The 72,089-nt window shown below is 35.2% G+C and overlaps 1 protein-coding gene across 1 annotated transcript; it reads left to right on the plus strand.

Annotated features, from left to right (window-relative positions):
- The first annotated feature begins 10,764 nt into the window (after positions 1-10,764).
- On the plus strand, positions 10,765-47,583 carry LOC123566701 (protein unc-13 homolog A-like). The gene is made up of 9 exons (XM_053540270.1): positions 10,765-10,953; positions 27,335-27,410; positions 32,347-32,473; positions 35,666-35,762; positions 37,163-37,306; positions 37,785-37,862; positions 39,687-39,764; positions 47,052-47,164; positions 47,472-47,583. The coding sequence occupies exons 1-8, from the start codon at positions 10,765-10,767 to the stop codon at positions 47,097-47,099; spliced, it is 837 nt and encodes a 278-aa protein (XP_053396245.1). The 3' UTR covers positions 47,100-47,164; positions 47,472-47,583.
- The last annotated feature ends 24,506 nt before the right edge of the window (positions 47,584-72,089 follow it).

The raw sequence follows: 72,089 nt of genomic DNA on the forward strand, positions 1-72,089 counted from the left end.
AAAGCTACAACTTTAGTCTGTAACCATAAAACAAAGTTAAATTTAGCATGGTTTATGAAAGATATTCAAGTAATCAGGATCATTTCCAGAATTTTTATTAGCGCAGGGCCGACATCCCGCGCAAGATACAGATGTAACAAAATATTCATTTGGCAAAAGCTACAATTACAGCCTGTAATCACAAAACAATAATAAAGTTAGCATGGTTGATGATAAATATCCAAGTTATCAGGATTATTTCCAGATTTTTTATTAGCGCAGGGCAAACACATCTTGCGCAGATAACAAATGTAATATTTCGTTCTCGTTATGACGGAAATCACGCTTCTTTCTATTTCTTTTCTACTCCGAAAACATTTTTTATGAAGTTATATAAATAGTATCTTTTAGAATTGAAATATGTTTGAAATATCGGCGTCAGTTCAGAATTTACTATTAGCGCAGGAACAACATCCCGCGCAGGCTACGGATGAAACATTATATTCAGATTTTCAAAAGCTACATTTTTAGACTGTAATCGAAAAACGAAGTAAAAGTTGAAATGGTTTATAAAAGATATTCAGGTTATTGGAGTTATTTTCACAGTTCTATTAAAGCAGGACAAACATCTTGCGCATCTACAAAATGTAAAATTTCGTTCACATTTTGACGAAACTTATTAGTTATTCTATCTGTCTCACTATAAAACATTAAAAAATGATATAAGTATAAAAGATCTGTAAGAATCGTCTTTTAAGTCTGCTTATTTTTGTTTTATTTTTAATCTTGGCCATGTCAAGAGATATGCTCACGTTGGTAAAAAAGAATTGCGCTTTTTTAATATGATGAAAAAAAGCGATATGGTGAATTGTGGTAAGTGTGTGGCAATTCAGTCTTTTATGTAAGTCTCCTTTATGTTCTATATCCGGTATAAAATGACTGCGTGTGATCGAATGAAGTAAAAATACTTTAGTTATAAAAAGAATAGAGAGGACGATATGGCTATCCGAAGGAAATCACACCTTCACGCATGTTTGAGTTTTATTGCATATTGTATCATACTGCAGATATTGAAACCTGGTGACCGACTCCCATGAATTTACTGATGTTGAAATAAATTTATGACACATTTTTAAAACCAAGATTTGCAATATTAGTCTATAATTGTTAAACAATGTAAAAGTTAGCATGGTTTATGACAGTTATTCATATTATCAGAGTAATTTCCAGATTTTCTATTAGCGCAGGACACATCTTGCGCAGCAACAAAAATTCGTTCACGTTCTAGCGGAAATTACTCTTTTGTACTACAAAACATAAAAAAATATCAATACGATCTGTAAGAAATGATCAATATATATTTGAAATATCGGTGTCATTTCAGGATTTGATATTAGCGCTGGATCAACATCCCGCACAGGCTACGGCGTTTAAAAGTTAAAAAAAAAAGAATAAAAAAAGAAATAAAAAAACTTGTGTTATTAAATATTCTTTGGATATTTTGTATCATTTTAAAGTTTTTTAACACCTATGACAAATGACTCTTAATACCGTCGTCAACAGAAATGTTTAGTCCATAAACTACCAGGGACGTGAGCATCTCATTGAAATTACCGCATAAATACACTCATTTACTTTAAAAAAATGTTCTTTACAAATTAAGCACAGTCAATTCACACCTTTCCGCGTGCCTGATCACCGTCAGTTTTAAAATTAAAACAGTTTTATGTAGGCCTACAAGTCTAACCCTCTAATGATATTCAATTTTATCGGGAGATATCATCCATATGTTAAAAGCGCAGACTCATTTACCAAACGCGCAAGACAGTTACCGTGCGCATATAAGAAATATATAAGGTTGCCCGATTTACAAATCGTTGCGCAGATAACAAATTGGTTATTTGCGCTGCGCGATTTACCAAATGCGCAGATTGGCTATATGCGCGTAACATTATCATACAATAAAACTATAAACCCACTTGAAATTTCAGGCAAATTGTGCCATTTTTGTCTCAAAATTCGATGTCCTGAAACCAATATTTAACCCGTTTTATCAACATGTCTATATAAAGTTATTGTTTTCTGTTGCGTGGCATGCAATTTCGTTGAATAAGTCATATAATAGTCCACCCCCATATTTTTGGCTATTTCCGGTTGCACATGACGAGAGTAGTCTCGCAAGAAATGGTGATAAAAAGATGTTATGATGTTATACATATACTGTTTTATATAGAGGGTTATAATTATTACAGCAAAAAGTGTAAGCCTATCAAAAAGTAACATTGTAGCTCTTTATTTTTATATTATATATAGTAATTTACTGCATCGTCTATTTTTTTTATCTATTTTTATTTTTTATCTTTTGGGAAAGTGATAGGCCCAGTATTACGAAGGTTAGGTTTTTCTTACCTCGGATTTACTTTGGATTTACATATAAAACCTTTGGGACAGGCCTGATTTGTCAAGTTTATTATCGCAGGATTTTGTAAATAATTTCCTTCTTTAAATCATGGAAATTGTTTTCTTTTCCCGCTCATTTCTTTTCCCCGCCAAAATTAGCTTATATAGGCCTATATAGTGAACTGCTGTGGACAAAAAAAATGAGGACATAAAAACGACCTGTATCGGCATATATTTTTAGAGGGATATTTTGTAAGCTTGCAATGTATCTGAAATATTGCTACATTGCAAATTTGTAACAATATATTTTTTGTTTCTGTTGTATGGCGTATGATGTGATGCAAGATTGCATTATTTTTTTATTTATTTGTCATAAATGTATTTTTGTGCTATAAAAATACATTTATATGCAATAAAAATGCATTTATATACTATAATTAACGTACTTTCTATAAATATCCAATGATTTGTTATTGAATTGCAAACATTTTTATTTACATGCAACAAAAATGTATTTATATTCGGTTTCTTTGTATTCTAGTTTTTGCACTCATATTCACTAAAATTTTAGTAAATTTCAATACAATTTCGTTTAGGTTCAATAAAGCTAATTGCATTGTGGGTTAAATGCATTCATATGGCTCCGGTGTCAAATTTGGAAAAATGAGTTGATTTGATAATTGTTTTTGCAAATGGCAGCGCCTGTGACACTGCTCTTGGTGTACAGACGCCATTGCTAGCTTAAAAAAATGCTAGAAAGCGGTTCGGTACGTTCTTTTTATCAGGTAAGATATGGACATGTACACAGCATATGCACAAAACCGTTGTGCAAAAATATGACAGAAAAGCAAAGAGCTACCAACGCAATAACAGTGCATCGCCTACCAGCAGTTAGTCTAAAAACCAAAAGACGCGAAACGAAACAAAAAGAGCCCGAGTTAACTCAGTTCTGCACTGCGTATTGCATTGGTTCATGATCACTCATTAGTAATTTTACTTATGTCATGCTTATCTAGCAAAGCAAATCACTTGTGTCCTAAATTAGAAAGGTTTTAATTGCATGTTTGACTCAATCGTGTTCAAGTGCAGTATGCACTAGCCGTGGCTCCTGATCAGTACCTTCAGTGCTTTGATCTTATGGCGTCTCTTTTCGTTCCAAATACATATTTGGGTTACTATAGGCAGATCACTACCAAAAGAAATGTAAGCCTCCGTTGGTCACAAATAGTCCAAATATAAATAGTGATAATTTTTCTCCCTTTCCTCGTGCGTGGTGTTTTCTTTTACTGTACATAGCGATATGGTTCTTTATGGGAATATAAGTCTAAAATCTTATATGCTAGAAAATATCGAAAAACCGTTATAAAGTAAGTGGATTTTATATGAAATAAAGAAAAGCCGGATTTAGTAATGTTCAGCATATACTTATGGCCACCAAACATGGGAGTAAATTTATGCTTTGTAAGCCCGATTTCTATTGGTTACTTTGCAAAATATCTGGTCTCCGATGTTTTTGTTATTTATACGATAAAGCTGGAATCCAGGTTGGTCCTAATTTTCGGAACGTTCGGAGTTCCAGGTGTGTTCATGTTATTTTCTCAGTAAATTCCTAACGTAATACCGGTGTAACGTTGTAAACTGACCCCCATAGAATAATGACCCCTTTTCTATAAAATACTGACTCCCCTTATAAAATAATGACCCCCCGATTTTATCTATAAAATATTGACCCCCCACCTAACCTATTCAGGCATACAGACACTAAATAGCCTGAGCACCTATGAAAAAATGGCATAATGGCGGACTCAAATAGTTCTCACTTCTTTTTGCTGTAAGAAGGATTTTTCCTTGAAATCATTGCTATATATTGGTTGAATTCATATTGCATGCCTATACTTGACATACTGGTAGCATTTGCATGTTGAAAAAAGACTCCAAACTGATTTAACATGTGAAATTTATTCATACACCCCTACCCTAAATTGTGATTGTCATTTCAGTGTAAAAATTACGGTGTGTCCGTTTGACCAGAAATATTTTTCTTGCATCAAACATGACCCCTACTTTTCTTTGGATATTTTTACAGTATAAATGTTGCTCTACAAGAAAATGTAAGTTAAAGAAATTTAAAATGGGTCTAGGTGTGTATTGCAGCATTGTGAAAACTTGTCATTTTATATAGAATATATAGTGCTGGCTATTTAGTGTGTTATAACCTTCACTAACATACTCTTTATCAGTTCAAGTCACTGTCGTATTTCTATTGCTTATATTTGTTGTTGTTGTTGTTGTTTCTGCTGCTGCTGCTGCGTCTACAGCTGACACAACAGCAGTATATCTTAGAGCCCCCACTAAGAAATAAACGTACATCTATTGAAAAATGAAATTTAAAAGGGTTTTCATTTGAATTATCATTGCTGTACAGAAAGAGAAGTATAACAATAATAGAAGATAAACCAAAGTCATTTTAAGGTTACTATAGAAATAGAGAGAACCGATATTTAGGCTGGAGGATAATTTGGTTTTGTTTACAAACAGAGTATTATCATCTTTTATTAGTCATCTGAAATGATTCTGGTCATGTTTTCTTGATAGCAATTGAGATCATCCTTTAGAAATAAAGCAAAAGCCTCACCATACAAACTTTGGTGAGAGATATGGCCTACGGAAAATGATTCAAACCACTGTCACTTACAGTGATTTTGCTTAAGTATTTGGTTGGAGTTGCCGATTGGTTAAGGTCGTTGACTCCTAATCCAGCGTCCCGGGTTCGATTCCCCGGCGGGGAAGCTGGAAATTATGAAACACGTGTTTCCCACTCAACTAGAGGAGTTCTAGTAAGCAAACCAGCGTAAGTGGATTGAAACCCAGAAATCCTCGCCGCCTGAAAACTAGCCAATTCTGGCTATCTAAAAGAGGGCGTTAAACTGAATATGAATAATATGGATATGAACAAATTTATGAAATAGAAAATAAGGGTCTTACCGTTATTTTTTACAAACAGCAATAACATTAAGACTTTGTAACGTTGAAACTTGTGTTACCTCGGATGACGTTTAGGCTACTTCAGTGATGCACGCGATGCAAATATATGCTTCTACCGCTTTTTGTGAAATATTTCACGGAAAAAGCCTCTTTTCATTTCATAAACTAGTTTGGAATTTTCATAGCAAAAAGACTGCGTAAGTCGTTAGTAAATTGAACCTTATTCCGTCGACAACATCGTCCACCGAAGCTCGTATACTCTAAGATCAAAAGAATCGCGCATTTTTTAGAACATTTAACGCCCATCATAGTGACATTTTATGAAATTTCCGATTGACAACACTGACTTATATCATTCTGTTTCCCTTGTCAAAAGCATCCAAATGTTGTTTTTGAAATTAATCCAGCGAAATAAATAAGCCACTTTTACTCCAGATACATCAATTTTTCATTAATTGTACGAAACAGCCCTTTGCTAAACAAAAAAAGGAATATAAAAGATCTGAATCGTACAAAATGAAGGAGAGGTGTCCTTGTATATGAATACCAAATATCAGGGCAATACGGTATCTTTACTTTTCGACCATTATTACGTCAACCGACGTCAAAGAAGACTGGCAAGCCACCTTAATTCACTCTATTCTTCGAATTGTGGTGGCATAACAACTCATATTAAAAACCAGCTATCCCGGTTGAGGCCGAATTACGCATCCTCTTTTAAATACATACCATTTTTATGACCCTCGGCGGCGCAATGGTAGCGCGCTTGCTTATTAAAGTGGAAAGGTCTCCCCAAAGGGATAATTTTTCGCGGTATCAAACCTTTGCCAAAAGAAACAGATGACCTAATGGAAGGGGGATACATAAAGGAATCCTTTTGCAACTTGGAACCCCTGCAACTTTCACGGTACACGGTAGAACATACTTAGAACATAGATCACGAAACTTCTGCTTTAAAAGGCGCATGACTTTTTGTTCAGAACATGTTTTAGATCTAAATATTTTTGTTACCTATACAAGTTTCATGCTTCAAGTATTTCAATAGGCTTAAGTTTTTTTTCCAAGATTTTTCCAAGATTCTTTAACAGTACCTTTAATTTAGTACATTTTAACCTCGTAACTTTGTGACATCGCATTATATGCAAAGTATAACGTATAATTATGTTACGCATACATGTAAATAGTTATTAATTTACCTTCTGTACAATGTAGTGTAAGCATGCTGGAACTTATAATAATGGTGATTTTGTCCGATATTTTAGAGGAAACATCATTTTGTTGTTGCATCCTACACGTTGCACTTATTTCGCAATAGCATGGGCTCGCGGGCTCATTACGAAAAAATGTTGTTGGCGGTAAAATAGTTCATTTTCTGGAGTGCAAGATTGTAAAAAAGGCAACTTATACGTGGAAAAGCATAATGCTTTATGCTACCCCTGAAAGTGATGTCAAATACCCTTAACCTTCATTATGTCACCTATATATCACTCATATATACCTCCAAAAATAGGCGAAACTGGTATGAGGTAGCCCAGTGGTTTTATTACCTATGACGTTCCTCGTCGTTAGAAATTATTCAAATTTCAGTATATTGTTGAAGAGACATCCTTCTTTGGATTTTGGGTATTTTTGTTATTTTTCAGGCGTTTTTAAGTAGAAAAGTCAACAATTATATCAATTGTCAAAGGCATAAGGTATGCAAATCGGTTGTTGGGAAGTCCCACGTTTTATGACCTGTGACGCCCATGACAATAAGATGTTGTTCAAATTTCAGTATAACATTGAAATATAGTCATTCCCCTGGAGGTTAGGGTGATTTTTGTCACTTTTCAAGAGCATTTAAGTAACACGCATTGGCAATTATTATACCCCTTTATAACAGTCAAAGCCATTGCAAAATATGTTAACTAAGTTTCTGTTACGATACCCGTCACGATTTATATATAAAGTTGTAATGTGTTTTTAAAGAAACCAGGGAAGCCAGGACCATTTCTTAGGAAAACAAACAAGGGCTGCAGTCAAATGACAGTCATATCTCCCGCCGATGCCATTTGAAAAAAGGACCATAACTCCAGAACGGGTTGAGCAAATCCAAGATTTGTTTCTTCCTCCACAACTAAGCATTAATAGTAGTAATCCCTGAAAGTTTGAATCGATTCAATCCTATAATGAATGAATAATGAATTAGGAGTTGCAATCACAAAAAATTGCACTATTTTATATATATATAAAAGAAAAAAGTAACAAAGGGCCATAACTCCCGAACAGGTGGAGTAAATCAATTTGTTTTCTTCCTGCACAACTAAATATCAGTAGTAGTAATCCCTGAAAGTTTGAATCAATTCCGTCCAATAATGAATGAGGAGTTGCGGTCACAAAAAATTTGCACGGACGAATGAACGGACGCATGCACGGACGGGTGCCATTACCATATTCTCCTCCGATGCCTATCGGTGGGGGATAATTATGTTGTAAGTGCACCTTAGGTGGGTTAGGGTTAGGGTTTGGGTTAGGGGGTCGTTATTCTGTGGGGGTCACAATTCTATGTGAGAGTCATTTTTCTACGTCTGGAGGAGTCATAATATTATGACCCCCCGGTAATAATATTATGACCGGGGAGTCATTATTCTATATAAAATAATGACCCGCCTGTCATTATTCTTTGGGGATCAGTTTACTGCGTTACAGGTCCGGCTCGCCTTAGCGAGCCGGCATAAATAAGAAAATGGTGCGAAGAAAAATAATAGTCGCATAATGGCGGATTCAAATATTCGTCAGTTTTTCTTTTTTACACTGTAGAGATTTCGTCTAATTTTTCTTTTCATTGTCTTTTTGCTGAATTCACATGGCAGATCTATGAAATAATTGCATGACCAAACTTGTCGTGGAAAAGTTATATCATACACAACAATTACAATTTGGGGTCTCGTTTTAGCAGATTTTGCAGTCTGTGTGTTTAACTGAAATATATATTTTTTCTTTCATCAAACATGGCCCCCACTTTTCTTTTGTTTTTTTTTCGGCACTGACAAAATTCTTCTAGAAAATGTAAGTTACAGACATTCCGGTATAAAATATTTGTAAAATCGTCTCGTAATTATGGCATGCCGTTGTTGTTGAAGGCTCCCTTCCTGCTTTATTCCTTTGTTGTTAGAACAGTGAATGTTTATCTGCTGGAGAATCGTACTGTACTGATTTCATTTTACTCGAGTATAAGCAGGAGACATGGTAAATATCTAAGGTAATGAAAGAACTTTCAGTGAAGTAATACTGACGTAGTATCCGTGACGTATCAAATATAGCACGTTTCTTTTAACTGTTAAGCACGTGCCATTTGTAGAACTTACAAAATGTACAGTGTAATAAAAGGTTATGTTGTTTGCATTTATTTTGACGCATATCATTTTTGGGAGCCTACATAGAGTATGGTATATCCCAGGTGATATTACATGCTCTGATGTTTTATGTGTCATGGTATGGACCATGTGTTATCTATTCTAGCGTTTTACCCGAACGTTTATACCGGGAGGAGTATACTTTTTAAACCCAAACGTTATCAATTAAGTGGATTCTATAGGCCAGTAGGCCTAATCCGAAGTGAACTCCGTGTTATATGTAAAGTAATCCAAAATATAGTTACACTTTGATAATGAAATGTGGTATAATGAGTCTTATAAGGATGTAGCAGTTATATATTTTGCTTAGTTTCATTGCTTAGTGTACTGAGAAAATATTGAGACCACTTTCATTGTAAATTTCTGGCTCTAGTTGTACATACGCATAATTGCTCAACAGAAACTTTCATGGGGGCTTTTTTTCAGAGAAACAGAAATTTCAATATTTGTTTCATTTTGATTGGGAGAAATATTATGCTAATTGGCTACACATAGTTTTCATATCATTGAATTGCCCACAAAAAGTGAAAAGTAGGTCTCAAGTTTACATGTGTATTTGAAATTAATATTTAGAAGTATATAGGCTGTTACCTTTTGTTACTAGTGTTACTAACGGGTCTGTAGATGAAAGTATATTTTACTTTTATAACTTTAGTGGATGTTACCCCTTGTGCCCTTTTTGTTACTAGAAGTATATAGGCTGTTACCTTTTGTTACTAGTGTTACTAACGGGTCTGTAGATGAAAGTATATTTTACTTTTATAACTTTAGTGGATGTTACCCCTTGTGCCCTTTTTGTTACTAGAAGTATATAGGCTGTTACCTTTTGTTACTAGTGTTACTAAGGGGTCTGTAGATGAAAGTATATTTTACTTTTATAACTTTTATTAAAAATGTTACTAGAAGTATATAGGCTGTTACCTTTTGTTACTAGTGTTACTAAGGAGCCCGTAGATGAAAGTATATTTTACTTTTATAACTATATGTCTGCATGGGTCTGATGTTACATTTTGTTACTAAGACACAGAACATTTGTTACTGGTAACAAAAGTACTAGGGTATGTAGCAACCACCAGATTTAGGCCATATATGTGAGAACATTTGTTACTGGTAACAAAAGTACTAGGGTATGTAGCAACCACCAGATTTAGGCCATATATGGAAATTAAGAAGGAACTGGTTAGTATGTTGAATCCGAGAAGTTGACCAGTGTGAAAAATTGTGTTCACAAGACCTTGGGTAAAGGTAAAGGTAAATTTTACTTACCGTCGCTTTGTGAAACAACTAACATAAGCTCTGTAGAGCTTTTGAGCGACCCTTTTTAAGAACAATTAAAACCAATTTATACCTTACCCCCAGCAATTTGCTGGTACCCATTTACAGTTGGGTCGACTGAGGCAATTTTGATAAAGTGCCTTGCTCAAGGACACACCGAAATGGGAGTGGCCAGGATTCGAACCAGGGGCCTTCACCTCCGTAGGAAAGCGTCTTAGCCCTTTCGACCAATGCGTCCACATTTGTGCGTCAGCTTTTAGAAGATTGCAAATTTACTATAGAACAGTCAAGTCAATTCAAGTCAAGTCAAGTCAAGTAATATTTATTTACAAAGTCGGAGAACAACTATAAGTATGCATAACACTAGTCCCAATCCGTGACTCTAGTTACCTCCCCTGACGGACCGTCCACAGAGTCACAAGCAGCCGCTATTAAAAATTGGCGTAATTCAGGTACTTTCTTATAACCTGGTAAATTGTAGGATCTATAGTCATCGGATCCAAAAAAGAAAAAAAATCCAAATAGGGAATTTTATTCTCTTTACAGAAATGTAAATTTCTCGATGAATGTTGGCGACAAGCTGCTACATTCAAGCCTGAAAGACAACCACTGTATGTCAAAATTGCTTTTTCGTATCGGTTTTCTCCCTTGCGGTTGATATCATGTGACCTTTGCGAGACGGTGCGCTGTATGAAATCTCATCTAGGTCGTCTACCATCAAATGTGCGCCATGTTGCTAGCAGACGTACAACGACTGTTTCAGTCCATAAAAGATCGTTACAAGTATAATTTCAATCTAAAAGTTAAACAGATGGAAGTGTTACTTTCTATTTTGGAGAGGAAAGACACTTTGGCTGTTCTGCCGACTGGCTACGGCAAAACTGAGTGTTTTGTCCTGCCAGCATTGATGTTGGAGGAGGTTAGTCAGTTTCAGTGTATCATACGATAATTTTAATGTAAGTGCAGAGTGCAGTAGATCTACTGTATAATCGTAACACTTAATACTGGTTGATTTTTATAGATGTATTTTTAACATATTTTAAATGTTCTTGTTGGAAAACATTTTTAAGCATGTGCCATTGGTCAGGAGAAAAGCATCTGTCCCAACAGCAAGTTTACCCAGTCAGTATAAATTTTCATTCATATTGTTACATATTTGTGATGACGCAATCTAAACCTCAAAACTTTGTAAGACCAAAGTGATAGACTAGAGGATAAATCGACGTTGAGATTGCATTGTGATTCTGACTCAGACAGGCAATAAATTAAAATTATTATCCTCGAGAGACCACTTTTCACATCTATTAAAACATTAAAACTTTGATGGACAATAATAGTGGCCGATGGAGGATAAATCACAGTAGAGCTACACAGTCATGTAAAGTTATTGCTCATATTGGTGTGTAGACACATGGTATTAAACGTTAATTGCGAGTAATAAAATTATATAGTGAGGATATTGAATGTGTCACTTTATGTACCAGACACTTTATGTACCAGCACTTTATGTACCACTTTGGACACCTTATGTACCACATATATATGTGATATATAGTGGATGATCATTTTTGTTTTGATTTGATGAAAATGTTATATTTTATGTTACTTGAAATGTTTTTTTTTTACTAAATTTAAATGTTAATTGTCATAATTAATAAGGTAAAATTATATGCACATAGAAATGTTAACAACATTCTATCATATTCTATGGACTTAAGCTGATTAAATCAAGGTCGTTTTCACAGGTAATTATCAGATATTGACAGTGCTACACAATGAGATACAATTACTATATATTATATAGGTGGTACACTAAGTGTCAAAGTGGTACATAAAATGTCTGGTACATAAAGTGACTGGTACATAAGGTGTCGCACCCGAGGATATTGCCCCAAAGAAAAATTTATCAGTATTTAACAACGTCGTGGTTCAATTACTAGGCATCTAAACTCTGAACCGTGGTAAATCAGACGATAAACCACTCAAAGGCCTTGATTATTTGTTAAATCGATGAGGAATTGAATCATGTTTTAATACATAAAGTGTTATTTGAATTTATGGCCGATGCATTTAAACCTAGTTGACTATATCATGTGTTGGCAGCAATGAAAATTTCATTGTAAATAGCTTCCATTATTATGTTGAATACAATTGGAGTTATTGCCCATAAGAAAACAATATTTCAAATTTCTTCGGATCACATCAAAAGGGGGTCGGCCGTATATAATGTAATGTAGAACTCACCTTACGCATGTGGCTATCGAAAGAGTGTATCAGCAGTTTGATCAAATGGCACATAAGCATGTACATGTACTTACATGTTTTTTGAAGCAATGTCGTACCTGCTTTAATTCAGTGTGTGAAAAAGAGCTATATCGAATCGATACTAATTAATGATTTTAAGTATAAAATTTACAGACGGTGTACATGAAATCTGTTGAAATTACAAACTTCAAACTGCAGGATAGAATTTATTATATATAATTTACATATTGCCTCAGGAATAAGGGATACACAATCATGCACACATTTATGTCCCTGATTATATGCACAAATGGAGTTAAATTTTCAAAGTCATCCATATAGGGTGCCCATAGTGTCAAGATTAGACTTGACCATCACTGGCAGGGAGACATGCTGTACCATTTTGAGACCCGAATAAATGTTGTCATGGAATGACTGTTTGTAATTGAATACTCATTATCTGTTACCAACACAAATACCAGAATTATTTGGAGAACTTGCAGTAATAAGGTTATAAATAAAATCTGCAAGAAGAGTAGGTTAGAAAGTACCTAGTCTTTACTACAGGGCCCAAAATCATCCTACAGGTAACCCACAGGTACATGTATTCATTTAGCTGTAAATCTCAAGATCACCTGCTTCATTACTGTCCACTGCATTATTGTGCAGGATGTTTATATTCGGCAACCTGATTTCTTATTTACTGACCACCTACCTAACACTGTTAACACTAGCTGTACCTATTTTGCTCGTTTTTGTGATTACCACTAGTTGCATAAGCCAGTTATTAACTCCGCACAACCAGGTCGAACAAAACGCACTAAATAAAACTTTTCATTCATAATGGACAGTATCGCTTTGAAACATTATGTACCCTTTCATACAGTACATCCTGCTTTTCTGGTTGAGTAATTACAAATATATTTATTTTGTTTGGTAAGAGGCCGCACCAAAACAATTATTGGCCATATGGCGACTTTCCGGTTTTAATGATGGATGAAGACCCCAGGTGCCCCTCCGCGCATTATTGCATCACGAGCGGGCACCTGGGTAGAACAACCGACCCTCCGTAAGCCAGCTGGATGACTACCTCACATGAAGAATTCAATGACCCGGGTGAGCAACATCGATTAGGGGCAATTGATTTAAAGCCAGCGACACGCGCAATAATTATTGATACTTTATATACTTGTTAATACGCTGCAGCGATAACTACATACGAGATTTAAACAATCTATAGCCTTTTTTTGTATTTAATGATAAAGGAACTATATTCCATTTCTATATTTGGTTTCGCCAGTATTTTATAACCAAATGACTCACTGGTTCAATACATTTCAAATGCCGTTACAAAAAAAAAAAAAAGATTAAAAAAATGAACATGTCTAGCTAGAATTTAAAAATGTTTAACAGGTTTAACTTTTTGCAGTGTTTTCTCCGTTATGACAATTAAGAACTTTACTGTTACAAAGACAAGTGAAAGGTTTTCAAAGCAATAAACTGCGCCTTGGAGATTGTATAAGAAGGAAATTGTTGAATCCTTGAGTAGGTAGAATATTAAATATCACTTATGTAGGCCTACTTACCATGAATTATACTTACGTAATCTTTACCGGCACAAATGGCTGCTTAAAACTTCTCTTACACCAGTTCGACCATCGATGGAAGACAATGAATGACAGTGTCGGTGGGCAAAGTGGGCAATATTTGATCGGGCATCTTTTCTTTTCTAAGTAGACGTGTATGAGAGACAGAGAGACACAGACGTAGACAAAAAAATAGAGAGAGAGAGAGTTCTCCTTTTTGTAGGCCTATAACAAAACTTTTACGAGCAGTAAATTAGTAAAAAGAGTGCAGAAAGAAGATATGTTTTTCACCTTCCTCTCAGTCTCGTATCTGGCCACCTTAGCTGAAGTGGACACACCGTTGCCACTGATACTGCCCCTCCTTTTCCTGCAGTCGAATGCTGACTTGGCTGATTGTAGAGCCTCTGCTTTTTTTAGTAAGTCAAGGCAACCAAAACATACAACCGCGCCTTCAAATTTAACATTTGCAAATATTATGGATGCCTGTTTTACAGATATGCATTTGGGCCGCCCGTCAACAGCCTGCGGACAATGGCAAAGCCCGCAAGCGTTCATTTTATTAGCGTTCTGATCCTCGGAATTGTCACGGCGTGCTAATTTTACTGTTGTTCTCGCCCTTTGAGAACGGGACTTGGTGAGACTTCAAATGTAAACAAAATTCAAAACGTAAACATGACTTAAATAATGGGCTCAACAACCTTTATTGATTAAATAAACATATGGATGTGTATATGTGTGCGAAGGTAAAACAATTTCCTATTTAGGTTATCCGCCGACTGGCCGATGACTTTCACTTTAGTGGTTTTAGCGAGCTTGAATCTTGCCACACCGTTGTTTACGCTACATTTCGGACGTCGCTGAGTTGGACGTAATATCAAACTGAAATGAAATGAAAGTGATAATTACGCAACGGGTTGGACTAGCATAACACATGCTCTTGTGAGCTTTTTGCACCGACTTATAAATCACATACATGAAATTATACAGCAGTTATATTAAAAGAATAAATATTCATTAAGTATATGACTACAGAAACATACAGATAGCAAATTTACTTACTACTGAGCTGCTTCAAGCTATGGAAAACATTTAATAGCAGTGTCTGACCTAACTGAAAAGTAAAATTCGCGGGAGACAACAACAACAAAATAAATACACACAGCAACAACGACGACAACGGTTAGGAAAAATGAATTACGTTTGCATTACATGTGGAAACAAGTCAGAAAAATTATATCATGAATTTAAAGGAGGAATCATCAAAATAACTTTATGCGTAAATATGAATTTATTAGGATTTTTATTCGTTAATGGTGTATTTCGGATATTACTTTTTCGGATCTGGGGGAAGAGTAGCAGCTGCCCCATTTAATAAACAGGAAGTGTATACAGACATCCCATTTTTGCATTTCAAAGTGGGTGATTGAGGTGTTCAAGTGGGAGATTTAATACTGCAGTATTTACGTTCATGGTATTACTTAACAGAATCTTTTTAGGCAGTGGCTACAATTACGGTACCGTAATCCTAGCCTCCGGTTCTAGGATTATGGAAGTTCCGTATTCCTAGACAACCCTATGGGGATAGGCTAGGATTACGGAAGTATTTAAGAGACATCAAAAATATGTAGGGACATGCATAAATGATGTTGTAAAGTTTACTTCTTATTTCACTTTATTAAAATAGCAATGTTTGATGCCTGCCTTATTATTCCGTGTTATCTATCCGCCATTTTGGGTTAGTATAATCTTAAAGGATACATTCTACCAATTCAATTCCTTATTTATTTCATATTAATAACAAAACATTCAGACCTCATTTTCAGCACTTTAGAGCATTTCAATGATATGAAAACCATATATGGTCATTTAGTATAACATGTCTTCTTATCAAAAATAGAAAAATATTGACATGTTATGTTGAATATAAGAAAAATAATCTGTTCTGAGAAACATCACCCTCTAAAAATGCCCCCATGAAAACAGCCGTTTAGCAGTTATGCGTAGGTAGACATTTTTCGCAAAGAATAAAACTTATTCCAAGAAATTTACAATGAAAATGGTCTAGATATATTCTCAATACTATAAGCAATAAACATAAGCCAAAAATTTAACTGTCACCTCCTCATGTCACTCATTATACCAGATTTCATCCATAGCATGGAACTAGATTTTGGACTACTTCACATGTACAGGGGTCCTGAAATAAGCTGTCCGAGTTGTCCGATTCGTGGATTCCTCAGTCCGGACAAGCAGTTTTTAGAAGCTGGCTTGTCCGGGGACAAGTAAAATTTCCGTGGTAAACATTTTATGAAAACGAAACTAATCGGCGTCATCTGTGATTTCCGCATGCCTAAAGGCAATATCTAATCTGTTTGTGATCATTTATGACCCTTAAATTATCAAAACAAAAATGTATGCAGCCATTTATAGACACGTGGACTGGTTTACTACATTTAACGATCATTATTGGAAAATTATACCGTGAAGTTGAAAATGAGTGCCAGTCTGGGGTTTCCCGTTATCTACTTTCATTTTTGATTTTCAGAAAATCGATGAGCTAGGTTGGCGCTATGTAAAAAGTTTAGTAGCCAAAATTTGTGGCCTAATTGTTCGAGTCGATTGTTTTGACATTTAACAACTCTGACGGCTTATTTCAGGACCCCTGAAAGACCAGTGCAGTATTCAGTGAATGTTACGGGACCAGGGTAGAAATTCTAGGCATACCGAGATTATTTTTGTCAATGGCATGTGTTCAAGTGTTCTTAATTATTCTCTACTCACTAAACTTGCTAGTCATAACATATTTATCAAGTGGATGTTCTAGTCACTTAGCTTGCTAGTCATAACATATTTTCAAGTGGTTGTTCTAGTCACTTAGCTTGCTAGTTATGACATATTATCAAATGGATGGTTCTAGTCATAACATAAAAACTTTATATCAGTCAAAATAGAAGTCAACAGAAGTGTATGTTTGTATTATTTGTTTATTTAGTAATGATAATGCTGATCCTTTCCTTTTTTAACTAAAAAGTACGGACAAGTTCTTCTTTGGTACGGACAAGTGGATTTGTGGGCCCAACTTGTCCGTGGACAAGTAGACTCTGAAAATATTTCAGGACCCCTGATGTAACACTGAGTAGTCACTTCCGGTTTGGTGTAATCCGTCCTAAACGCTATATTAATGGCGGCCCGCAGAAATATTATAGAAATTAAGGGTAAAAGTTAGGTTTAAAAAAATATTCTATACTTTGATTTTTTTATTTATAACCATATTGTATGTTATTAAAGACCATTTGTGTTGATTTGATGACAAAAATTGCAGGTATATATGAAACATTGATAATTCTATAATATTTCCGCGTGCCACCATTAAGATTATACTAACCCAAAACAGCTGATCGATAGCACGAAATAATAGTGAAGTAAGTAATTCTACAACATCATTTATGCATGTCCTAACATATATTTGATGCCTCTTAAATACTTGCGTAATCCTAGCCTATCCTCATAGGGTTGTCTAGGAATACGGAACTTCCGTAATCCTAGAACCAGAGGCTAGGATTACGGTACCGTAATCGTAGCCACTGCCATCTTTTAAGGCAGTGGCTATAGGTAGCCGGAACCGGTTAAGACTATGATTAAACCCCTCTAGGTCAGATATTAGGACAGTTGTACTGGGTAAGCTATTCCAAAGAATGAATGTGTAGGGAAGGAAGTAGTTCAAATAATTAGACGTGAAAAAGTTGTCATTTGACGTTCAACAGTCAATATTCTGACATTTTACATTATCAAGCCTTTTCCTTATAAAGTGATATGAGTTATGTCGGGTCTTATATTTAGGACTAGGAAAGAAGGAATACTTTAAATAGCTAGCAGAGGTGTGAATTTGCTTGAAGGAAAGGGGATGCATGTGGCACATCATTCTCACAGGCACAAGGAGATATGATGGAACTGGCAGTGCCACCAAACCGTACACAATTTTGTAGAACATTGTCAGCCGTGCCATGTCATGTTGGTCTTGTAATGTCTGCCAACCAAGTTCATGTTGCATGCTGGTGACACTGTCATAATTAGAGAAGTTGTTTTTTACCCAATGGACTGCCCTGTGCTGAACCTTTGGTCGCAAAGTTTCGAACCCGGACCCCCTTCCCCCCCCCCCCCCCCCCCCCCCCCCCACACACACACCCCGAAACATGCCCGCTCAGTCTGTTTAAAACAAAACAATAAAAAACGGTAAATATCTAATACGGATAAATGGAGGGTATGAAAGCAATGAACTTGCATGTTTTAACAATTTGATGTAACGTTATTTTTGTTTTTAGATTATTTAATTTTTGATTTCTCTTTCTTTTATATTTGAAATAATTCTAGCATATCTTTTTAACACAGAATTAAAAAAAACCCGGCCCGGTCGGACTACGAACTATGCTTTTGCTATATGCTTATACAACTATTCACACAATGTTAACTTTTTTTGTTTTTGGAAATGAACATTTTAAAGCATGGATTACAAATGTGTGCAATTCAGATGTTAAATTATTATACCCCACACAATGTCCAATGCACTTTTCCCATTAGTTTAACTTGAATAATATATCATAAGCGTTTTTATATCTCGTGCGCAAAATCGTTATTTCAATTTCTGCGCATGTGATATTATACAATAATTGCCTTTGGTGAGGTCGATATGAGCCGCGCCATGAGAAACCAACATCCACCCAGTCTGGTCAGGATCCATGCTGTTTGCTAACGTTTCTCTAATCGCAATGGGGAGCGGTGGTCTAGTGGATAAGGTGTTGGCCGCTCAATCCAGAGGTCGTGGGTTCGAGCCCTACGGGGTCCGATCACGACCATGACTTCTCATATGACACCAGTACGGGTTTTTCCAGGAAGCGGACTCGAGAGTGGTTACAATAAGTTTGAAGCTTCATCACAATCGAGCTAAAACAAATTTGTATAAACTAAAAACTAATCGCAATAGAAAATGTTGGTTTTCTCATGGCTTGGCTCATATGTGGATTATCGCCTGATAAAAGCAATATCAACCTCGGGCGAATTTATCGGCTTGATATCGCTTTAACAGGTCGATAAATCCACATATCGACCACACATAAAAACGACAATTGTTTTATTATCAAATCCAGCCTACCCATAAGTATAAACATGAGATACAAATGTCTGCAGTCTTAGGTCATCTTTCGTGGTTAATTGTATACGACGTCGCATTGCTTTAACGTAATAAAGTGTGGACGTCACAGCTGGAGGTCAATATGTGTGTTTGGCTCCGCCTTCGAGAAAATGCGATTTTTTATCGTTGAACATGTGACTACATCTAGAACAATGGAAAGGACTATAAATATAGATTTAATGATAAAAACAATAATTTCATATCACATGCGCAACAACGCTATTTTGTTTTTCTGCGCATATGATATTACATTTTCATGTCTCCCTATGAGAGATCGATATTTTCGTACTGATTAAAAGACGATGCGCTTATTTATACATAAGATTAAATTACTTTATCTTGTGTTCATACATGTGTGAACCCGCCCTATTTTTCTTTTCTGCTTTTGAATGATTTGTTCTACATGCAACATTTTGAAAACAATTTTTTATCAAATATCAAACTGAAACTATCACCATCAGATTGGAAATTAACTAACTACTAACTACTAAAAAATGAGTGCTCTCATTATATGTTCCGTAGTTATCGCCGCTTTTCGAATGTTACTGCTGCTGATTTTGTTGAAGTATGCCCATAAATACAGCGTTATGTACCCTCAAGACTATAGATACCTATCAAAAAGTAATGATTTTTATACAGCAAAGTCGCGACAATTTCTAAGTGCTTACTAGTAAAGTCTCCTTAATTCTGTCTTCATTATTTCGTAAGTAATAACTTTTTAATGTTAAATAAATCATTTCATTATTTTTTCGGTATAATAAAATAAATAATGTATTTCTGAGAGAGTGATCCCTCAAATAACTCTATCCGTGACTAATATTTTTCAATGCGACAATTGTAAGTTACTTTAGAGAAAGAATTTAGTATTTAAAATATAAATGTATAATAAAATGTTAACGAAAATGGGCTTCAAATCCTAAAAGGCCACAACAGGAAATAATTCTTCCCGGCTAATTCTGACTTTTAAGTTGGTCGGGACTTTGATATGCACAATCAAAATTTTCCTAGCACCACAGCGTAAAAATGGACCTGATAGTCATTTTATAATTTTATTTCATTCAAAAACATTTCAGGAACATTTTCAGAAAATAAAAGGTACATACTAAGTGCCGAACGACCAGTAAAATGTTTGATAATAAGTACTATATTATGTTTTTCATTACGCCGCTTTTGTATGTAACATGTATTCAGGGATACACGCGTAACAATAAAGATCGGAAAGAAATCGAAAATGGCTAACAAAATAAGAATATAATTAAATGAAATTTATGCTGTTGTAAACTTTTTTGTGGTGATTAACTTATTTTTCCCTTAGATACAGCATTTGTATGTAAAAATTGAGTGTGCAATAGCTGCGCGTGAAAATAGGGTAGAGAAAAATTAAGACAATACCGCGAAAACGAAGAAGGAGATCCCTGTTTATTTTCGCTCATATTACAATTCAATTTTTTTTATCATAATTGTATTTGTGAAAAAAGAACACCACTACTTAGTCATTCCATTTGAAAACATATAGATTTCAATGGGGCCCGTTATACCAAATGAAACATAATTACTTTTTGGATATAATGGAAACCCAAAAAATAAATTAATCTCCGTAAAACAGAAACGTCACAACTATATATATTTAGGGTTGAGCTAAAATGTGATTTCTCGACGCGATTTGCGTAAGGAGTTTCAATACAATGTAATATCGGGTGAAGATCAACTTTTACTATTATTTAAACAAGTTATGAAGAATGCAATTTGTTTTTGGAAAATCCCGCTCATTACACTTTCTTTACCGTAAAGTTGAAAAAAAATTGTAAGGGTTAAAACTTTTCTGAGATGCTTTATGGATTTGGCCACACATGGGCAGTTTAACAAACCAATTTATAGCGAAGAATTACACCAATCTTTCGTAAAAAACTGCAAACTATCGTACAATTACTCGGGATATACAAAAGCAGAGCAACAGTTTTATTTGCATAATTACAATAGGTTTAGTTCTACCAATGAAAAACTCACAAAACGTAAGGTCTCAGAATGCGACAGAATTAAAGTTGCTCAATACAGATCCAAGTACAGTTCACTTCCGGTGTGGTCACGTAACCATAGTAAAGTAAGCAGTGTTAGAGTAAATCGTCTGCAGTACATTGTGATATTGATAAATTTACAACAACAAAAAATCTTAATGAAGAAATTTGTGAGATTTGAAGAAACAACATCCGTTCAAAGTTTTATTTTGCTTTTCCGAGACTTATTTGTAAATTATGATTAGCGGGCTCAAACGATTCTTCAGTTGTTATGTATCAAAAATGCCGAGCACTAGCAAACTGACTGAAAAGGCATTCTGTATACAATAATATATCAAATCAACCTAAATAAATTGCAAAGTTTTGCAAGATATGTCTAACCATTGAAGTTTAATTTTGAAGTATCTAAATTCATAATCTGAAAGTGTAGAACATTGGTAAATATTCCAAACGAACCTTAACAAGTTTTTTACTTGGTCTTTTTTCACGAAACAGTGTGAATCGTTCTGTATATTTTAGTGCAGTTAAATGGTAATTTTGTTCCCATTTAAAAGATTTCTTTTTCGCGTCGAGTTTTGGTTCACCAGCTAATGTGAAATACACTCGATGACTGCTTCCTGGAAAGTAACCAGTACTCGCACCGAAAGAAGGGACTGTTGTAGTCACGGTCAAAATCCGCTGACAGGATTCGACCCCTCGACCTCCGGTTTACGAGACATCTGTACAAAAATGAAAAAAGGTAAAATTTGTATCTCGATTCTACTCTATATAGTTTTGAACTAATTTGAATATAACTTAAGTTAGTCAGTTTATTCAGAGATTACTTGCAAACTTAAAAAAAAATATGTTAAAACATTATAGCAACCTGCCGAATATGAAATCGATTACCGAAAGTGCAAAGGCTATGCCACAAACTGCAATGTACCACAATATATTCAATTTTGTGACTTTCATCGTACGTCAATTCAGTCGACTAAGTTCAAGAAAAACTCAGAATACTGCGTGAACAAACCTATCTCATATTTGTTTCTATATATTTATACAGGAATATTTTAAAAATACGGATACCGTGTGTAAAACTTTTCAATATTCAACGCTGTATTCTTCGTGCGTAATCGGTATCCCGACCTATCCTATTTCTTTTTACATGACCCTAAATGTTTTATGGTCTTTGAGATTTTTTAAAAACTTTTTAATAACAAGTTTTAAAAAACTGCTCATTCTATTCTTTAAAAATTGTCAGTGATATTAGAAATTATTCGTATTCATTTTTTGACATAAAAATAATTTCCGTAAAGTCTCACTGAACAAAAAAGTATAAAAAAATCCTGCCTTTTTACTACCTATTTTTTTAGGCATGTTACCGGACACAAAGAATTATTTAGGCTTTGGGAATGCACAGGTGAAAAAAAAAACTCTTTGAGGCCCGAGAGGAATTCCTTTCTTCGAAATATAACAACTTGTTGGACAAAACGTGATTATAAAATAGTATATAATGATAACGATACAAAATATCGTGAAACTAATTAAAGGCTCGTCAAAACAACGCTATGTATAAACGACTTCCTGTGTACAAGTTTACAAATTATATTAAGACGTTTTTGCAACCAGAAAGAACACGCAGTTTTAAACCATTCAACAAAGAAGTTCCTCGCGGGCATCATAAAGTTCAGTGTTTTTTTTTTACTAAATTCTAAATATGTAAGTTGATATCGACACGATATCATTCGTAATTATATTAGCCTTCCGTCCGTAAGTTTCCGGTGGTTTCCGTACAATCAGAATCGGCTATTTCCGTGGTTTGGGCCGGGCCGGGCCGGTCCGGGTTTTATTAATAACCTTGTAAATGTTTACATTGGAAACGCTATAGACCAATCGTGTATCTGGATATTGTTGAAGTCACCGAGTGCGTGTGTTTCTTGCATTTTCGCTCCAAGGAAATGTGTCTAGCTGCTGTTGTTCTAGTAATTGCCCTGACACTGACGAACTCCACGGATGTCTACATGTAATGAGCTCGCTGTCACAACGGAGCGTAATCAGTCCTGAGAGATGGTGGTTGGTGGAGAGGGGGCGAACCGGGGGGGGGGTGGGGGAGCGGGGAGACGAGATATTGGACGATTCAACGCATTATGCTGATAATATTTAGCAAAAAAGACTCTTGATCCTACGAATTCCTGTTGGCACCTATCGCACTCCCTGATTTCACACCTAGATAGGACTTGTAACGTGTTTATCATGTCAGGATCCACTCACATCGGCGAAGCAGCTCTAAGCGTGTTAACAAAATCCGCCGTATTTGAGTAATAATTATAGATTTGAGGAAGCCTTAGAGCTGTCTCAAATTAACAGACTCAACTCAAGCTTTGAGATTTGAGTTGAGTCAATAAAATGTTCGTGAAACGCATCTCAAATAATTACTCAACTTAAGTCAAAAGATGAGTACACTATTGAGTTTAAGTCATTACAACAGACTTAAGTTTTTTTGTGAAACCGGGGCCACATTTAATAAATACACCCCATATTTTCCTACTGCCCCCACAGGCCCATTTTCCTTTTTTCTTTAATGAATAAATTATTGTTACAATTTATTTAAATGATTGTAACGACTCTAAACGAGCACATCCTGCCTTTTAAAATCCTAGCAGTAAAGTGCATTCTAATTTCTAGCCCCCCCCCCCCCCCCACACACACACCAAAAATAGGCATGCCAGTGACACATGTTGACTCTTGTCAGTCTTGAATTTTGCCCAATAAAATTTATTATATTAGATATTTACAAGTATTGTCTTTTCAAAATAATAATAATTTTCAAAATCGTCAAAGCTTGTAAGGTTGTTCATGCATAAAACAGTCTCCCAACATTTATAATCATCATAAATTATATTTGCCAAAATGTGACAAAACCCTTATTTATTTTCATTTACACCTGCAATAAATCCCCTCCCCAGTCTCCTTCAAAACAAAATCAGGGACTTGCAGTTATAACTTGTCTTCAATACTAAATGACCATTCACTTGAAAATGCATATTTTGCATAAAATGCCAATTAAATGTTCATGTACTATTAAATCGCCCTCAACTAGAATCACTAGTCATGATCAAATACACCCATAGCTTAATTTATGTGTGTCATGCATCTTCACTACAGGAATGTGCATGTCACATGAAGGCTGAAGACTGACAATTTTCAATGGAATGCAGTTTATCATAATGTGATACCTGCTATAAGGGCCACATTCAGTATTTTGGTTTATGAAGTTGCAAAGTTTCTTGAGGATTCCAAGCATATGACCGCTTGGAACATTGTGTAAGCATACCTGAAATGGTGCAAACTGACTTATATTTGAGGCAGTTTGAGCATGAGTTTTTTTTTTACAAAATGTCACAAGTAAATTTTCTATATAAGCAACTTGACTAAGGTGATGGCTTTGACAGTCAGCAATAATAAAGAGTAATGTAAATAAAGTTCTGTGAGTGATTCAAGGAAGCCAGCTGAACTTTTGTCTAAAATGATTGATGTATTAATTTTAGGCTGTCAAAAATCAATGCTTTTTGTATTTTGGCCCCTTTCAGATCAGCCCATGCTTCCCCCAATAAACATCACAGTGAGATGTGCACTTACAGCACAGCTATAACTACTGAACAAATTTTGCAGTCTTGACTATCACTTCAAAGATTATTTTTCTTTTATATTTTTTTTTATTCATTTAATAATTATGACTTGGCCATATCTAAAAGATTTAACAAAACTGTCTCTAGACAGAATGTAAGTCAATATGTCAAAGTAAAAAAAAAATGTACACTCAAGGTGTACGTTACCTCCTGAAAACCGCAACGTGTACGTTACCGCACCCTTTGATCTTCAATATTCATGAATAGTCATGTTAAATATTTGGTACAGAACTTTGGACAATGACGAGCTTTATTCTAAACCTACATTCCAGCGAAAATTCTCTGCAGAATCTGTCCTAGATGCGTAACTTGTGAACAGACGTGTTCGTTACCAAAATATTTTGCATCTTTCGAATCGGTTGGGCAAGGATTACGTAAAAACGGGTGGGGGTTTCATCATGTTACATATATCCGCTGAAAGAGCTTTTTATTGCGGGGTTTATGCACGTTATCTCGTTTAAAACAATTACGGATCAAAAAAGTTATAGTGAAAAAACATACCTGAAGCGGGCCTATTTTTAGCACTCTTGCGTGCACGTTATCCGATTTAGTCACGTGGTTTCCCCACCGTGTTAACCGAAGGAAAGGAAGCATACCAAAGTATGGAACCTTAAGAAAATTGAATAATATACCAAGAGGTGTTCGACCAGTTAAGTCACATTACAGAGTTGACAAGTCCACTAAGACTATATTTTGAGCGAACTCACAAATTAAAATACAGCAAAACAGTTCCGCTGTATACAGTTGATTGAAATTGATAAACTATAACAAGAAAATGTTCGGCTGCGATTAAATCCGTCTTCTCTGAAAATGAACAAACATAATTATGATGTTTTGTATTGATTGCCACCACAAATTTATATGCCAACTCTACTGTTTTCAATTTTGCCTTAATAAAGTTGCTTGTGTCAAAGATTACATCTTTTTGGATACCGTGCAACTTGGGTTTTGCCTTTTCCGAAGTTGTTTGTGGTACTTTTTCTTTCTGTTTAAAACCATTCATTTTTCCAATTAGAAACTTTAAACGACAAAATTAAGCACGTGATAAAATGATGGGAACTACAATCATGTTCCTGCAGATGTTACACTGTAACTTAGAGGAGTTAAACATTTTATCTCAGTTTTACTCTCATTGTACAGCGTCCATGTGTTTTAGTGTTAGTATCGATTTATTTATTGTTTTGATACACAGTACGTATGTCTTATAAGATATTCAAAGACGACGATTTATGTTTCAGAAACAAAATATGAACTATGCCGCATGTCCGTAAAGGGGTATTTTACATGTATCTTATCACCAAAAAAACAAAGAAAAATATCAAACAGGGAATGCCACGCACCAAAAACGTAGCCTCCTCAAAACGAAACCCCCAGCACGCAGACGCGTGCACCACACACACACACACACACACACACACACACACACACACACACCCAAAGCCAACACATAAGGACAAAACGAACAACACACACGCACACAAAGCCAACACATAAGACGAAACGAACAAACAAAGGAACACAGTGGGGCACCGCCTTGGAACGGTCAGCGGCAAAAACACCACTGGGGAGCTTAAACCGGTTTATGGTGCACCTAACCTCACTCTTACCCCAACCATGTTCCAAAGACATGGGACAGTGTAAATAAAAGTAATCCCCTCCAGGTGAATCTCTTACACACGTAATGGAAACAAAAAGGCATGGCATGTAAAACACAAAAATGCTCGTGTATAAATATATAAAAAACAAACCTTAAGAACCAAAAACGTATGTACTCAATGCCTTTTCAGAAGACAGAGCAACAAGAGAAACACCCTTAAGGGCCCGACGAAACAGGCCAGAAGACAAATATCAAAACAGTTCAGTCCTGGTAGGATTTAAAAACTGCTTATCATAGAGTCCTCCCCCTCTTCCGTCAGACGCAATCAAAGAGGAAAGCGTAGTGTCCAACTGTAAACGGGTTGAACACTAAACATACGGTATGTCTCAAAACAGTTGGGTCGTAACCTCTTTTAATAAAACGTTTGATAATCTTTCCACACTCAATAATCGTATTATGATCATGTTATATCGACACAAGATTGCGCAGGTGGATGAACAACTATTATAACTTCTATTGAGTTCAAAACATTTTGCATCATATCTTAAGACTGGAATATACTTTTGTACATTAAATCTAGAAATAAAACATAATGTATGCATTTATGTCATTATGTTATTACTTCACTGTTGTATATAAATGTGTTGTTTTTTTCTTCTATCAAAACTACATGTACTAATATTTTACGAAAAAACAGTTCTATGAACAAATCATCTATCCTGGTAGTTTGTTGTCTCATGTGACGACAAATGACGTTGAAGCACAAACCGTGAACGGCATTTCTTTTCGTAAATACCACATTCCAGAGGAGAATTCCCATCACTGTCTCAGTCTTGCGTTTTTGCCTGAAAAATAAATTGAACAAGGAAATACAATACTGTAGATTTCAGACCGATTGAAATTAAAACATAAGTTTGCTATAGGCCTATATTAGTTCGATTATAATATTTCTTTTATGTAAAATATCTTTAACAAATTTTCTGTCAATTATAAATACAGGTCAATGGAGATGAGAACTTAGAATTGGGACTAAGAATTGAGACGAGAACTTTTCAGATTACCCAGTTTGCATTAAGTAATTTCTTGGGCAAGATACACACAAGGCCAGTGCACACCATAGCAAAACATCGACCATATTATTTCATGATCTTCCAAAATCACAAAAAGCTAAAAATAAGTCTCTGTTTTGTGCCCAAACGTCGTTATACGTGATTAGAAAAAGAATTATGAAATTTTGCGCTATCTGTGGCAACTTTGAGGAAATTTATGATTTGCCTCTTCAACCAGTTACATAATAAACATTCTCTGTTAGTTGGACACTATTTTTTTTTTTCAGAAAAGTTTGCAACAGAAATTGCTTGAAGTACAAGTTTGCAACAAAAACTAGCTTGAACAAGATTTACTTGGGTATAGCACTATCCCGAAAACATGCAGAGCCAAACGTTAATAGAATTCTTCACAATTAGTTGTTTTGTTTCGTTTAATGGCCCCAAAAGAGGCTAGTTTGACCATTAGAATGTTAAAAACGGCAAGAAACGACACAATTCAAATAACAAAACATGAACATGACAATTTTATAACTTCAATAACTTCGAGAATTCGAAATCTACAACGCTTAAACGCAAAACCGGGTGTGACGTAGACATAGAACTGATGCATGCACATATCCATAGAGTTCAAAATACCTTAGAAACCCACTTACCTGATAAAAGAAACAAGCAAACACGCGATGATTTCAGAAAATATCCGCCATTTTGTAAGTTTGCAACCATTTCGCTCGCTTGAACCAAGTGTGCTACTACTTCACGTCCTGCCCCTTGCCTTGGTTGAATGAAAATGTCAGAATATGCATAACGTGACTTTTTGATAGGGCCTGTTTTGCCTGTTTGCGGCCATCTAGAGAGTATTCTTCATACGCATGTGATTTGGTTCAAAATGGTGGAAAAAAGAGCCGGTCAACCCAATGTTTACTGTGGCTGGAATTTTTTCTCTTGGATAGTTCTGTTGAGTTCAGGTATTTTTATAGGGGTTGGAATGCATGCAAAATTGCTATGGTGTCCAGTGCCTATATAGAACATATAGTAAAAATAACTGTGGTCTTAGGCCTGATATAGTGGAAAATGTCAGAAAGTAAATTGTCAATATTTTGTTATTTTTCAATCTACATGGCTGAAATTTTGACAGTGAATGGCTGGTATAGGCATAGAAATCTGGTAAATATTTAGATTAATCATTACATTTGCTGAAATTGCTTCAGTTTGGGTAAAAAGTATACATGCACTTGAAACTTGTGAAAAATCCTACTTTCAGTTTACATATTTCTGGATTTTTTCTAATTTTGCAGGTTTTCATGCATGAAATGCATTTTTGTAAGTTATTTGTTTGAAACCGGTATGCGGAAAACAAAATGGGGTATTACAAATGCCGCGATGTGATATTTTTTGATTTTTTAGAAATTTGAGCTGCGACTGAGGAAATCTGACCTAAAGTCAGATATGTATTTTTTTCTATTCTTGTTTACATAAAATTGCTCTTTTGGTTACTTGAATTTACACAGTACACATAGTCTGAATAGTGAAATATGTGTAATCATAATCTGTGCAAGAAAAATCATAGGGTTGTCTAGGAATACGGAACTTCCGTAATACTAGAACCGGAGGCTAGGATTACGGTACCGTAATCGTAGCCAGTGCCATAGTAAATACCCGAAAGTCTTAAATCGGATCAATACGTAACTTTCAAATTGTTGATAAAATTGTATTTATTTGAAAGTTACACACATAGATCTATCATGACAAAGTAATTTTACCGATTTATATTAACTTATGTATGGAAAAATAATGCCACATCAATTCTTAAGTATTACTGTGATAGGCCCTTTTTCAAGAAATTGTACGAGTCCCATATTATCCTGGATATAAAGAACCAAATGAAAACGTTTTTTGTGCAATCCTCGAGGATATTTTTCTCAAGAAGATGTAAATAAATCCCTGAATTCATTATTTTTGATTTTGTGGGGTTATTTTTCTTGCATAAACTATATATGATAGATGTGGTCATGAGGGGTGTAACCAGCCAACCCTACCCGTATTATACCTGAACATTGTTGTACAACCTCAACAAAACAATAAAAAATGCTTTCATTTATACAGTATACATGATATAAATACCTTGAATGTGCATGTAAATTAACACCGAATTTTCTCGAGCTGGCTACAGTTGTATCAAATGCTGGTGTACCACTCAGAGATCTTGCATGCCCTCCCCTTGCTGTTACACACATGGAAGGAAGTGTGGGTACCATGGACGAGGCACAAGACTGTTAATATTGTAGTGCCCCCACCCCAGTCACTGTACTTTAATTGGGTTAGGGTAAAAAAATGTAAAAAGTAAACAGACCAGGGGCAAGGGGACTACAGTCAGGGGACTGAGTCCACCAATTACAATATTGTAAGGTTATTCATTGTTCAGGGATAAGCAATATGTTGACTAAACTAGGGTCTGGTCGCGACCCTATAGGCTGGTAGCGCCCAAGACAAGGCTGGTAGCGCCCCCAAGTTAAATGGCTGGCAACGCCCGAGTTCAAAGGCTGGTAGCGCCCGAGTTCAAATTGATTTCAAAGTTTAAAATAAACTACTGACAACGTTCCTTTCGGCTTCAAAGAACTTTTTATTTATGAGAAGCCTTAACAATAGCTGCTAAGCAATTATAACTGAATGAAATAGTCAGTAATGAAAATATCAGACAAAAGTCTAGCAGGCGGACCGAGAACCAACTCTAAAATTACAGAGTTTTCTATGAGAAAAAAACAGCCAAATACTGCTAATAAATATAACTGTATAATTTAATGATAATAAGTACCGTGCAGTTTCAAAGTTTAATAATTCGTATAGGTTTTAGAAGTGTAAATAAAAAAAATGTCTAAGAACAAACTGACAAACAGCCTTACTATACGAGAGACGGAGGCAAAGTGATGATTCTAGCGTTCTAATAATTATGTCTCCTCCAGGAGACATATTGTTTTTGCCCTGTCCGTCCGTCCGTCCTTCCGTCCATCCGTCCGTCCGTCCGTCCGTACGTCACACTTCATTTCCAAGCAATAACTGGAGAACCATTTGACCTAGAACCTTCAAACTTCATAGGGTTGTAGGGCTGCTGGAGTAGACGGCCCCTATTGTTTTTGGGGTCACTCCGTCAAAGGTCAAATTCACAGGGGCCCGAACATTGAAAACCATTTCCGATCAATAACTAGAGAACCACTTGACCCAGAATGTTCAAACTTCATAGGATGATTGGTCATAAAGAGTAGATGACTCTAAATGATTTTGGGGTCACTCCATCAAAGGTCAAGGTCACAGGGGCCTGAACATGGAAAACCATTTCCGATCAATAACTAGAGAACCACTTGACCCAGAATGTTGAAACTTCATAGGATGATTGTACATGCAAAGTAGATGACCCCTATCGATTTTGGGGTCACTCCATTAAAGGTCAAGGTCACAGGGGCCCGAACATTGAAAACCATTTCCAGTCAGTAACTTGAGAACCACTTGACCCAGAATGTTGAAACTTCATAGGATGATTGGTCATGAAGAGTAGATGACTCCTATTGATTTTGGGGTCATTCTGTCAAAGGTCAAGGTCACAGGGGCCTGAACATGGAAAACCATTTCCGATCAATAACTAGAGAACCACTTGACCCAGAATGTTGAAACTTCATAGGATAATTGTACATGCAAAGTAGATGACCCCTATCGATTTTGGGGTCACTCCATTAAAGGTCAAGGTCACAGGGGCCTGAACATTGAAAACCATTTCCGGTCAGTAACTTGAGAACCACTTGACCCAGAATGTTAAAACTTCATAGGATGATTGGTCATGAAGAGTAGATGACCCCTATTGATTTTGGGGTCACTCTGTCAAAGGTCAAGGTCACAGGGGCCTGAACATTGAAAACCATTTCCGATCAATAACTAGAGAACCACTTGACCCAGAATGTTGAAATTTCATAGGATGATTGATCATGAAGAGTAGATGACCCCTATTGATTTTGGGGTCATTCCGTCAAAGGTCAAGGTCACAGGGGCCTGAACATTGAAAACCATTTCCGATCAATAACTAGAGAACCACTTGACCCAGAATGTTGAATCTTCATAGGATGATTGGTCATAAAGAGTAGATGACCCCTAATGATTTTGGGGTCACTCCATCAAAGGTCAAGGTCACAGGGGCCTGAACATTGAAAACCATTTCCGATCAATAACTAGAGAACCATTTGACCCAGAATGTTGAAACTTCATAGGATGATTGGACATGCAGAGTAGATGACCCCTATTTATTTTGAGGTCACTTGATCAAAGGTCAAGGTCACAGAAGCCTCAACAGTGACTTGAGAACCACTAGGCCAAGAGTGTTGAAATTTAGCGGGATGATTGGACATGCCAAATAGATGATCCCTATTGCAGCCAACGATCAGTGTCTCTTTGACTTTCGCTCCTGACCCCTATTGACTTCTTGCCTATAGGACTTTGCATTGGGGGAGACATGCGCTTTTTTACAAAAGCATTTTCTAGTTTTGGTTTCTTTATCTAGCTTTTTGCCTAAGAAAGTTCATTAAATGTTCTTAGTTTTTAATCAACTCGAGCAGTGTCATTAGAATAATTATTTAAGGCCTCCATGATACGTGGTGAAATCCACTGACTCGGAATCACTTGTCCTTCAGCACTCTAGGTTTGAAACCTCACTTTGAAATTGAATTCCTTCATGTAAGGAAGCCATCCAACTAGTGTGCAGAAGGTCTGGTTCTACCCAGGTGTCAGCCTGTGCCTGAAGTAATGCTTGGCAGTACACTTGGGATCTTCCTCAACCGTCAAAGGCTTGAAAGTTGTGGTATGACCTTTATTTGTGACAGTAAACCAATGAAATAAAAAAAAAGAGACAATTTTGAAATTTTTTATGTATAAGCTATAAGAAATGTTAAATGTGATAATACCATGCATATATTTTTTCAGAACATGAGAAAACAAAGACGTGTAAAAGTACAGATTACATGAACCTGCACTTTAAAGTGAAGTGGCTATACAGTAAATATATAGCAGAAATACCACAATTCAAGAATACAGTGCCAGAATACCCTGCGTAATTATCACTTACCTTACATTTTACTTAACAAATAATCAAGGCCTTCAAGAGGTTTGTCGTCTTATTTATCACAGTCCAGAGTTAAGATGTTCAGGAATTGAACCACAAGGGCATTAGCCTGAGTGGTTTAATATCCAAGTATCTGAACTGTGGTAAATTAGACGACAGACCACAAGAAGGCATTGATTGTTTTCATTCTTACATGGACATTGAAACAGTCTGATAAAAGTTATGCTGGGTTTCCCTTATCTGAGTAGTAATGAACTGAACATCTTGCATCAATATGATGTCATAATTGATGTCATAATGTTCTCTTACCAGCCTTGCATCAACCATTGTTTATCGCAGAATATACAGAGCTTGAACTTCTTCTTTGTTTAACTGGCAGACAAGTCGAGCTATGTTAAAGTGCAGTTTAGATTAGTTGTTGATGAAAATATTTTGTTTGATATTACAGATTGTCCAGTTGCCTTTTAGTTCAGAATATATAGTAATAGTAGTACCTTTAAAAATATGCAACCACAGTGACTTGCCATAAATTGAGCCAACTACTGTCTGCTACAGAAAGATATAATGCTTGATATATGAATACAAAGATACATAAAACAAAATTGCATAATAAATAATAAAGACAATAAAAGGGATATCATGATAATATAGTATATGCGTGTTTTTTTCCGCTTTAAGGAAGAAATTCCAAAAGTCAATGAGCAACTACCCTACAAACCGATTATAATTATAGCCCCTGAATAGGAGAGAGCATAAAGTTTTGATAGTTGTGTGAAATTCGTTTGAATCAGTTGTCAGTCTTTTGTCCGATATATTATCGTGTACCTAAATATGCACCACAGTTGATCCCTACATGAGCAATATGTTCAAAAAGATAATGGCATTGAATGAATTAGTTATACTACATTAAAGACATAACAGATATCATGGGTGAGTACTTATCATGTAATACAGACAGATTTTATGCCGTTTAGCGGAAATAGCTTCTCATCCCCAAAGACGATTTTTGCCCGAAGGAGGCATATAGTTTTGACGTCTGTCGGTCCGTCGGTCTGTCGGTCTGTCAGTCTGTCTGTCCGCAATTTTCGTGTCCGGTCCATATCTTTGTCATCGATGGATGGATTTTCAAATAACTTGGCATGAATGTGTACCACAGTAAGACGACGTGTCGCGAGCAAGACCCAGGTCCGTAGCTCAAAGGTCAAGGTCACACTTAGACATTAAAGGATAGTGCATTGATGGGCGTGTCCGGTCCATATCTTTGTCATCGATGGATGGATTTTCAAATAACTTGGCATGAATGTGTACCACAGTAAGACGACGTGTCGCGCGCAAGACCCAGGTCCGTAGCTCAAAGGTCAAGGTCACACTTAGACGTTAAAGGATAGTGCATTGATGGGTGTGTCCGGTCCATATCTTTGTCATCCATGGATGGATTTTCAAATAACTTGGCATGAATGTGTACCACAGTAAGACGACGTGTCATGCGCAAGACCCAGGTCCGTAGCTCAAAGGTCAAGGTCACACTTAGACGTTAAAGGTCATTTTTCATGATAGTGCATTGATGGGCGTGTCCGGTCGATATCTTTGTCATTCATGCATGGATTTTAAAATAACTACGCATGAATGTGTGACACAGTAAGACGACGTGTCGCGCGCAAGACCCAGCTCCGTAGGTCAAAGGTCCTAAACTCTAACATCGGCCATAACTATTCATTCAAAGTGCCATCGGGGGCATGTGTCATCCTATGGAGACAGCTCTTGTTTATGGTCGTTTCCGATTTTTTTATGTCCACTGAAAAAAATTTTCGAATCCGTTTCGGTATTTTCACCACATTTCGGCATTTAGAATCGCACAGCTTTCGCTTCTAAACTCAGCAGCCCTTTTTTACGCCGATTTTGGGGCCAAAATTCGGCCCCATTCCCCAGGCAAAATGATATACTTTTATCCCCAACTACACTAAAAAATTCCTAAATTGCAAGTCGTTTATATCAGCGAAAATTTCCACCGCCGATGGATTAATAGATCTGAATGTATATCGAGGCCTCAACGCGAAACTAGTCTATCTGCTTCTATTTCTATATACACACTAGTCTATCTCTATATACACATAGACTAGTTTCGCGTTGAGGCGACAATATGCGTTCTAACCACCGCTTCTAGAAACGCCGCAATCGGAACATCTCAGATATTACCGTTAGCGTCAGTCATCGGGAATTTTCCTTTCCAAAGAAAAACCTTTCTGTTCCGGAATTATCTACGACAATCCGACTTGCGTATAAATTTATAATAACAAGCCGATTCGCGGAACAAAAAAATCGGAAATATTGTAACTTAAGTGGAACGGCTCACAAATAATTTGCGCGATCATCGCGTACATTTCAATCGACTCGAAAATTTCAATCGCGTTCATTTCAGTCCAGGCGTAAACATTTCTGTGTGCCCAACATTTCACTCGCGTTGTTAAATTTCAATGAAGAAAGTTTGTGATACAAATGAACTAAAGCAGTTCGTTTGGTTCTTTCATGTGCCCAATTTAAAGCATTGATACACGGGGGATGATTTTGTAAGCACCTCCCAAGTGCTTCGAAACAAAGTGCTAATCATACCTTTAGGTGGTATTTTCGCTATACAGTAATATGTATGGAGTAGATTGTGAATTGAGATTTATATATAATGCAATTTAAAGCATTTAAAAAGCTTTTTAAAAGTCATAAAATAAAAAAAAACACAACCCTACTTTTGATAAATGATCTTATATTAAGTTTGAAATACAAAGGTCAAAAATAAAGAACTAAATATTAATGCTTAATAAACATCTAAGTAGTGAAAAATACCCATTAAAGGGAGATAATTCAAAAATTGCAAACTACTAAAGGAATAATTATTTAATTAATTATTATTATATTTCTTATAAATATGAATGAATTTTTATGAAATAACAAAAAGAACCACTTAAAAAACATGAGTTTTGAAATTGAAATTAGATGCCAGGAGAAGCCTAGAATGCAGGATTTTTCACCATTTACCCAAGAGCTTCTGGCGGCCTTAAGCGGCCTCCAGACCCCCTGCCGTAATTTTCAGCTTTTTTGGCTAGGTTGCAAAATCATGTCTGATATAGACTGTTTGAGCCTTATGTACTACATACAGGTTATTTAAGGCTTTTGTTCTATATATAGATTGTTTGAGCCTTTTGTGATGCAGTGGTTGAACGAGAATGATGATGTATCCATGGATTATCTTCATGGGGCATACGAACGTGACAAACGAGATGGGGTAAGTTTCATCTCCTTGAAATGATCTTTATTTAGTCTACGATAAGGTATATACCTTAAACGATGTTTATGGGGGCTATTTTGAGTCATTCAAGTCTGCCTGTTGTATGTTCATCCTTCCATTGCTCCATATCTTCTGTACCACTGGAAAGATTTTCATGAAATTTGCATGTATTATTATCCTTATCAAGGTGGTGAGCACAGCACATAACACAGGTCTTTAGGTCCAAGGTGGAGGTCACACTTGTAGATCAAAGATTCATTGGCTTAACCGTGTGTGCTCTATTATGTCTAAACAGCTTGAAAGATTTTCATAAAACTAGCATCAATTGTTAACCTTACCAAGACAACATGCAGAGCACACGACCTTGTTTACTTGGTCATAGGTCAAGGTCACACTCAAGGTCAAAGATCATGTAGATTACCTTTGTGTCGACTGCATCTTCTAAACTGCTGGGAAAATATGTGTAAAACTAGCAGTAGTCATTGAACTCGACCAGAGGATTTGCAGAGCATATATCTTGAGTCACTAGTTTCAAGGTTAACGTCACAATTAGAGGTCAAACTCAAGTATTTTGTACTCCCAAAGTTTTTGGGGTCACTTAGATTTGCTTTGTTTGCATGCTTCTATGTACATCCTTCTATCCACCCAAATTTGTGTCGTGCGTATCTCAAAAAGTATTTTACCAAGAATTATGAAACCTGATAGGATTGTTATTCAACATGTGAAGTTGTGCACCACATGTTTTAACTGGGATTTTAGTCAGAAATATGCATAAAGTGACAAGAAATTGGGACATCAGTGTCCTATGGACACACATCTAGTTTAACTTTGTATCTACTCTTTATTTTCTAAACTGCTGGGAAAACTTTCATCAAATTAGCATCAAAAATTTTGTCTCATCAAGACAATATGTGGATGCAAAAATCAGGTTATTATGTCAAAGTTCAGAGAGCAACAGGAAAACTATGTACTATTGTCATGTAGAGTTGGGTTTGTACAGATGCCTGACGTGTTTAACAATCACTTTAATGCGACTTTTATGAAGTTGTTGCTGCTGGCCGCTGTACAAGTATTCTTGTGTACTTTTATTGTCTTATTGCATAGTCTGTGCTATGCTTACACCATATTGGCTTAGTTTAGCATCTAATGAAAACGAGTTGGTCCAGACATTCTTTCAAGCTTGCCAGAAATAAGAATTAGGAAATGTGTTGAACCATGCACCGTAACTCAATGCAGTTAATGCAAAATTCAACTTCAATTTAAAAAAAAAGATAATTGTAGGAACATGAAAAGTAGGGAAAAGATACTTCTGTTAGTTTTTCTTTGATAGGTTTATATATAAAAAAGTACAGTTATGAAATATAAATGATGTGACTTTTATTGATATATTTCAACAGTTCCAAAAGAGTTCTGAGCATGCACTGTTTTCAACGAGTGTTGTGGATGTGTTCACTCAGTTGAACCAGTGTTTTGATGTGATAAGGAAACTGGAATGTCCAGATCCTCAGATGCTCAAACGATGTATGGAAAGATTTGCTAATGTGAGTATTTATATTAACTTATTGATACTAATTAGATAAAAGCAGAATTGAAAGAAAGTATTTACATGTTGGGTTTTACACAGAGTTTGACATTATATTGTATAAATATTTTGGAAACCCCATGCGGAATTCTGATTTTGGCTGTCATTTGAAAAAGTGACTCGGAAAAGCTTTTCAGGGACATGTTTCAAAAATTCATACATTTATATAAAAGTTCACTGTTACGAAATACAGTTTTAAAAAATATTGAGAGGACCTTATCTTCACCAATAAACTAACTTCCTTTTCATATAATTTATTGAGAGGTTTTAGCTCGTCTGTCATGACATATTCATGTGCATATAGTAAGTAATATATTTAATGTTTTATATCCTGACCAAAAATTAACTGAGGCTTTTCTTCATTATGTTTGAAGAATGGACTATTTTCTTTGTCTTCCTGTATTTTCTCTGATAAATGCCTGTGCTTTATTTTGTAGACTGTAAACAAGGTGCTTGTAGCTTATGCTGACATTGTCAGGAAAGATTTCAAGGAGTATACAGGACATCAAAAAGTGGTATGTCCCCAAAATTTCATTGTTAGATGATTTAGCAATATATATACATGTATTGTATGTATTGCAGCTTTACTTCTTAGCTGCGTTTAGGTTTTTTCCTTCATCCAAATGAAGTGGAGATATTATTATTGTTCAAAATGTTGTCCAAAATGTAAAGATCATTTTTCTTTTACATTCATAAATTTACATTTAAGAGAAGCTAAAATAATCTATATAGGCTTCTATGGCCCATTTCTTACGGAAGGTGACTCACACCACTGGCAAACAGAACATTGGTGGTTCTACCAAAAGGCATTCTGTACCTGAAATAATGTGAGGACAGGCAGTAGGGGTTTTCACCTTTCATTAAAACTAGAAGTTCTGTGAAATCATTAATATGTTGAGAACTAATATTTGTGGATTTACAGTCAAACTTCGTTTGCTTGAACTAGACGGGACTGGCAAAAGAAGTTCAAGACAAGGCAGTCTGAAAGACAGCTAAATCCCCCGCCACTGCTGTGGATAGTGAAAGGGTAAACCTTTGATTTTAGCTGTGACCTTGACCTTGAACTGACATGGCTGACTCATGAATTCTGCACAATGTCTTGATGAGGTGATCATTTGACCCAAGTTTCATGAAAATCCTTCCAGGGGTTTAGGAGATACAGAGCTGAAACCTTTGACCTTCAGTTGTGACCTTGACCTTGAGTTGACATGGCTGACTCATGAGTTCTTGATGAGGTGATCATTTGACCCAAGTTTGATGAAAATCCTTCAAGGGGTTTAGGAGATACAGAGTGGACACAAAATGGAAGGCTCAAACCTTCGACCCTTAGTTGTGACCTTGACCTTGAGCTGGCATGGTTGACTCATAATTTCTGCACATCGTTTTGATGAGGTAATCATTTTACCCAAGTTTTATAAAATTCCTTCAAGGGGTTTAGGAGATATAGAGCGGACACGAAATGGAAGGCTCAAACCTTTGACCCTAAGTTGTGACCTTGACCTTGAGCCGGCATGACTGACTCATGGGTTCTGCACATCGTCTAGATGAGGTGATCATTTGACCCAAGTTTGATAAAATTCCTTCAAGGGGTTTAGGAGATATAGAGCGGACACAAAATGGAAGGCTCAAACCTTTGACCTTGAGTTGTGACCTTGACCTTGAGCCGACAAGGCTGATCCATGGGTTCTGCACATTGTCTTGATGAGGTGATCATTTGACCCAAGTTTCATGAAAATCCTTCATGGAGTTTAGAAGATATAGAGCGGACACAAAATGGAAGGCTCAAAACTTTTGACCCTAAGTTGTGACCTTGACCTTGAGCCAGCATGACTGACTCATGGGTTCTGCACATCGTCTTGATGAGGTGATCATTTGACCCAAGTTTTATAAAATTCCTTCAAGGGGTTTATGAGATATAGAGCGGACACAAAATGGCAGGCTCAAACATTTGACCTTGAGTTGTGACCTTGACCTTGAACCGACAAGGCTGACTCATGGGTTCTGCACATCGTCTTGATGAGGTGATCATTTGACCCAAGTTTCATGAAAATCCTTCATGGGGTTTAGGAGATATGGACCGGACACGATTTTGTTACGGACGGAAGGACGGAAAGACAGACGGAAGGACGGACGGACGCAGACCATTCCTATAATCCCTCCGCCACGGCGGGGGATTAAAAAGGCTATGTTCAGAGTGTCTGAGTTAAAATGAATGAAGTTTTACTGTATTGTAGCTTCAGCGTTTCTTTTTCTTACTGTTTAAAATTGTCTTTACTTGGTAAATGTAGGACACTTTGACCTCATTAGTTTGATCTTTAAGTAAATGTTTCTATTTTTAGGCTTGTATATTAATGAACAACATCCAACAGTTGAGGGTTCAGTTAGAGAAGGTGTTTGAATCAATGGGAGGAGAAAAGGTAGGTCTCTGGTTCATCCAGCATTTACAATTATTGATACTCAAAGGACTAACAATAGCATTTTTACTTCTCTAAAACTGTAAGACAGAAGTTCACCAAACTTCACAATAGTATCTTTAAAAATTGTTCAAATGGATTTAGAATATTGGGAGGCTTCTTGAGGAAAGGCTAAAAAAAAAAACAGTTTTCTCATGAAATTTTTGTTAAATGTTAACAATTTTTTTAATGTTGCTATGTTGCATCCACCAGCAATAACAGTAATGTTGTTTTCTCTATCCATTATCAATCCGTTTATGACAGATGCAGTATCTACTAAGGAATTGTCATGGAGAACATTGCCTTGCGCAGATACAATACTCAGAACCACTTTATTATGTCTCCCATCTGCCACCACACAGTGGTGTGGGAGACAAATTGATTTACTCCTGTCTGTCTGTGTGTGTCTATCTGTCTGTCTGTCACAAAACTTGTCCGCACTCTATGTCAACATTTCTCACCCGATCTTCACCAAACTTGAACAAAATGTGTTTGACCATAAGACCTCGGCCAAGTTCAATAACTAGCCAAATCCGCCCAGGCACTTTTGAATTATGGCCCTTGAATTACTGATTGGATCCAATCATCAGGCCATGATTGGATCCACTCATCTAGCCCATCCAGACAAACAAGGCAGTTGTGGGAGACATGCGCTTTTCTCAAAAGCATCTCTAGTTAACCTTTGTGGTATGCATGGTATGCAAATAAGGATGAATACAAGAATCTAAATTAGTCTGAATAAGGTCAAAGTCGGAAATACCCGGACAGGTCCGTAGCCGAGTTGATGCTACGAACTTACTTCGGCCGACCATGACGTCATTCGGGATACGAACGTTTCCTTATATGCAAATAAGGCGGAGCTTAACCTCTAAACTAGTGTAAACAAAGTAGGACAGAAATAAAAAATAAAACAATATAGAACGCTACGAATCAACACTACATGCCAAGTATTAAATATCAAATACTTGACAATAAAAGTTAACTATTTCTGCAGAATATGAAGCGATTTCAGTCCACTTGTACGAGATTTTAGTCACCCGGTGCATACGAACAAAAATCCAAGATGGGGCTGAACACCACTAAATCCAGCTGTTCTTTATGGTCACAATAGCCTAAATAGTTTCCCCTATATATTCTATATAAAACTGACCTTTTTCAAAGTGCTACCAAACATAGCTAGACCCATTTCAGAGAACAAATCCTTACCTCATTTTAAAGAGTTATGATAAAACTGATATAAAATGAAGAGGAAAGTAGGGGTCATGTATCTTCTAAGAAAGATTTCTCTGGTCACATTTACTTACTGTAAACTGACATCAAAATCACACTGCTGTGACCTGGAAGTACTACTCATACTAAAATGGAGCTTGACTTCACCAAATACAACCTGCTCTCCCATTTTTCCTACCAAAATGTCAACAATACATCCACAATGAAATTTAAACAAAAACTAGCCTCAATTTAGATCTCTGTTGCCATGCCAAGTGAAAAATTAGTGTTCAAATACCTGGCAGCCATTACGCGACTAGACCAGATGGCTCCCACGCTGGTTCCTTTAGTTTAGTTAGGCCTATAAGAAAAACTGTTTTTCTGTAATAGTCTCAATTTCATTTGTATAGTACCAGTAACACATCTGCATGAAAAATACCAAGTTTCAGCTTGATTAAATCAGTTTTCCAGGTTTTATGGCATTTTCAGTAACGTGTGTCCCTGCGCCAATTTTCCTTCAAAACTGATGTCGCGACATAATTTTTAACCAGTTCTTGTAGCCAGAGCTGGTTTTTGCCCTATTTCATAAATTTTCACCATAATTTGCAAGCAAATTACACATTAACACCTTGAAATATACCAAATGTCCCCTCTGAAAGGTATAGATGGGCATAATTTAGAGAGCAAATTTGCATTTTTTTAAAAAAAATACCCCCAAGACAGTGAAAATGTGATTTTTTGGGTTTTTACCAATTTTTGCAGCAAAATTTCAATGAAATGCTCATTTTTTACCAAAATCTGACCAAACTAGTTCATTTATATCAGTATCTGGACAAATATCATTTTTTGCCCACATTTTCTTATAGGTCACAATAGCCTAAATAGTTTCCCCTATATATTCTATATAAAACTGACCTTTTTCAAAGTGCTACCAAACATAGCTAGACCCATTTCAGAGAACAAATCCTTACCTCATTTTAAAGAGTTATGATAAAACTGATATAAAATGAAGAGAAAAGTAGGGGTCATGTATCTTCTAAGAAAGATTTCTCTGGTCACATTTACTTACTGTAAACTGACATCAAAATCACACTGCTGTGACCTGGAAGTACTACTCATACTAAAATGGAGCTTGACTTCACCAAATACAACCTGCTCTCCCATTTTTCCTACCAAAATGTCAACAATACATCCACAATGAAATTTAAACAAAAACTAGCCTCAATTTAGATCTCTGTTGCCATGCCAAGTGAAAAATTAGTGTTCAAATACCTGGCAGCCATTACGCGACTAGACCAGATGGCTCCCACGCTGGTTCCTTTAGTTTAGTTAGGCCTTATTTCGTATAAAATCCACTCACTTCATAACGGTGTTTCAACATTTTCTAGCATATCAGATTTTCAGAGACTTATATTCCCATAAAGAACTAGATCGCTACTTTAGAAAAACAAAAAGAAAAGGGGGTGTTAACTTTTATATAAGAAAACTACAGTTCGTTAAATACAACCCGCTGAATTTACTACTTTTCGCTTCTTTCAATTTCTCTTTTCGTGACATTAAATTCTTACGCCGCCATTTTTATCTAGCATGCGATAGGAACATGCCGATTTCATTACAATGCAAAGTGATACATACTGAAACGCGGTAGGGTAAAAGTAAGCACGTTGCTGCCGAGAAAATGCACTAGGAAAGGAAAAAAGATTAGTACTATTTATATTTGGACTACTTGTGACTAGACCTGCGGAGGCTTACATTCTATTTGGTAGTGATCAGCCTTGACAACTGTCAAAATTTCAACTGACATAAACTTTTATGAAGTTTTACAAAGTCAACAATGGACATTACATGAAAACCTCGATTTAATTTAATACAGCAGGTGATTGTTGATTGAACTGTTGAATAACTCAGGCTGACATTGCGTACTTTTATAGAAAATCCCTGTGAAAGCTAGAATTACATTTTCACTAACTGACACAAGCATGACATAAGTAGAGTTCTAACATTTTGAAATGTAATTTAGTAAACAACAATTTAACAATGCGACTGGTTATCAGTCAATGTCTGGAAATGTTACAGAACAATGAACTGTGATTAAAAAGTAGCTGACAGATAGCCTGACAATTTTAACATCAAAAATGAAAACTACTGATAGGCCGTAAAACAATGCAAAACAATTGCATAAAAACAAGGTTGTGAGGCATCCTGCCTCACAATATATATCTATAATTCATCATCTCCACTCTTTCCTTATTCTAAACACTTACCTTTAAGATATAATACAAGGTAGTTTTCTTCTCTTTTTTATGTAAAAATGCCAAGAAGAAATGCATAGCATTACAAGAGTGAATGCTAAGTTAATTCTGTTTTATGCCACTTTAAATGTATTTGTCTGGATCTGCACTGGATAAATATCCGCTGTTGTATGATGTCAATTCTCTGTGTTACAATGGTGATCATTGTAACTGATCTTAAAATACATTTCACATAACTAACTAGAGAGAGGTAAGAGGTATTTAAGTCAATATATCATTTGTTGAAGGTTATTTTTGGAGGTGAATGGGTAGGGTAGAGATTTCTCTGTAAAAGTCTTCAGGAGTGTTCTTAAAGCTTAATTGTACAAATTCAATATTAGGTTTATATAAAATATCAAACCATAGCTATTATGGATTCAGATGAGAGGGAATTCAATGTTATTTTTTATATATTAGCTTATATTATATAGATACATATCATCTAATGGGCATGGCCTTTTTAACCCTTACATAATAGTTTAAACATTCAAACCCTTGTATCACACACCAAATGTCAAAACTTCAGCTGTTATGTATTCAGGTTTATAAAAATATCATAACCATAACTATTATGGATTCAGATGGGAGGAAATTCAATGTTTCTTTTTTTATATATTAGCTATTATTATATAATTGGGTGTGACCTTTTTGACCCTGGTAACATTCAAACCCTTGTTTCACACACCAAATGTCAAAACTGAATCTGCTATGTATTCAGCTAATATTTCCAAAGTTTCTAATACACATAAACCTGTCGTAATAACATGTCACACACAGGAACTTATCCATTTCTGACTCAAAGGGCATTAATTTGAAAAATAAAGGGAAACACTTGCTAAATATCAAGACTTAGTGTGTTATATAAGTTAGTTATAGAATTATATTAATATCAAACAATAAGCATTATAGATCAGATAAGAGGAAATTTATTGTTTCTTTTTATTAGCCTATATCACATGTACATGTCATTTACATGTCAGACTGAGACGCTTACTCGGTTAAAAGGACCTGAATCAATTACTAGTAGAAACCGGTTTCAATTTTGCACAACCGTTTATCGCATGGGCTTGATCTTTGAAAGACGGCCACAAAGAGTTCAGTTGTGTAAAGTATCATCTAAATACATTCAGTGGTTTCAAAGATGTTGTTAAATGAAAACTAACAGATAGGAGGATACATGCACTAACTGGAATACTATGAACAATTATTGTATATTTTGTAGAAGGTCACACAAGGGTGTAATGTGAATGAAATTATTTTGAAATCAAGGAAAACGTTTTACACAATAATGTAAGTACCTACTCCTCGTGATAGACATCTTTTCTAAGGAACCAGTAATAGCTATATCGGTCTTGTTACAATGATACAGGACTACATAATTATGTGAATTTATTTAACAAGAGGGTCATGATGACCCTGAATCGCTCACCTGAGTTATATGAGCCACATGTTTAAAATGGCAAACTGAAGCTAAAATATTAGAAAGTAGGTCAGTAGGTCATATTCATTGTCACTGAAAGTCAGTTTTAAGATCAGTGTGCAAAACTGTACATGTTATCCAAATTTTAAGTCTGTGTCTTAAAAAACAGGAAAGTAGGTCAGTAGGTCAAGGTCATAGTCAAGTGAACTCTAATCACTTGGGGTCATCAGGTAATTATAATTAAGCAGTCTAGAAAATATGATCTGATAATTTTTGAAGTATTTATTCCTATATAACTCATATAACAAGTGACACCCAGGGCTGGGCCTTTTTTCACCCCAGGGGCATAATTTGAACAATCTTGTTAGAGGTCCACTACCTAGTGTTATTTAGATGATCGACAGTGAAAATGAGCCCATCTTAGGAAACTATAGGTATCTCTGGAACATTAGATGACTCCAAATGTGGATGAATGAAATGGACAAAAGCGAGAGTCTATGTTTAAAACAGTAAGTAATAAGCAATATCAAGCGTGAACACTTTATATGTATAATTCTAAGCAAAAGGGGGCATAATTTATAGAATATTGGTACAAGAGTTATGTTCCTAGTGTCATATAATGTGGAACAACTACTTCAAAGTTTGAATCAAATCCAATTAGTAATAATTAGTAATAATTAACATTGGTGAAAATGCATCAGAATTCACCCTAAATTCCAAATAAAAAGGGTATAACTCATGCAAAATTTGTTCCAGAGTTATACACCTTGTGTCATAAAATGTAGTTGATGATGTGGAACAACTGTTTCATGTTTGCATTATATCCATTTTGTAATGACTTAGAATGAGTGAAAGTGCTTCATAACTTCAACCTGTTACTCTAAGTAAAAGGGGGACAATTCATGAAAGAATAGCGCAAGAGTCATAGGCATTGTGTCAGTTGATGCGAGTTATCATGCTGAACAAATACTTTAAGTTTGAATCAAACTCATTTAGGATTATCCGAGATAATGTGAAAGTGCATCAAAGTAAAAATGGTGGGGTACAATTCACGAAATGTTGGTGTGAGAGTGACTGTCCTTGTGCCATATGATGTGTTTTTTTATTAGGAATAACAATTCTTAGTATGAAAGAAGTACATAAAGAAATCACAGAGATGAAGATAAAATGCAAGAAAACTTTAACCAAATTGTGGATGTGTAGGACACCGACAACGAAATGAGTAGGGCAACTCTACATACTTCAATAGCAGAGCTAAAAACAAGAGAATAAATGGTTTAAGGTCATTTACTCGAGGACAGCTTGATCATATTTAATGGATATCCTGCTTAAAATGCTACACCAATGTATTTCTTTGATTTGACCATGTGACCTGTATTACCAACCAAAATGACCCATGTATGAACTCACCCTAGCTTACATAAAGACAAACATTCAAGTTAATTTCATGAAGATGCTCTGACAACTGGAGCCCCTAGGGCACACACAAGGTTGTTCTTTGATATGACCAGGTGATCTTTGTTTTGACCAGCCATGAACCATAATCAAATCGGAAATAAATTTCATCCAATCATTGTGATGAAATTTCATTAAGTTCCCTTGTAAAATTCAGTCCCTATTGTATACAAAAGGGTTTTCTCTGCTTTGATATAATGACCTTGTTACCAATATTCGAACTTGACATAGATTATATCAAGGCAACTATTCTTACTAAATGTTATAAATATTCTGAGCAAAATGCAATCCCTATGACATGCAAAAGGTTTTCTTTCATTTAACTGGGTGACTTTGTATCCTACATAACTCCTACTTGAACTCGACACTGATTTCATTAAGACAAACATTATGATGAGATTTCATTAAGATTCAGTGAAATATGCAGTCCTACTTGCATAAACCATGTTTTTCTTTGATTTGACCTAGTTTTATGCCCCAGAGGAACAATTTTCATACCTGACCTAGATTTCATCAAGGCAGTCATTCAGACTAACTTTAATATACATTAATTGAAAAATACAGCCTCTCTTGAAAAAGCAAGGTAAATGTTGATAGACAGACAACAGAAAGACGCCAGACATTGAGCAGTCACAATTACTCAAATGAGCATTGCTCAGTTGAGTTAATAAGATCTCTGCCATTACTTTGATCAACCATATAAAGGCAGGCATCAGTTAGATATATAGATGTAGTTCAATTGTGATTATGTCATAAAACTTCAAACTGAATTGTTACATTATTTTAACTGATAGTAAAATGGGATTACAATAGCAAATACAAAAATGTGGGTGAAAAATGAACATGTTAACATATTATTTCTCTCACCCTTTTCAGGGTTTCCAAAGGTTATTGGCGTCATTGACGGTACACAAATTAAGATAAAGGGTCCAAAAGAAAATGAAACTGACTTTGTGAACCGCAAAGGTTATCATTCAATTAATGTACAGGTAGGTAGATAAACGGAGATACATGTCCAATGTTCATTTGTAATATGTTTACATTTCTATAATTTCCTCTGATGAGACAATAATAAACCGCAACAAATATTTTTAAACATTAATTGAATTCATTTCTAATTTGTATAAAAGTTTGCCCCCCATTAACCCTTTCTAACATTCTACATCCTTTCCCCATACCAGTTCTACAGTACAGACACACAATCTTCTTAACAACATGAGGCTGATGGAATGTTCTCTTGTTATTCTGTGAATGTCCAAACCATCATCTGTTCCATGTGACATTTCTCAATTTCAGATGGTTTGTGATGCCAGATTCAGAATTACTAACGTGGTGGCAAAGTGGCCTGGGAGTGTTCACGACAGCCGTATTTTTAGGGAATCTGAACTGTGCAGGAAATTTGAGAATGGTAAGACAAAGATTTAAATGATTATTTATCTGAAATGAACTGTAAAAGATTGAAAAATATTGAACGTGCATGGTGCATTTACCAATGCCTAGTATAAACATATATGATATTTAACTTCCACTTTCCTCTATATTTTTTAGCAATTGTAATATATTTTTAAAAAAATTTTATCAAAGGGGAGATAAACGGGCTTCTACTTGGCGACTCGGGGTATCCATGTCGATCATACCTGATGACGCCTTACCTAAACACACAAACAGACGCTCAAGAGAGGTAAGTTGAGCAAGTATATCATCTCATTCTATTTCGTTGATGTTTTAAAAAAAATAGTACAATTCTTTTTTATTTCACAAAACATTTTAAGTAATTTTATTTTGTGATCTGACTGTATATTTCCACTGAACAAAACTGTAGGAAGAACAGTATATAGATCTTGATGCATTTATGATGTAGTACTTGTGTCAACTGACCTGTTTTTAAATTAGCTGATCAGATGTGAGAATGAATTAGTGGCAGTTTCAAAGAAACACTTTTTTTTTGTATCCTGTGATTCCTACACCTGTCACTACTTCATTTTCAACACCACTAATGAACTTTACTGAAATAATTCATAATTTAATAATTCAATAATTAAGGTTGTTTATTTGAATATTGTTGTGGAAAATGTTTGTTACAATTTCTGCATGTCTTTTCTTCCAGATACAACATAGCATTAATAAAAACAAGGGTGCTTATTGAACAGACTTTTGGTGTGTTGAAGAGAAGGTTCCCTTGCCTATCATACGGCTTGAGAACCGAAACTACGAGTGCGCCTCAAGTCACAGTGGCTTGTGTTGTGTTACATAACTTTGGGATGGATAGAGGAGATATTTTAGAAAGAATGGTAGACGAGCCTTTTGAGCCACCAGAAGCTGAAGTAGACATAAACCAGGCTGGGGCCCGTTGTAGGGATGTATTTGCAGCAACACATTTTGCTTAAGGTCTAAAAACATATTTGCTTCCAGTAACATGCTCAAAAAAATTAGGGTAGGTAGGTAGGAATTTTTTTTTATTAAGGGAGACTTTCTGAAATTATTTTTGTGTCAAAAATGAATACAAATAAGGTTATGCCTTTTGAGCATAAGAAGTTGATTTTTAACATCACTGACCATGTTTAAAGAATAACGGGCCAAAAGGTTTGGGTAGGTTGGGATACTGGAAACAAACATTTTTTTTATGCCTTATGACTAAACACATCACATATCTATCAAATTTTATTTAATGTTAAGGTAATTATGCATGTTGTCTGTGCTGCAATTTTTAACAGTGGCATGCAGGTTTAGGTCTTCATGCTAGAAAGAATTTGACATTTATGTTGGTGTCCCTATGTACATGCCAAAACAAGGCCTTCAATTAATGATAGATGTCCAGTGTCCTTTTTTGAGTATATCTGATAAACTGCAGTATTGTTATTTAATACACATTTTAATTTAGATGCACCAACATTATTGAAAGTCTTTTAACCTGATTTGACAGAGAACAAGAGCACCGCCATGCGGGTGCTGACGCTCATCTGATTTTCTTGTATATTATAAAATAGAAATATTGTCCTACCCATGGTTTTCAAAGTCCAAAAAGTGTCATACTTCTTACAAAAAGCAGGATGGAGCTATGTTTCTTACTGTAAAGGGTCAAAAAAGCAGGATGGAGCTATGTTTCTTGCTGTAAAGGGTCAGCTTATGATGGTAAACAACTGTTGCAATTTTCAAGGCAATAGCTTTGATAGTTTAGGAGAAAGGTTTACCTAAACATAAAACTTAACCAAGAAATCTGATATTTTCTAAGTCCAAAAGGGGCCATAATTCTTGCAAAAAGCAAGAGGGAGTTATGTTTATTGCTGTACATGGTCAACTATTGATAGTGAACAAGTGTTGAAAGTTTCAAAGCAAAAGCTATGATAGTTTCGGAGAAAAGCTGACCTAAACATATAACTTAACCAAACAACGCAGACGCCGGTCAGGTGATGACAATAACTCATCTTTTTTTTTTTAACAAAAATCAGATTAACTAAAATGATGGTAAAACGTAGCTGCTTACTGAGTTTGTTAAAACTCCATCAAGTAGTCATAACAGTAACCTGACATTTGAACTGTTAGTTTGCGTAACTCCACAAATTGCTCAAATTTGAACTGTGTCAGAAAAAACATTGCAATGATGCCACTAAGTTTGATGAAAATCCTGAAGCAGTCTATGAAAATGAGTCATCCAAGCAGTCTATGAATGGGAACCAATATTGGACAGGGAACCAGATTACAATTACGGTAACTCTTCCGAGCTCGCGCGATAGAAGGAAGAAAACTTAAAAAAATCCGCGAATCGCTGTCATATATCGTTATCGGCTGCCCGATGGATAAAGTCGTACAAAAACGATCTGCCAACTGGGGCGAAGGAGAGCGATCGCTCGCAGTTGCACGGGGGAGGAAGTGTCACACGAAGGATGGAGTTCTTCTGATAACCTGTCATGTTTTCTTCTGATAACTGTTACGGAGTTCCTGGCAAACGTTACAGAGTTCGTCTGATTTCTGAATGACGTGCCAAGGAATCGTAGGAAAAAATGGTAATTATTTATCTTTAAATAGAGAGAATTGGGTGTAAAACTAAAGTTTGATGATCAAGGTTGCCTGATGTCTTGTGCTATGCGTCAGAAAAAACTGTTTAGTCTAATAATCAGCGCCACTACTTTGAAAAGAAGACATTTTGAGTAAAATATCGAAATCGTTTGCTCATTCATACATATTATTTTTTTTATTCACGTTCTTCATCCGCAGCACATGCAATAGAATAATTTTAGTGCAAAGTTGCAAACATATACCACTTTCTAACAATTTTATGCCCGATTTTTCAAATGTTACGGAATTCCGGTGATAACTCTGAAGATGTCACAGAGTTCTTATGATAACTTTTATTACTGCCAGGGTGTTTCTTGAGCTATGTTAAGATACTTTTTAGCTAATTTTATTATTTAAAAAGGGTGTTAACGATGTTCTAACGTAATATATTTATCCAAGGCACAGTATTGTGGTTATATAATGTACGGTATGTGTGTTTTTGAGTTCCAATGATAAGTTTTTAGTGTTATATTTGTTATTCTGACTAGATGTTACTTTTAAAGGGACTGTGTACGCTAATAATGATGATCTGGCTAACTATGGTTATTTTTTTTAAATACAAATTGCACATAAATGATGTACAGTGTTAAACAGTTACAGAAATATACTCTTATTTTCATTTAACTGGCTTGGAAATTACATTGTGGATTCTATTGTAAGAAAGTGCAGAATCCTCTTACTTTATAATATTTCCAGCTTAACTCTAAAATGCCATTCTATTCATCTTATAGCATTTAGAAAGCACTTTAAAATTCACATTATTCACTTATTATGATATTCTATATGACAAATAGTATATGCACGTATGAGGATGACAACCCCCTATTTGGTACGCAGTATTCAGCGCATCGAAAATTATATGCATTCTGTAAGATGTAATGACAATACTGCAGTATTAACGACAGTCACATTACGAACATGTCGGTTATCTGCCTCGAATCTGTGGTAAATATGCTATAGCATCATATGACTCATGTCAATTGATTACACATGAAGTGGTAGCTCGCTCTCTGTGTTGTGTAGTGTCGCATTGTGACTGTACTTTTTCAGTGTCAACTATATGAAGGATTAAAAAAATTATGATGGTAAAGTTATAATTATCATGGTAAATCATACTATATAGCATTATTTTTTATCATTAATCCGATCAACCACTTCAGAAAAAGACAGCCTCTGCAAATGCAGCAAATAGATGTACCCTAAATTAAAGATAACGGAATTGATTTCAATTCAGTGATCAATCAAAACGGAAACCAATAAATCGTTGTTCACGAACATTAGCACATCCATTGATAGAACGAAAAAATACAATTTACTGCATTTATTATCTATTCGTATTTTACTATATATGTCATTATACTGCATATAGTTTTAAACTTTACAAAAGACTCATACCGTACATTATATAACCTCAATACTGTGCCTTGGATAAAACTATTACGTTAGAACATCGTTAACACCCTTTTTAAATAATAAAACAAGCAACAAGAGCTCGTCGAACACGAAATACCCCCCTTGATGCATTCAGTGATTGCACAAGGAACAGAAATTATATGCTCACTGTAAACAAAAGTTCTACCATTCTGGTTTAATCTGACCTTGACCTTTAACCTATTAACCTAACAAGAGATTACAGAGTGATCTTGGTGCCATCCACTGAGCCATTTTTGAATGTTCCAAATTTCAAGACTTCTTCAAGGTCAAAATCAAGGTCAAATCTCATTTCGGTACAAAACAATGTGTATGTGGTCCAAATTTGAAAGCTGTGGCTTGAGAAATGTGGAAGTAGGTCACTAGGTCAGTCTCAAGATCAAAGTTCATTTCGGTACACAAAACTATGCATGTGGTTCAAATTTGAAGGCTGTAGCTTGAGAAATGTGAAAGTAGGTCACTAGGTCAAAATCAAGGTCAAATTTTATTTCGGAACACAAAACTATGCAAGTGGTCCAAATCTGAAGCCTGTACCTTCAGAAATGTGAAAGTAGGTCACTAGGTCAATCTCAAGATCAAAGTTCATTTCAGTACACAAAACTATGCATGTGGTTCAAATTTGAAGGCTATAGCTTGAGAAATGTGGAAGTAGGTCACTAGGTCAATAACAAGGTCAAAGTTTTTTTTTGGTACACAAACCTATGCATGTGGTCCAAATTTGAAAGCTGTAGCTACAGAAATGTGAAGGCAGGTCACTAGGTCAAGATCAAGGTCAACTCATGTCAAAGTTCATCTTGCCACTCAAAACTACACATGTGGTCCAAATTTGAATGATGTAAGTTATTGACATGAAGATTCTAAGTTTTCCCCTATATAAGTCTATATGAACCATATGACCCCTGGGGCGGGGCTATATTTGACCCTAGAGGGATAATTTGAACAAACTTGGTAGAGAAACACTAAATGATGCTACATAACAAAATATCAAAGCCATAGTCTTTGTGGTTTGGACAAGAAAATTTTCAAAGTTTTTCCCTATATAAGTCTATGTAAACCATGTGACCCCCCCAGGGCGGAGCCATATTTGAGCCTAGGGGAATAATTTGAACAATCTTAGTAGAGGACCACTTGATGATGTCATATACAAAATATCAAAGCCCTAGGCACTGTGGTTTTGGACAAGAGATTTTTCAAAGTTTTTTCCCATATAAGTCTATATAAACCATGTGACCCCCAGGGTGGGGCCATATTTGACCACAGGGAAATAATCTGAACAATCTTGGTAGAGGACCACTAGATTATGCTACATACCAAATATCAAAGCCCTAGGCCCTATGGTTTTGGACAAGAAGATCAGAAACCGTTTAACTGTTACTGGCCAATGTGACCTTGACCTTTGACCTAATGACCTCAAAATTAATAGGGGTCATCTGCTGATCATGGCCAACCTAACTATCAATTTTCCTGACATTAGGCCCAAGCGTTCTTGAGTTATTGCCTGGAAACCATTTTACTGTTCCTGGTCACTGTGACCTTGACCTTTGACGTACTGACCTCAAAATCAATAGGGGTCATCTGCTGGTCATGATCAACCTCCCTATTAACTTTCGTGACCCTAGGCCTAAGCGTTCTTGAGTTATCATCCGGAAACCGTTTTACTGTTCAGGGGCACTGTGACCTTGACCTTTAACATACTGATCTCAAAATCAATAGAGGTCATCTGCTGGCCATTATCAACCCCCCTATCAACTTTCATGATCCTAGGCCCAAGTATTCTTTAGTTATCATCCGGAAACCATTTTACTATTCAGGGTCACTGTGACCTTGACCTTTGACATACAGACCTCAAAATCAATAGGGGTCATCTGTTGGTGATGACCAACCTCCCTATCAACTTTCATGATCCTAGGCCCAAGCGTTCTTGAGTTATCATCCGGAAACGGATTGGTCTACATTCCGACCGACCGACCGACCTACCGACCGACATCTGCAAAACAATATACCCCTCCTTCTTCGAAGGGGGGCATAATTAGCTAAAAAGTATCTTAACATAGCTCAAGAAACACCCTGGCAGTAATAAAAGTTATCATAAGAACTCTGTGACATCTTCAGAGTTATCACCGGAATTCCGTAACATTTGAAAAATCGGGCATAAAATTGTTAGAAAGTGGTATATGTTTGCAACTTTGCACTAAAATTATTCTATTGCATGTGCTGCGGATGAAGAACGTGAATAAGAAGAATAATATGTATGAATGAGCAAACGATTTCGATATTTTACTCAAAATGTCTTCTTTTCAAAGTAGTGGCGCTGATTATTAGACTAAACAGTTTTTTCTGACGCATAGCACAAGACATCAGGCAACCTTGATCATCAAACTTTAGTTTTACACCCCATTCTCTCTATTTAAAGATAAATAATTACCATTTTTTCCTACGATTCCTTGGCATGTCATTCAGAAATCAGACGAACTCTGTAACGTTTTCCAGGAACTCCGTAACAGTTATAAGAAGAAAACATGACAGGTTATAAGAAGAACTCCATCCTTCGTGTGACACTTCCTCCCCCGTGAGTTGAGTTGATTTTATATCAATCGGACATTATTTTTGGAAAGTTTAGAGGTGCCTCTCAAGGGGCGAAAGAGAAAGAAAGGGCCTGGCAAGACATCGCCGACCAGTTGAATGCGTGAGTATATAATACGCTAGCAAGACATTTCGACCCCAAGACATTTCGACACCAAGAGACAATTCGACCCCAAGACATTTCAACCCCAACTCCTTGGACATTTCGACCCCATTCAATGATATGCCTGAAAACATCTAAGAATGCTGTCATTATTATAATTAAGCTTTAATCTATAGATAATTGAGCAATTTCAAAATGTAATAACGCTTAATTACCAATTGAAATGTTAAAATACGGTTATTTTCGCGAAAATAAGAATTTTTTTACGAAAATGAGCCATATTTGTCTAAATTTCTTTTTTTTTTTTTCTAAAATTATTTTTCTAATTTCTTAAAGACTTTATTAGTACAATCATGCCTTTATATGAGAAATGAGTGATTTATATCTCACAATAACGAAATAATCATCATTTATAAATTTTACAAAAATAACGGGATTTATATATATCAGCCGCGTTTATTACGTCAATAATTTAAGAACAAATCGTTCTGATTATCTATCTTAAAATAACCTTTATATAACATATTTTCATACTTGGTGTTTATTTATATTTTCAAATCATCTTAAAGACTATTTTAGTACACAGCTATATTTAAAAAAAAATATAAGATTTTTAAATCATGAGCCAATTTAGCTGATTTTAATTATGAAAATAACTTTAATAAAGTCACATCTTTAATACCTCTTCATTTATTCATTTATTTATTTATTTCAACCAAATATAAATAATTATAATGTAACTCAAAGAAGTTTAAGATGTCACTATCTTCATTACATTGATATTTAAAATCATAATCAGAAAAAACGTGATCTTTTGATTGGATTATCACACCTTGATTAATTGTTTGTTGATATACAGCACGTGTGCGCATTGCAATTAACAATCAATTAAGCGATTGTGGTGACATCGATATTTATAAACATGTGTCAACATTATCTTTAATTTCGGCGAAAATGTAAAGAAAACAATAGGAAATTAAATAACACATTGCTTATTTTCGCATTTAATGTTATTTTCGTAAGCGATTTTGACGCACACATAAAGTATTTGCTTTACAGAATACAGAATATGATTTTTGTTATTTACAACTGCTCTTTTCTTTTCTATGAACGACATTCCTTCCAGTTGTAAAATATCAAACATGAAATCCCCGTTACTGCAAAATATAAGAATATATGAGTACTGTTCTGTTAAAACGGGGAAAAAAATATTATCATATTTCATATCTGTAAAGAAAATGTGGCAGCCGTATTTCTTTTTTCTGTATTAAATATTTTAGCAAATACACGTGATTTAGAGTATGATTTTAAAAGTATGATTTTAGCAACTTCACACATTAAACCGGAATCCACCTAAAAAACCGGGATACACCGGAATACATTTTCCATAACCGGGATACACCTGTATTTTGTAAGTTAAAGGTATTTTTGAAGTTTTTTTTAAATAATTCAATCATATATATCATAAATGAATAAAATACGACGAAAGGAAAATAAAATACGTTCACGCAAAATTTCCATTACCGAAATACACCATTAATTTATTAATAAATGGTATTTTTGTAGGGTTTATTGCAGAAATCATTCGTGTATAATATAAATAATACTGGCAGTAAGTATCAGAAGGATAAATAAAATTCTTTAACGCAAAACGATTTCATAAGAGATTGAAATTCGGCGACCACGCGGGAAATTACCATAACCGAAATACACCCTATTTCTTTCACAAATGGTATTTTTGAAGTGATTTATGACTGAACTCAAACATATATCATAAATTATTATTTTTCAAAAGGAAATTAAAAAACCTTTGCGCGTTACGTCTTGTACATGATTGGAAATCGGCGTGTGCACTGGAAATCAGTGCATTCGGAATTTCCATGTCCTAGATTCTCTAATGTACACAGGTATTTCTTTAATAAATCGTGTTTAGGGTTTATGATAGAATTCAATCATATCTCAAATAAATAATTAATTTACAAAAGGAAAATAAAATGCACAAAACGTTTTTACACGAAGTTGAAAATTTGTTGAGCGCACGGGAATTTTGCGCACTCGTGGATGAGTGCAATCGCCATAATTTTGTTAGCTTTTGAATTAAATAAAAGCTTATCATATTTAACTGCACTTACCTTAAGCTTGTTAGACATTTATTTGTCACATGTGACTTGTGTGTGCTTACAAATATACTGTTTAATGGATATAATCAATAGGTGTGATAATCCAATCAAACTCTATCAGGACTAATCAGAAGCACGTGCTTGTTACGCCGGATATATTCAAAGGACATTAATTGTGCTTTGGCAATAAATGCAGTAAACGTTTTTATATTCATATATAAACATACATGTTATGATTCTTTTAAAAACTGATTTTTCATAATATATTTTCTTTTTAAATTATCAAATTAAACATGAAAAAATAATTCAATTAGTTCCAGTAATAAATTTTCCGGTCAGCGCAGTTTATTCACTGACATGTATTTTGTGTATGATTCATTTAAAAATAGAATGTTTATATACATCTATATATTAATATTTTCTAAAATATGCAAAATGGAAGAAATATAAAATGAAAACATACAACTATTTCTGAGGGGTCGAAATGTCTTGGGGTCGAAATGTCTTTGGGGTCGAATTGTCCAAGAAAATTAAATTTTGGGGTTGAAATGTCTTGGGGTCGAAACGTCCAAGAATCAATAATACAGAGTAGACACAATTCTTTACTGAAAATTCAAGCTAGCTATTTCTGTAAAAGATGTATAAGATATACATTTGCAAATTTTAAAATTTTCACGAAACAACTAGATGAATCCTACTTGAGATCATATCGACCGAAATAGTTCCGGGACGACGCGGAACAGCTTCAATCGTCTCAGGAGGTTATTAATAAAACCCGGCCCTAACCGGCCCGGCCCGGCCCAAACCACGGAAATAGCCGATTCCGACTGTACGGAAACCACCGGAAACACTCGGACGGAAGGCTATCAACTTACATATTTAGAATCTAGTAAAAATCACTAAACTTTATGATGCCCGCGAGGAACTTCTTTGATGAATGGGTTAAGACTGCGTATTCTTTCTGGTTGCAAAAACGTCTTAATATAATTTGTAAACGTGTACACAGTAAGTCGTTATACATTATAGCCTGTTTGCACCTATTTTCGCGGTACTAAGGAAATAAATGAATATTATGTTGCTATTATTTCCTATTAACTTCGTAAACCTTTTCTTTTCCACTATTATTTCAAGCAGAAAATCATTTTTCTAGTCCTTGTTTACTTTTAAACCGATCATGTTTCCGGTGCATGTGACTTTCACTTTCACCAAGGGAGTTAATTCTAATTTCGCGGTACGGCATCCGACTTGATAAAGCGCTTCCTGTGAAAGTGTAAAATGTATAGGACCCCTAAATTTTCAAAATAGATTTCGTGAATAAGACATTAAAAATTATTGCAATGTAAAATTAACACAATGGAAGGATAATCCCGTCAAATATACGGACAACACACGATTCATTACCGATTTTACTTAGTCAAATGACCGACGAGGGCATTTAAAAATAATTGACCTACGTTTACAAAAATAGGGTGTGCAACATAATCAGCTTTCAAAGTAGGTCAAATTTGTTTACTGTAGAGAGCGCTGCACATTGTTGTTCTCACAAAAACCAAATACCGCGAGACCAGATGTAACGCGAAAATAGCAGCAAGTGGTATATAGGTTATAACACACTAAATAGTTGTTGTTCTTTATTCTATATAAAACTGACCTATTTCCGATGACCGCAGCACACATCAGGACCCATTTAAAATTTCTGTAACTTATATTTTCTTCAAGAATATTGTCACTGCTAACTAAAAATCAAAAGAAAAGTGGGGGTCATGTTTGATGCAAGAAAAATAATTTCAGTCAAACACACAAACTGCAAAATCAGCTAAATATGAGACCCCAAATTATACTGGTGGTGTATGATCTAAGTTTCCATGAAAAATTTTGTCATGTTGTTATTTCATTATGAAAATGCTACCTACATGTCAAGCATACATCTGTCATGTGATTTTAGCAAAAAAAATGCAAAGAAAATAAGGAAAATAGCTCTACAGAGCAAAAAAACTAAGGACTATTTGTGTCCGCCATTATGCGACTACCATTTTTTTTCGCGCCATTTTTCTATTTAGTGTCTGTATGCCTATAAGAAAAACTTTTTTCTCTGACAGTGTGCAAATTTCATTTGAAATGTACAAGAAACCCAAATGCATGAAGAAATACAAGGTTTTAGCTTGATATCACCAGTTTCCAAGTTTTTATGGCATTTTCAGTACCATAAGACAAAGCGTCAGATTTTGTCAAAAATAGCTGTCGCGACATAATTTTGAAGCAGTTACCCTAAATTCAGCCTTGTTTTGCCCTGTTTTGACATTTTCTACTCTGATCTGCATGCAAATTACACATTTAAACTGTTATAGATGTTCACTTTTACCTCTGATGGCCAGAATATAGCAATCAGTAGCCTATAAATATGCAGTTTTTGAAAAAAAAAATACACCCAAAACAGTGAAAATGTGATATTTTTGGATTTTATCCACATTTTCAACAAAATTGCAATTAATTTGTCATTTTCTATCAAATTCTAATCAAACTAGCCCATTCCCACCATCATCTGGCAAGATTTCATTTTTTACCAATGTCATCTTATAGGTTATAACACACTAAATAGTTGTTGTTCTTTATTCTATATAAAACTGACCTATTTCCGATGACCGCAGCACACATCAGGACCCATTTAAAATTTCTGTAACTTATATTTTCTTCAAGAATATTGTCAGTGCTAACTAAAAATCAAAAGAAAAGTGGGGGTCATGTTTGATGCAAGAAAAATAATTTCAGTCAAACACACAAACTGCAAAATCAGCTAAAAAATGAGACCCCAAATTATACTGGTGGTGTATGATCTAAGTTTCCATGAAAAATTTTGTCATGTTGTTATTTCATTATGAAAATGCTACCTACATGTCAAGCATACATCTGTCATGTGATTTTAGCAAAAAAAATGCAAAGAAAATAAGGAAAATAGCTCTACAGAGCAAAAAAACTAAGAACTATTTGTGTCCGCCATTATGCGACTACCATTTTTTTTCGCGCCATTTTTCTATTTAGTGTCTGTATGCCTATATAGCGTTGTTCTGACGAGCCTTCTAATTATTTCCCGAAATTTTGTATCGTTATCATTATATACTATTTTATAATCGCGTTTCTCCAAAAAGTTGTTATATTTCGAAGAAAGGAATTCCTCTCGGGCCTCAAAGAGTTTTCGTTTTACCTGTGCATTCCCAAAGCCTAAATAATTCTTTATGTCCGGTAACATGCCTAAAAATAGATAGTAAATAGGCAGGTTTTTTATACATTTTTTGTTCAATGAGACTTTACGGAAATTATAAAAAAATGAATACGAATAATTTCTAATATCACTGACAATTTTTAAAGAATAGAATGAGCAGTTTTTTAAAACTTTTTATTAAAAAGTTTTTAAAAAATCTCAAAGACCATAAAACATTTAGGGTCATGTAAAAAAATTAGGATAGGTCGGGATACCGATTACGCACGAAGAATGCAGCGTTGAATATTGAAAAGTTTTACACACGGTACCCCATATTTTCAAAATATTCCTGTATTAGCAACAAATACTGAGATAGGTTTGTTCACGCAGTATTCTGAGTATCTCTTGAAATTAGTCGACTGAATTGATGTACGATGAAAGTCACAAATTGAATATATTGTGGTACATTGCAGTTTGTGGCATCTTTCGATAATCGATTTCATATTCGGCAGGTTGCTATGATGTTTTAACATTTTTTTATTTTTTTTCTTATTTTTTTTTTCAAGTTTGCAAGTAATCTCTGAATAAACTGACTTACTTAAGTTATATTCAAATTAGTTCAAAACTATATAGAGTAGAATCGATATACAAATTTGTATCTTGTATGAACACAAGATAAAGTAATTTAATCCTATGTATAAATAAGCGAATCGTCTTTTAATCAGTGCGAAAGTATCGGACATGAAAATGTAATATCATATGCGCATAAAAACAAATTAGCGTTGTTGCGCATGTGATATGAAATTATTGTTTTTATCATTAAATCTATATTTATAGTCCTTTCCATTGTTCTAGATGTAGTCACATGTTCAACGATAAAAAGTCGAAGAGTATTTTCTCGAAGGCGGAGCCAAACACACATATTGACCTCCAGCTGTGACGTCCACACTTTATTACGTTAAAACAATGCGACGTCGTATACAATTAACCACGAATTTCAAAGATGACCTAAGGCTGCAGACATTTGTATCTAATGTTTATACTTATGAGTAGGCTGGATTTGATAATAAAACAACTGTCACCTTTTATGTGTGGTCGATATGTGGATTTATCGACCTGTTAAAGCGATATCAAGTCGATAAATTCACCCGAGGTTGATATTGCTTTTATCAGGCCGATAAATCCACATATGAGCCATGCAATGAGAAAACCAACATTGTCTATTGCGATTAGAGAAACCGTTAGCAAACAGCATGGATCCTGACCAGACTGTGCGGATTTTGGTTTTCTCATGGCGCAGCTCATATCGACCTCACCAAAAAGCAATTATTGTATAATATCACATGCGCAGAAATTGAAAATAACGATTTTGCGCACGAGATATAAAAACGCTTGTAAATATGATCTATTATTCAAGTTAAACTAGTGGGAAAATTGCATTGGACATTGTGTGGGGTATAATAATTCAACATCTGAATTGTACACATTTGTAATCCATTTTAAAAACAAAAAAAAGTTAACATTGTGTGAATAGTTGTATAAGCATAGGCTGAAATAGTTCGTAGTCCGACCAGACCGTTTTTATTTTTAATTCTGTGTTAAATGATATGCTAGTATTATTTCAAACATAAAAGAAAGAGAAATAAAAAATTAAATAATCTGAAAACAAAAATAACGTTAGCCGTGATAGCAATAAATTGTTAAAACACGAAAGTTCATTGCTATCACTACCCTCACATTTATACATATTAGATATTTACCGGGTTTTTTTTTTATTGTTTTGTTTTAAACAGACTGAGCGGGCATGTTTCGGGGTTGAGGGGTGGGGGTCGGGGTTCGAAACTTTGCGACTGCTCTTTCATATTTTATTCTCCAGTTTATTCATTTCTACAACTTACTGTAACTCCAGGTATCAGGATACATATCACCCGTTTTTGTTTAAAGCTAAATCATATGATTTATCATTTGAGCAACATTTTATGATATTTTTTTTTCAGTTTTCTTGTATTTCAGGAACAAAGACCTATTACATAGAGTTATACCTCTTCTGGAAATGTTTACTTTGATAGTTTTTATGAAATTTTGTAATTGCCTCCCTTTAATATGAAAAAATGTAAAAAGTGGACTATTTTTTTAGCTTTAAATATAATTTATAGTTTTATATTCAAATTTGAATACTTCAACAACCTGAAACAAATGGCAAGTATGAAAACAGCGCATAGCTTCGAAGTTCATCTATTTTCAATCTGTCTTGGTTGCGCAACCGAGATAGGCAAAAGGAGTATAATAATAATTTCATAAACTTACATTTCTAGTTAATTTTTGCAAAATGTGTACTTATCAATGCAAATCTTTGACAACCTTAATATAAGAGTGTTTATATTCGTATGTTCCCTAAGGCAAGATATTTTTTATTAAATTAATACTTAATATGCTAAAACGCTATCTTGGTCGGGCAACCAAATTTTATAAATACTTCCAGTGCACGTTATAGACCCCTTCGCCTTACTACACAACCTAGTGTCACATCGTTAGGTGTGAAATAACGACGTTCCATTAACTAGCCTGTCAAGTTCTGTTGAAAGTATCCTGCAAACTGCTATATCGTGTCTGTCCGGTACACAAAAAGACACATTGCCGTGACTGCCGAACGCATTACTTCTTTGATTTAGTGTGATTCAAATATCTTGTTATTTTAGGTCTTTGCTTATGTCAAGTGCAATACTTCATCAAACATACGTATCATCAATATTAAATACTTTGCTTCTACTTTTGTAATAATGAAATAAAATACACATAAATTTGCCTTGATTAAGATGACGGTATCACAATTCATTCGTAATTATATTAGCCTTCCGTTCGTAAGTTTCCGGTGGTTTCCGTACAATCGGAATCGGCTATTTCCGTGGTTTGGGCCGGGCCGGGCTAGGCCGGGTTTTATTAATAACCCTTCCGTTATGGCGATGGCAAAGGTATGAGACAACGACAAAACTAAATTAAAACCCCAAAAGATCGTTTTTCCGTAATGGTTGGGTGATCAGGAAAACATGATCAGCCGCTATATATGTCAGCAAAAACTCTCTAGGAAAATACAAAACATAAGGGAGAAAACTGTTCCAAGTGTTCCACGTACAATCATATTTTGATTTGAAAGTTGCTGAAATATTATTTATTTCAAAATATATGAAAAGTAGCTCTTTATTACTTTTAAAATTATCTAAGGTTTTGGAGGTTTTTTTTTCTTTAGTTTTTCATATTTAAAAAAACGTATTCTAGCAAGCAGATCAAAGAAAATGCCACCAGATCTGTACTAGGCTAAGAGGTGGAAAGATGAAGCTGAAATAGTTTTAATTTTGACATTATATATTAAATGAAACTACATCTAACGATATCTCTTCTTGGAGTTATCTCGATTTAATAACAATTTCATTTAACAATATATCGGCATATTTCTAATCTACGGTGTTCCGTTTGGACAATCGTGACTTTTTATTTAAAACTAAACCGCGATGCGCGATGGTACGATGACGAAAACGCGATGGCACGATGATGAAACAACGATGGTACGATGGTGAAAACGCGATTGCACAATGATGAAATCGCGATGGTGCGATGGTACGATGATGAAATGTCGATGTAATATCGCGTTTTCATCATTGTACCATCGCGTTTTCACCATCGTGCCATTGCGTTTTTATCATTGTGCCATCGCGTTTTCACCATCGTGCCATCGCGTTATCATCATCGTACCATCGTGGTTTCACCATCGAACCATCGCGTTTTCACCATCGTACCATCGCGTTTTCACCATCGTGCCATCGCGTTATCATCATCTTACCATCGTGGTTTCACCATCGTACCATCGCGTTATCATCATCGTACCATCGTGGTTTCACCATCGTACCATCGCCTTCCGGTTAGAAATGTAATAATTATAGTCCCGTACACTTGTGTTTTTGTCAACAATAGATAGAATAGAACGTATCTGAATGTATTTTGTGAGACGAAATTTACCATTTAGATTCTGCTGTTTTGTTCAGTGCTCAGTTCATTGAAACTGTAAAATCTTCAAGGGTACGCCCTTTGTATTTTATGTATGCATGAAAGTAAATAAAAAAGCTGGGTGTAATAGTCACATGGTATTATTCAAACTCAGCTTATTATTGTTAGGATATAGAAGGTACATAGTGCAATGTGAAAATGAGATTGTATCATTAGCCTGTATTTTACTGACAAATATACTGTACCACTGCGCATGACCACCGGAAGGCAATGGTACGATGTTGAAAATGCGATGGTACGATGGTGATAACGCGATGGTACGATGATGAAAACGCAATGACACGATGGTGAAAACGCGATGGTACGATGATGAAAACGCAATGGTACGATGATACGATGCTGAAAATGCGATTGTACGATGATGAAAACGCGATATTACATCGACATTTCACCATCGCACCATCGCGATTTCATCATCATGCCATAGCGTTTTCACCATCATACTATCGTTGTTTCATCATCGTGCCATCGCGTTTTCGTCATCGTACCATCGTGCATCACGGTTTAGTATTAAAACGCCACAATTGTCCAAACGGAACACCGTACTAATCACAAAAGAAAAATGTGACAGTAAGATCCCAGGAAGCATTTCGCATAACCCTGAAAAACATGGTTGTATTTTCTTTCCTCACTTTATCTCTGCAATTTGCAGAGTAGTTAAAGGGCAACAACACTTCCTCATATTCGCGACAGAATGTTATGAGTTATCACGCTTTAAGCAAATTTTACATGATAGTGTATAATACAGTCAAACATATCTTAAACACAAATTGAGAACAAAGACCTTCCTGTCGTTCTTTTCTCTTCTTCTGTATTTTCACCTGTAAATGATGGCCAGATGTAAATAATGACCGTTCTTTGGCTCTCTAGTATTATACTGATAACAAATGATAGTACAACATATTTAAGAAATGATTTATAGCAAAACCATAATTTAACACTATTTATACACTATGGGCGGTTATACGTCGAACGTTTTACGGGGGCGCATCCCGAGTAAAATAATTTCGTACGAGGCGTAAACACCAGATTGCATAAACAGTTATTGTAAAATTAAGATCTGTTTCTTCATGTATGGCGCCAAATACTAGGTCGTGTGTGTGTGTGTGTGCGTGCGTGTGTGTGTGTGTCTGTGTGTGTGTAAGCTTAGTCGATTACCCATCTGGGCAAGTCCTCAGTACTGTTAGTAGGAGGATAGTGCAAGATACAGAAGACGCTCCAAGTCCAGAAGCTTCCCTGGTTCTTTAGCGTGCCAGGTGTAAAGCACCCATACACGAGACTCTTTTCCAAATGTCAGTAATGTTTAGTTGAAGAAGCGGGGGCTCGAACTCACGGCCCCTGGTTTCGTATTCAAACAGTGTTACCACTGGACAACTGCGTCCGGACTAAATGGTAGGTCTCAATTCTTTGTTTATATACGCCTGAACCGGAAATGGTGACATGTCTTGGATTGGAGCGTTCCATTGGAGCGCAAATGATTTCAAATAATCTGCATGGCGAATAACCAGTTCAGTGTTTGTGTAAATTAATCAAGACAGTTGTGCCATGTGACATTTCGTTTTAAACATGTTTTAAATAAATATTTGATCCAATTTGAAAGCGCTTTTTCTCGATGCATACATTGCGCTAAATATCATGTCGACGTGATATCAACATAATAGCGTTGTGATTATTTAAGCACAGGTAGTCGTTTTAGAATAATGGTTAACAATATCCTTTCCGCAGCCTTAACGTACTAAAACGTATTAGCGTCTGATGGCCCTTTCACGCTTAATATTTATTAACGAAACTTATTTTGAAAATATTTCTGAAATGTCTAGGTCTGCAGCTCTCAAATACGGTTATATCTTACATCTGAGGCTTATACTGACACTCTCAGACAACATCAAAAATGACATTTTGAGCGATTTGATGAAGTTCCAAAATTATCAATGTACCCTTGGTCCGTTACGGACCCCTGTAGGATTTCTGTTTATCCAGAGCTCAAATATTTTTACATAGATTAAAAGCTGACATGTTGTACTAAAGCCCAGGTAATTTCAATTCGTAATAAAGTGCTGAAAATTGGCTCCCCAATAGCAAAAAAAAAACAAAGAAAAAGAAGTCCACGCGCATACATTTAGACGGGGTTCCCCTGCGCGTGACCCCTGACTATCTACGAATCAAAATGCGGCTTTCGTTTTCAAGTTTAGCATTTCTACTTTCATTTTATTTACTTCCGGAAATAGCTGAAAGTCGAGTGACGTCATTTTCTGTGTTGTCAAAAACATACATATGCCTGGCGAGATTGCATAAATATGTGCTGGCCGTCCTAAGGTTATGCCCGATATTGTTTTAGGATAAACAGAATACGCAGAGAAAGATATTTTCTCTCTTACACCTAGCTCTAAGAGCAGCGCTAGTGCACAGCGGATTCAGTAAGTATTATTCGCAACACTATATAGTTCCAATTTACTTATGGTTGTTTAGGGATATCTCTAAATACGAATATTTCTTTCCATAATCCTAAATTCATTGTATGATATCTGAATATCCATAAAATGATGTCATTTAGTCAATACAAGATACTGTGAAATCATTAATATTCGTGGGGGACTTATTTTCGTGGTTGAGTCAATCCACGAAATTTAATCCCAACGAACATGTAAAATTCCCGTTCATTTTATGTTCAAAAGTTGAAACCAACGAATTCATATCCCCAAATTTCATGCCCACGAAATTAAATGATTTCACAATATATCAGAATGTGTTTGATTTTATGAGATCATAAAATTTATTTATGATTATCAACAATGCATGCTCAATACATTGTAGTATTATTGTACAAGTTTTATTTATTATATGATATCATCAAATCGATCTAAGGATTTCCGAAAATATTAATACCAGAAATTATCAATGATATCAAAAATGAATTTGTGACATCCATCAATAAATTAACGATTGAGTATCAATAGCAAAATTGCACCCGTATGTATTTTCCATACATGTATTATCTGCTACACGAACAGCTCAAAGTTCGGTAATCCTTTTCCACTAGGGACCGTTTCAGTACATGAAAAATTATTCAAGTGTTACACATAAATTTAGAAAAATACGCCTACCAACACTTTCCACATGATTCATGTGATTAATACAAAATATAACTAGTTACTTTTAACATGTTGAAAGTACAGAAAATAAGGCCAGTAGCATTATAAATACCCTTGAGAAAGCCCAGAGCATATCTGTCGCCAGATGATATAACAGAGTTAGGCGTTATTCCATTCGGATTGTTGAGGCATAAGTTTCACATAGTTTAATCTTTGCTTTGGTCTTATTGGTGACGTTTGTAAAGACATGCTATTGTCATTCTTCTTAATGTGTAAAGTTATCTTGATAATTTGATCAATTGACAATCAATTATTTTACGGACTAAGTTATTGAGTTTCTGTAGGCTAACCCAAACAGATAAAAATGATCAAACTAATAAGAGGCTCTTAAACATTCATCTTAAAACAAAATAATATATATATCGGTTAAAACGTTTATGACTATTTTAGATCCAAGTTTCAAAACCTACTTTGTCATGTCTGTTTAAATGGTATACAATTTGTTTTGCAATTCAAACAAGGTCAAGGAAATGAACATAACTAGGTCTGTTATTGTGGTAGTTGCAAATGTCGGTTGCGGGGATAAAACATTCGTAGATCTGCGCTCTCTCTATTGTGTTTAGTGTTTGTTTAAGAAATAATATATCTCATCCAGTGATTTGTCGTTGAATAAATCATTGCTTTGAATTCAGATGCGAAGGAATTATATCACGAGGGCGTAGCCCGAGTGATGTAATAATACGCATCTGAACGACAAGCAATGATTTATTCAAGAGCAAATCACTAAATGAGACATATTATTTCGATTCTAACACGTTATAAAGGATTTTAAAGTACATCCTTGATGACATGCATTAAACTTTTGCCCGTTTTCAATAGGTTTCTTTTCCAGCGCGCCGCTATGCCGCTTGACGCCATGACGTAATAGTTGTGACGTCAGAACAGTGATTTGTTGTAAGATAATTCACTGATTTCTTCCTTCTTTGTTTAATAGGAAAATGAATCGGATCATGTTAGAATATGCTATATAGACTATATATAAAGTTATGATATGTTAGAACTATATACTAGTATTCTTGAATGTATTTCTGTATGAAGTTTAAAGTCGTAACTGGATCCCGTAATGATTAATACATAAAACATACAGAACATCTTTAAAATCCTTCATTCTTTGAGCATGATATAGTGACACTTTTTTATCCAAATGGTTTCTTGATATACCATACAAATGTAGCTGACCATTTAAAGCTACTTGACCACGGTTTGAGTAAAAGTTTTCAACATGTTCTTTTCCTCCCAAGTTTCGGATAGAATGTATATATAACACTAAAAATGATAAAGTGGGTGAAAATAAAAGTTAGATATTGGTAAAACTGCAAGAAGAGTGCACATTTTCAGTATTTTTTCCAAAAGCGTTGCATCGCTTTACTAACTTCTACACAATAGTTTGGGTTATTTATAAGAATATCTTGCAAAAATCTTAAGTCAACAAGTTTGTACCACTAGTCACTTTCAGAGTAGTTACTTTTCATGGATTTTTGGGAGAAAATAATTTTTCGCCTAAAATGTGTGGGTTAGTCCCCTTAAATATTTGTTTATATTAACGCTTAGTTTTGGCGATTTAATATTGCATTCTGTGCTTCGTTTTATGCTCTATGTCATAATTATCCTATTTCAAACGAAATTCAACAATATCATGCTCCAAAATTTAATGGGTTAAAATATGATTGATATATTTTTAAGATTATATAAATCTGGTAAATGAAGGTGATATCCACCAAATGAAAATACAAACCTGTAATTGATTACCAAGTGAATATTAAGTTTGATTTGATAAGAAGCATGGCATGATGCTCCCTGATATGATTTTTCTCAATCTTATCAAACATTTATAATGTCTAAGATCAAAAAGTGTTAGGACATTGGACAATGACTTTGCTCTTTTTTATTTGTCAAAGTATATAAGAAAAATTCCGCTGCATTATGTCGCGTGATGAAAACAAATTTAGATGTTTCTGCCTATATGAACGATGATTTGCTATTACAAAACAAAATAATTTGAAGTGATTATGACACCATTCATTTCTTTGGATAATATGAGGCCTTAACATTCAAACCATAATCCAGATTGCATTGTTAAGATATGAATGACTATTGGCCTGTAAGTTTGAATTGTTTAAATTAACATCTAAGGTCGATTAAAAAGATTAACCAGTTTTATGTTTAGATTAATAGTCCTATTGCATGACTAAATGAAATAAATCAAATAATAGCGGAAACCCTAGTCCTGTATAATGCATGATTCAACTAAATGGCGATTCTTATTTGAATCCAACTTGATGGAAGACATTCTAACGTCAGTGTAATTGTTATCATAGTGAATTTATGCGATGGAGAAAGTAAATAAAATATTTTCAGATTAGATTTATCCTTCCCTCCACATTTCCATGTACTGATACTCATTTAATGACCACCCTGGATCTATAGCAATCATATTGTAATTTAATGTAAAAATATAATAATCACGATACTAGAATTATCGGCAATACTACTAAAACAAATCTTTAATTGACTATCTAAGTCACATTGAATATTTATTTTTTTAATTTTGAGTAGGCAGTAAAATATTTTATTCCAGGTATTTATGACAACGCATGACATGAAGAAAGATGACCTATGTATAATTATGTTTCTTTTCATTTATGACACTTTATTTTTGCAGATGAAGTACATGAAAATATACAACATTATATAGCTTTTAAAAGTGTTTTTTTTTTATAATTAGTGAAAAAGGAGGGGCTGTGTGAACCTTACGAATTTGATTTTAAAGTATATATTACAAGTATATGAACTTTAAGAAAAGTGAGGACTGAAAATTCACTTATTTTTTCAACATGTAGTTTCAGTCCAAAAAGGTAATGACCGTCTCCTATTATTTTCAATGTGATTATTAATAATATTTTGCTAAGTTTTTCCGTACACTCATCTATAAGAAATATTTATGGATAGACTGCACTTTAGCTGTTTACATTGCACATGCTAAACAAATTAGGGTGTGGTGGCAAATAAAGTTACCACCTTTTAATTTTTACAGACATTTTTAAACGTCTACTAGTGTAGGGACAGTTCTAATCTAAACACATGTTTTCTGATATATATCTGTTTTATCCCAGGTCCAGTACTCCTGCCTGTGGTATCGCTTGCAACATGTTAATATGTGACATATATCAGAAGTAAAACGTAGGTGGACACTTTAACCATGTCGCTTAAGGGTTAAGCCAACGGAAAGACGGTTGGAAGTGGTCTATATATCTACTGACACTACATTTCTCACGATCTGTGCTCACTGAACGCGTTTGTCAAATTTCATTACCACCATTAAAGTAATTTCGAAGGAGAAAACACAAAGGTCACACTAGGGACTGAACCTCATGATTCGTAGGCTGACATTTACCACTTTTGCCAGATACTAATTAACTAATTAATACACTTATGTTTTACCTGACAAATTAGAAATGTTTTAGTTTTTATTAAGTAATTTACCATATGGTAATGCTCGAAATGACTGAATATTGTTCAAACGACTTTATCTTTTTTTGTAGTCTGATGTTCGTAAAACAGTTGCCAATTTTAAAGATTTATGAAAATACCAAGCTCTTTAATAAATGTGTGCATATGTTTGGGTAGGTAGGGGAGGGGGCGGGTATTTCCTTAAATATCAAGTGATGCGACACCAAATCGCCCACTTTTTGGGGCTGCAAATAATACATATCAGTTTGGCCAAGGGCCTTCATACATCATTGAGTACCTGTGTCAAGTAGAGGACTCCTGTTGTTTTAGTGTTTATTGCACCTAAGTACAAGGTTACGGTAAACCAATTACATGCTCTTTCAGCTACAAAATGATTTCATTCCTATTTGTTTTCAGGTTTTAAACTTTAAGCTTTAAGATATTAGATGCTTAATAGTAAATTGATGAGAAAAATACGGGAGCAAACATTTGAAATCATCTCCTGGTTTTAAATAGTATCCTCTACAACTAGCACCAGATTCTATAGGTTAGGTACTGATCCATACCCCAAGACACTTCTTTTAATTACTTTTTTTTTTGTTAATTTTCTCCTCTAGTGGAATTATTCACTTGTCTCATGCGATCAAAATTTTTCTTCCCCGAGCTAGATCTTGACAATATCCGGAGAGTCTGTAGTAATGTAGACTTTCATACTACTATTACTGTATATTTAGTACAAATACATTGTTTCATATCCGATTAATGGTACAGTTACCTGTATTCACTGTTGTCCAGCTAATTAATAATTCTATATTTAGCCATCACTTCTGCACATAGATGAATATTCCGGTTACATGACTGACACATCTTGCAGCCAACTCTTAATTAAAACTGATTTTCCTCCTGAATTAAAATCATCCGCTTTTTTCAAAATCCCTTGTTAAATATAATTAAAGGCTACACGAAAGAAAAATTAACACAGAAATGTAAAAAGTTAGTTTAATAATATTTTATTGCAACTATTACAGACATGAATGAAAACAATACATATGTATACATATATATATATATAGTGCAAATGGGCCGGGCTTTGTTAACAACATTAGCGACAGCCCTCCCCAAAACGTCACAATTTCACATATATATCTGTTCCGATACTTGTCTTGCAATTATTGTATGGTAGATTTATTACAGCGTAGAAAATGTATAACTACGTAATGACAAGATAAATTAATTTTGAAAAAGAGAGTAGGAAAAGAAAAAAAGAGGATTTGTCAAATGCCCCCTTAATACTGCCGAACCCTGGTTAATTGTTTATTGGTGACAGAGTTCAATACTCGAGACGATAACGATAATTTTAAGGTACATTCGTACTCTTTTAACGACATATACTGGTTTACGGTAAACACGTGTACATGTAATGTAACTTCCTTGGGTGGCAGGGGAGCGGTTTCGTAATTTGGCCCCGGTCGATTTTCTGTATAAACAGGACAGGGTAGATATAAAGGCATATCTATCTTACTGGTTATTTATCATTATTAATTCTTTAATATATCTGGGGAATGAGGAACGGTTAATGATTCTACATGGCGGGTGTTTTAAAATTCCTAGCTCCGTACTTCCGGTTGAGGCTAAAACATAAACATCAGAACAAAAAGTCGACCAGACGCTCGGCTGTTATCCATCCACTTTTTTTCAAGTGAAAATTAGGGAAATAAAGTGGCGGTTGGGAGACACATTCCACACCACCTGGGTATG

Source organism: Mercenaria mercenaria, chromosome 1 (assembly GCF_021730395.1).
Source record: "Mercenaria mercenaria strain notata chromosome 1, MADL_Memer_1, whole genome shotgun sequence".
Classification (NCBI taxonomy): domain Eukaryota; kingdom Metazoa; phylum Mollusca; class Bivalvia; order Venerida; family Veneridae; genus Mercenaria; species Mercenaria mercenaria.

Excerpts from the sequence above, each read along its gene's own strand:
- LOC123566701 (XM_053540270.1), top strand. The coding sequence starts at position 10,765 with ATGTTGCTAGCAGACGTACAACGACTGTTTCAGTCCATAAAAGATCGT. Across the intron at positions 10,954-27,334 it reads CAGCATTGATGTTGGAGGAG|GTCAATGGAGATGAGAACTT; the intron begins GTTAGTCAGTTT and ends TTATAAATACAG. Across the intron at positions 39,765-47,051 it reads AATCAATGGGAGGAGAAAAG|GGTTTCCAAAGGTTATTGGC; the intron begins GTAGGTCTCTGG and ends CACCCTTTTCAG.